The sequence below is a fragment of the Pinus tabuliformis genome, chromosome 3_2 (genome assembly GCF_031772625.1).
Source record: "Pinus tabuliformis cultivar Carrire ecotype Pingquan chromosome 3_2, CPIR1, whole genome shotgun sequence".
NCBI classification, from domain to species: domain Eukaryota; kingdom Viridiplantae; phylum Streptophyta; class Pinopsida; order Pinales; family Pinaceae; genus Pinus; species Pinus tabuliformis.
In genome coordinates this window covers 1,161,578,443-1,161,650,531 of record NC_142302.1, presented here as the reverse complement: position 1 = coordinate 1,161,650,531, position 72,089 = coordinate 1,161,578,443, and positions in this window count along the sequence as shown.

The window sequence follows — 72,089 nt, the reverse complement described above, 5'->3', positions numbered from 1 at the left end:
TACTTTCCAAAAGATGGATTAAAAGATTAGGTGGGACAATGCAAAACAACTTGTCCTATGCCACCGTCCCAGTCTTTGGAGGTGAAAGTAGGAGATTATACAGAGAGGCTCGGTTGGCTTATATCATCAGCGATGAAAGGAATCCTACTAATCATCCAATCTATGCTGTTGATACTAATTTTGGGTCTTGTATTATTCAGTAGAAAAACCACAGCTGGCCCCCATGCAGCTTAGAAAGCCGGTTTGCCATAGCAAGGAGAAGGAAGGCCCATAGATCTGGGAAATGTTCTTTGATGGAGCTTTCTCTAAAGAAGCTATAGGAGCAGGTGTAGTTCTTTTATCTCCCACACAAGAATACATACATTTGTCATTCAAGCTAACTTTTCAGGTCACCAACAACATAATAGAATACGAAGCCCTGATGTTAGGCCTAAACACTGCTAAAGAAATGGGCATCAAAGATCTGAAGGTATTTGGAGATGCAGATCTCATTATTCAACATGTGAAAAAGACATTCCAAGAAAAGCACCACAGGCTGAAGGCGTATAAAGATGAGGTATGGAAGATCAAGGATTTTTTCAATAGCTTTAGTATTTCATACATCCCTAGAGCTAAGAATCAAGTTGTTGATTCCCTTGGCATGTCTTCTAGCACTTTTATCCCTCCTTTGCCTCCTAAGTTGACTTATGAAGTCCAAGTGAAATATAGATCGTCTTTGCCTAACAATGTCAAGTACTGGAAAGTCTTTGAAGATGATCATGAAGTCAATAGGTTTCTACAAGTCATTGATGAATTCTATGAAATGCAAATTGACCAAGAAAATGAAGCCATTGAGGAATGCAACCAACCCAAGCTAAGAGACAAAATTGGCCAGAATAGCATTGTGCAGCTGCCTAGTAATCATATACCCAAAGGGTTGGTGCCCTTAGAGAGGTTGTTTGACCACAACGATGTACCTTATAAACCTACCAAAAAGGAAAGTGAGTCTGCAGTTCATGAGCATAATATAGGGAGTCTAGCCCATCCAAAATACATCAATTTGTCCACTCACTTGTCCTCTGCCCAAAGCTTTGAGTATTTCACCTTGATGAAACAATTTGCCGATGTCTTTGCCTGGGAATACAATGACCTTAAGACCTATGACACTAGCATTATTCAACATAAGATTCCACTGGAGAAGAACACCATTCCCTTCAAGCAGAAATTGAGGCCGATCAACCCTCTCCTGTTACCTTTGATTGAAAAAGAGATCAAAAAGTTGCTAAATGCCAAAATCATAGTTCCCCTAAGGTACTCGAAGTGGATAGCTAACCTTGTGATAGTGAAGAAGAAGAATGGAGAAATCAGGATTTGTGTTGATTTCAAGAATCTGAACAAGTGCTCCAAGAAAGAAAACTACCCCCTACCTAAGATGGAACATTTGCTGCAAAAAGTCTCAGGGGCTAGAGTTATGCCTTTCTTGGATGGATTTTCAGGCTACAATCAAATTGCTGTACGCCCAAAAGACCAAGAAAAGACTGCTTTCACTACTCCTTGGGACACTTTCATGTACTCTAAAATGCCTTTTGGACTAATGAACGTTGGGGCCACTTTTCAGAGGGCCATGGACATAGCCTTTATGGGTGAGAAGGACAAATTTGTCTTTATTTACCTTGATGACATAATAGCTTTCTCTAGTAGTCACAAGGATCATTTACAACATTTGAGGAAGGTGTTACTTAAGTGTAGAAGGTTTGGAATCTCAGTAAATCCAAATAAGTCACAGTTCGCTCTGGAAGAAGGCATGCTTTTAGGGCATATTGTTTTGGTTGCAGGTGTCAAAATTGATCCAAAAAGAGTCCAAGCAATACAGACATTGTCCATCCCAAGGTCAAAAAGGGACATGCAATCCTTCCTAGGAAGAATTAATTTTGTGAGGAGATTTATTCCAAATTTTGCAGAGTTAGTGAAGCACATCACTTCCATGCTAAAAAGGGGGTCAGAGATAAAATGGACAGAGGCTGCTAGAAGGTCTTTCGAAGCCATCAAAAGAGCTATCATGGAAGCTACCACTTTAATCAGCCCAAATTATACCAAGGAGTTTTATATCTACTCTTTTGCCTCTTCTGATACACTTGCAGCAGTCTTGTTGCAGAAAAATGGCGAAGAAGTAGAGAACCCAGTGGCCTTCTTCAACAAAACATTGAGAGATGCTGAATTAAGGTATGACCTTATTGAAAAACAGGCATGTGCTCTTATAAAATCCTTAAAGGCATTCCGAATTTACATTCTGCACTCCAAGGTAATTGCCTATGTGCCTTCAGTTTCAATAAAGGATGTCCTAACTCAGCCAAATGTCGATGGAAGAAGAGCCAAATGGATTGCAAAACTCATAGAATTTGATATAGATGTGAAGCCCACCAAGCTTGTCAAAGGCCAAGGCCTGGCTAAGCTTATGGCCGAGGAAAATTGTATTCTGCTAGATATAAATTGCATAAGCTTAAATTCAGATGGAGAAGAAGGAGAGGAAGCAACAAGAAAGCACAAATAGAATTAGTCTTTGGTTGAAAATTTGGCCACCTGTGAGTGGTATTCCAGTATAGTTCATTTCTTATTAAAGCTAGAAGTCCCTCCTAGGCTTAGCTCGGGTCAGGCCAGGACCATTAAGCTCAGATCAACTAAGTTTTGTGTTAATGAGAATCTTCTTTATTGGAAGGACCCCTCTAGGATCCTCTTGAGATGTCTAGACAAAGAACAATCTGTGGAAGTTATGCACCAGTTTCATTCTAGCATTTGTGGAGGGCATCATTATTGGAAAACCACAGCCCATAAGATCCTGAGGGCTGGGTATTTTTGGCCTACTCTATTCTCTGATGTGTCTGCATTTGTGAAATCTTGTGACAAATGTCAGAGGTTTACAAGAAGACAACAACTGAAATCGCTACCCTTGAAGCCCATACACACTAATGGTCCCTTCCAACAGTGGGGTTTATATTTCATAGGGGAGATTAATCCACATTCCAATGGCTAGCACAGGTGGATCTTAGTTTCCACTAACTATTTTACCAAATGGATCGAAGCTATACCAACTAAGAAGGTTGATAACCAGGTTGTCATAAAGTTCCTAACTGAGAATATTTTCACTAGGTTTGGTTGCCCAACCAAGCTAGTCACTGATAATGCAACAACTTTCATAGCAAAGGAATAGGTGGACATGTGTGAATCGATGGGAATTCAATTAGTGCATTCTACCTCATACTATCCTGAAGGTAATGGCTTGGAAGAATCATCCAATAAGAGCCTGGTAAGAATAATAAAAAAACTACTGGAAGACAAAAAAGGAGCTAGGATTGCAAGCTGAAGTTTTCATTGTGGGCTGATAGAGTTACCACCAAGAAATCCATAGGGAACTCTCCATTCAAGTTGGTGTATGGCACTGAGGTTGTTTTTCCCATCCAGTTGACCCTTCATGTGGCCAAGTTCTTGCAAGAGGAGATGGATGAAGGAGATGACATGGCAAGGAGGATGAGTGACTTGGTTGAAGTCTAGCAGATCAGGGAACAACTAATTGAAAAGTCAGCAATGCATCAAAAGAAGATCAAGAAAGTATTTGATAAAAAGGCAAAGTTGGACAGTTTTCAGGTTGGTGACTGGGTCCTCAAGTGGGATGTGTTCAAAGAAAAGAGGGGTAATCATGGCAAATTCGACGCCTTGTGGACAAGAACTTTTGTCTTCACTCAAGCCCACACAAATAACACCTTTGTAATTCATAATTTGGAGGGGGAGAGTGTTTTCGATGGCCTAATCAATGGGCGTTTTCTCAAGCGTTATTTCATTTAAGGTTGTACTGGCCTTAGCACTGTAAATATGTTTTTGTTTTAGTTTTTACTTTCATGCAAAATAGACTCTATGCCCAATGGAACGCTAGGAGGAGGACCTGATTTTAGTTTTACTTTCCTGATTTTAGTTTTACTGGAAAGGCAGTGGTCTACAGTTCTTGAAACCTCATAGGGAGGCTTTCATCCCTAGAAGGAGCCAGTGTTAGCTCTGAGATCTAGTGCTGCTAGTTTAAAGACTATAGGAGGAAGACGGTTTGCTTTGCTGTCCTGGAAAGGGCCCCACACAGGCCATCACCCCACTCTCCACACTCTTCCATTTACATTTTGTCCCACTCATACCTTAACCCGACCCTCACTTCATAGCAAAATGCTCTCCCGCCTTAAACGTAACTAAATTAACCCAAAAACCCCTGAAAAACCTTACCTTTCCATCCATACATGCCCTCCGCACATTTCTCGAGGACATCCTATACCTCCGTGTCCCTCCACCGTCGATCACTTTCACCGATCTAACGACCCACGTCTCACCCAATCGACAGAACATGCTCGATCGTTCTCCGCCATTAGATCACTACCGCTAGATCTAACGGCTGTTGCTCATATCACGCATGCAACTAGCAAGAGAAGTACCCACCCGATAAAGGCAGTTTTTCTCTCTCCTCCTCCGCTACGTGGTGTGCAACGAGTGGCATCGGGTCGACTCCACCCTTTACCACTTACCGCCCGATGAGTGCCCGATAAAAACCATAACCACCCAAACCAAACCACCCCCTGGGCGCTATCACCCGGGCACCTCCTCTGCCCAATAGCCATCCGATCCGCCCAATCGAGATTTAACGGCTTGGACTTAACCCGCTCCCATTATGCTTGCAAACCTCATGTAATCGATCTCCTCCATCCATTCCTTCTGATCTAGCGGCCCTCATTCGTGACTGCTCCCATTTGTCCTTCGCCACCCTGCCATTACTCTGTCCGTCCGATGTAATAAATCCAATAGCTACCCGCCTATCTTCCGCCATCCTACCATTACCCGGTTCTTCCTAATTAACATGTCCAGCCACCCATGCACCTCATACTCCACTCCCTGTCAGTTACCTGAGGAGGAAGGTGGTTGACTTTGTCAGTATCGTGACAGTCAGGCGCTGAACTGAATTAACTGAAAGTATGGCTGAAAGAGGAAGGATGCGGCGCGATGCAGCCAAACAGAATTAAACAATCATGGGGCTTCACTGGTGCAATCAAGCCAACCGCCTAACAGAGCAGCGTTGTACCAGGATTAATTACCATTTTCGTGATGGAAGGGGAATTGTGTCCTTGCACGCAATCAGGTAGTTAAAGACAGTAGGAATAGATTAAGGCACCTCAAGCCCTAAAAAGCTTGAGAGCATTGTAAAGAGCTATAAATAGCTGTAAGTGAGATGTAGTCAGGGTTCAACTTCTAGAGACTGTTAGGACTCTATTACTCAAGCTTCTCATCTTCATTCATCAGTAATACAAGCTTCTTTTGCTATTATATGTTCAATATCCCAATTTCCCTTATGCTCTAAGCTTGCACTTGAACAGGTTGTTTAGGTTTCTTTTGTGTCTAATGCCAGATAACTGTCATCTTATCTCTGCGTTGATGTATTAGATTTGCAAGCTTCATTTACTTTCTGTAGTTGGCCATCATATGTTTATGTATGTATCTGCTGGTATGGTTAGTATTCTCCATTCATTCACTTAATCTACAAACTATTGAGCATTAGTGGTCTAAAGCCTTGTAGACTGAGGGTGTTCATGCATGTCTTGAGTTAAACATAGTCGAAATGGTTATCTGGCTTGATCCAAACCATCATCCATTCCGATAGTTCCGAGAACAATATTGAAGATTATATGTTACCAGGCATCTCTGAGCCACAACCATAGGAGAGTTTCCTGGAGCGATAACAGGTTCATTGATGTATCTTATGAACACAAGATCATATATGTGTTATGCAATCAACCAGCTGATCCAAGCTATGGTTAGGCCAACCAAATTGTATTAAAAGGAAGCTAAGCAGGTTTTACAGTACCTCAAAGGCACAACACAATTTGGACAATGGTATAGATGGACAAAGGGAGTGAAGTTGTGTGGATTCACAGATGCAAATTGGGTAGGGATTCCATCTGACATAAAGAGTACATCGAGTGGAATTTTCAGTATTGGGTCCGTAGTTGTTTCCTAGTATAAAAAGAAGCAAATATATGTGGTGCTCAACTTGGTAGAAGTAGAATACATTGCTGCAAGTCAAGAAACATGTGAAGTGATCTGGATGAGAAAGACACTTGTGGGATTGTTTGGTCAACTAATGGATCCAACTATGATCTATTGTGATAATCAAAGTTTCATTAAGATCTCTAAGAATATTGTATTTCATGATCGATCCAAGCATATAGATATTTGGTATCACCATTTACGGGGTTGTGTGCAGAGGCAGATAATGTTGCTACAATACATTCCGACAAAGGAACAAGATGCAAACATTTTGAAAAAGGATTTGTCAAGAGGGAAGTTCGAGTTCCACAGGTATAGGATAAGGGTGGTTGATAATCCATTTCTTATTGAGAGGGAGTGTTGAAAAATGAAACAACAAATTCTTAGTTTGATTTTTCCTTGGTCAAATTGATAAAATTCAAATTTCCACATTAGCAGACAACTTGGATGCAGTTAACTTGTGTGACATGGCTCTTGTCACTTAGTTAGCTCAGTAAATTTGAGTTAGAGGAGTTGGAGTTTAGTTAAGCATGTGGGATTGCTAATTTGTAGCAATCAAAGTCAGTTATTTCAAGTTGTTTTCAGTTAAACTAGTTCTAACTGTTGGAGGAGTTAGTGGAAGATCAGTTGTGCAGTGGGACTTCAGTCTAATTCACTGATCATCCAGTTAAGTGATCAGTCAACCCAAAATACCTAGTGCATGTAGATAATTCTAATTCACCAGCTGTGGTGGAGATTCCAAGGTAGTGTAACATCAATTGTAGGTTAGTCTTGAGTGTACAGTTGTTGCATGCAATTAGATGATCAACCTTAGGAATTGCATAAGAATTTTGGAGGAAATTCCTAAATAATAGGTGCCTAATTTCCTCATGAATTGCGCAAGGAAATAGGGGCTCAAGCAGAGGTAGAAATTGACTAAGTCTGGGCCAGAGCTTCTCAGTGAGTATAGAGATAGGTTATTCACTTATAGGTTGAGCTCAGATTGAGCCAACAATTGTAATACATCTCTAGTGTTTAGATTAATGCAAGCAGGGAAAGGGGTTTTTAGCAAATTTCTTTCCCCTAGAAAATTATTGTGTGCATGTGTGTTATTTATCATTTCATGTTTGTGATTAATGTTATAAATTGTGAATTGAATTCCGTAGAGCAGTAGAGTAGGATTGTGTCTTGTGATTTAGATTAAAACATCATAAGAAGTTGCAATTCTACACCATAATTTCTACAAGGTTCTTACTTGGGAGGTTTTTTGTGAAGGCCTTTGTCCCTTGAGCAAAAATTATAGACATACTACCTACCATCTATTTAGAGGTTTCCATTTCAAGAAGGATATTTGGCCCTCACAAGGGTGATTTTAAATGGAAATGGTATTTAGGAAGGGAAGTCAATGGAGGAGGTATTTAAGAAATGGATGGAAAATTAAATAATGGTCAAGCATCAAGCTATCCTATTAACAATTTATTGGATAGCATGGATAGCAAGAAACGATGCATTTTTTGTGAAACAATCCTATCCATCTTGCAGGTTTCTTATAAATCAAACATGCTTACAAAAGGATTACTTATAAATCAAACATGCTTACAAAATGATTACTTATAAATCAAACATGCTTGCAAAATGATTAAGACAATAATGAAATCTAAGGTGCCTAGGGAGACCAACCTACTGGAAGTTGATTAAAGAAAACATTGGGCTTCTTCAATGGAGAATCAAGGTTGAACCTAAGGTTGAGTGGGATAGGGGGCCTACTTTTCCTATTTGAAAATCATAGGTCATCTTTCACCTATGCGCTAGGAAGGGGTAGCAACAACATGACAAAAAGTAAGGTAGTTTTAATATTATTAGGTTTAATAATGGATAGGGGCATCATATAATTACAAATCTATGGAGACTTCATGTTGGTTATTGGTTGGTTGAATGGTGATATGTTGAGCTATAATGTCAATCTATCCAAACTAAATACTTGGATCATAAAATAGGTAAGTGAGTTATTTTTTAAATGCAATCACATCTTTTGAGTGATAAATGAACTAACAAATGAGTTGTCCAAGAATGCATCCTCCCGATCTGATTGAAATTAAAAAGATCAATTTGTCTCTTCTTTTCTCTTTGGACTATGGTCTTCTTGATTCATTAAGGAAGATTATATGGTTATTTTGATTCATATGTTGTTTGACATTTTTTGCATTCATGGTGTTTTTTAACTATATTGTGTATATCATTTTGATGATGATTTTAAAAATATCTAGATTTGAACCTATGACTTGATGATGGTTTCTTTATTTAAGCTTGATGTTGGGCCACATCCCAATGTCAAGTTACCTATATCACATGGTCTTATGATGTTATGTCACATGTCATGTATAAGTATATCACATCTATGCATTTTAACATATAAAAATAAGAATAAAGGATACATAGATTCAAGGATGGATATATATATATATATATATATATATATATATATATATAGAATCTATGGGATTTAGATTCAAGGATGGATTATATATATATATATATAAATTTATAAGGTATAAGATAAGTTACAGGTTGGTTAGTTTGTATGATGTTTAATTTCTATTTTAAGTATTTTATGGGAAGAATTTGAAGGTAGAAGTCATTTGTGAGATAAAAAGAACACTAAGGTTGGTAGTTGTGATTCAACTTAACTATATAGAAAAATGGTCTTTTATGGATACTTTTTCTGGTTAATTTTGCACAAAAAGTGAAAATATTTTTAATAATTTTAAGTATGAGTTGTTTAATATGAAAAATTTGAGTGGATCAAGGGTTTTTTAAGGTGTTGAATCTATTTATGCATTCAAAAGTGAATTTTAAATAACAAAAAATCACAATCTTGCTCCAAAATTGTATTGCAAAAGAAACCATATCGTCTATTAGTTAGTCTACCTATAAGAGTAAGTTATTTATGAAGTATGGATTATTTGTGTGGGATTTAATTTTCTTTAATCCAAATTGTATGGAGAAGGATTGGGAGTGAGAATTAGTTGTGAAATTAAACTACTTAAGTGAACATGTCGGTGATTTAGGAAGTTTCTTCTTCCATACAACATACCAATAATGTGATTTGGAGAGTTTATTTTTCCATCCAACATGCAATCAATTTAGATAATTGATTTTTCTATCAATATAGAAAATTCATTCTACATGAAATATCCCAAATATAATAAAAACTATAGCAACCATATAAATATAGGCACCCATTCATGATAATCATCAAAACACTTATTATGATATACATCTCACATTGCTAAAATTATGGGTGTTGTCTAACTATTATACTTTTGGAGTTTTTGGTTGGAATCCGGCTAAACAATTTTTGGTCAAATGTTGAACTTTTGTTATTTAAAATGTGTTTGACTACATATACGGATTCAACATATTGAAAACTAGAAGTTCACAACTCAAACTTGTGATTCCAACAAATTTCGACCAAATTTTAGGCAAATTTGACTGGAAAATATATCCCAAATACCTTCAAAAATTATAATGAATGGACTAATATATTTAAATTTGCTACTATCAAATTAAATTACTATTCAATGGAGGTCTTGTCCATTCACTGATCAAAATGTTTCGCCCATCTCTCAATTGTATCTATAGTTCTTATCAATTTAATGAAGATTTCAATTTTTTTGAGTTTATCAGTCAATTTACAAACCCTCCCATAACCTTTAGAGAATACTTGCCAAATTCATGTGCAAATACAAAGTGTCAAAGAAAAAAAATACTATGTCACATGGTTACTACTACACTCATCCCCATTTTTTTTCAAAAAAAAAAAACAAGCTTTCATTTAGAATAAAAGTTGTTTACATATAATTGTTTGACTATGTTTTTCTCATATTCCTATGATCCAAATTTTTGGGAAAATCTGGGCATCAAAATGTCATCTCTTATACTGACTATACATCTAGAAAATGATTTGACCTCTTACAAAAAATTAAAGACTATCTAATTTTCGAACTATCACTTTATACAATCTATCATATTATATGTTCAATTTTTCTAGAAAAAAAAGAAAGTTTCCATAAAAAATTAATAAGCAAAGAAAATACATAGTTGTGATGCTTGTAACACCAAATCAATGACTGTCTATGAGATATTTACACTCCCAAATATTTGGAGCGATTGATTTAAAAAATCTAAGAATTTTATCTCTGTCTATAGCCTTTTGCATCCCTCCTTGGACAAATAATTTGCTACATAATTCTTCTCCTCATAGATATGTGAAAAAGTTAGACTTTGGAATTTATTTATCAACAATCTAATGTGTTGCATCCAGCCTATGAGAATGGGTGGCTGAAATTTATATCTCTTCAAAACCCAATCGATAATCACTTTGGAATCTCCATAAACAACCAGGGATCCAATAGCTAGCCATCTTGCATAGAATAAGACCCGCCAAAGAGCTATAAGTTTTGCTTGATTATTAGATCCTACCTCACTATTCCAACTAATTGAGATAATAATCTCTCAGATTCAATACAATATAAACCCCGCTACCACAAACATTGTTGGATGTCGCCCCATCAAAGAACTTGAATGGATATCTTGTCCACACATCCACAAGATGGAAATTCCTCTTTTAAATTTTCTTTGTTTTAAGCCCAATCTCCATTTAAAAAGTTGTTATATTCAAGCATGTGCTTCTAACATTTTCCGCTATTTCTTCAAAAATGTATGCATTCTGACATCTCCAAATACCTATAAAATATATAAAGGAAGTGCACAATATTCCTTAAAGTTGGAGAACCATTGTTGAAGACATTTCTTAGTAAGATCTCTTCTCCAAATCAGCAGATATATTAAGCATATTCGATACCCCATACCAAACAGAGTTTGCAAAAGGACACGATAGGAAAAGGTGTACTACATATTCTCCATCCAGACTACATAAAACACACCTCTTAGGACCCATTAATCTAGTGGATCAAAATAGTGCTCAAAATTCAAAATGTGCAAAACAACTCAAAAATTGAATGATTGGATAGATCTTGGTGATATGAACCCAACTCAAATCGTTTCACTCAAAATTGATATCGTATGCTCTTGGAATCACATTCTGTTCATTTTGGTAAACAATTAAAAACAAAAAAAAATTGGGTTGCACGGATGCCTAGTCAGCAGTCTATACGTTGATTGGGCCATGACATGGCAAGATGACTGGGTCCTTCATCGACCAATGGTTGGTCGACATTTTGCATCATCTTATTGGTTATGACATGGTCGTTTTCTATTGGTTGATGGTTTGGTGTGGTGGCCCAATGAGGGAGTGCCATGTGGGCCAACCAGTGGCTGCCACATGGCCTCCTCATGGCCAACCAAATTGTTTTATGGAGTTCGAGCATCCCATAGGGTTTTAACATGAGACCTCATACAAGCCAACAAGCGACCTCACCAACACACCACACACATGACTTGATAACTAAAGGCGTTAATTTCAATTTAAGGTTTGGTAAGCACATAAGTTGGGGGAGGGGGTCGGGCTAAGTGCTAGCCCCTTTCCACCCCAGCGTCACGGGACTGTGGGAAGGGGGGCAAGGGCTATGCCTTAGCCCGGCCCACAGTTATAACCATGACCACAATGCAGTCAAAACCCAGTGTTATGACCGAGCGACGGAGTTGAGAGGGGCCAACCCATGGGGTCCAACCCTGGGTTGTATGACCACTCATGGAACCACGAGCACATATATGTTAGATGGGGACTAGCCCAAGGCCATATGGTAGCCATATAACCAGGAGAATGCACAGGAAGAGGGGCCAGCCCACAGTCACCAACACGACATAAAATGAAGGGTGTGCATAAGAGCTGGGGGTTAGACAAAGCTTAGAATCTTTGGCCCCCTATGTAGTCATATGGCTACCACGTGACCATCATTTTCGGAACTATGGGCTTAATGGGATGACTAACCATTTTTCTCACTGAGTGGGAATGTAGGCCAGGTTTGCGTGGTGGTTCCACGTTTGGGGCGCTCAAGGTAGGTTTAGGCCGAATTGGAGGATGGTTAGCTGCATAATTTGGGAAAATTAAGAAATAGTCATAAATTTCTCAATTGTTTGTCAAATGAGGTGCAAAAAGAACCAAAATGGGGGTTTTTGACAATGTTGGATCCATTGGAGACATCAGTTCTACTATTTGAGTTGTGTAAAGCATGTAAACACACTTTTGATCATTTTTAATGAAATAAACCCTGCATTGGAAGCTGGACTAGGAGATGTAGCCAAAGAGAGGGGTGAACTCATTTATCATGATTTGTATTATGTGTTTTATATATGCTTATTTGTCTCCATTTGGATGTAAAATTTGGTTAAAATTTATTTGTTTATGTGTTTAGGAATATGATCCTCTACCTAAAACACATCTAAATTTAACTTGCAAATTGTTAAAAATCTTCAAGTTTACACATTTACAAATAATTTTGGTATCATAGAAATATGTTATTGTGAAGATTTGATTTGTTTTCAAGTGTTTTTTTGATGCTTACAAGGCTGAAGCTTAAAAGAGTAGAAGGAGAACTTGTGGAGCCAAGATATCAAATTGTTTCAAGGAGAACAAACACTCCTCATGCTTCAATAGTCATGGCACATGAAGAAGGTCCTAAAGAGTTGTTTGAAGATGAGAAGACTTTCAAAAAATAATTCTTTGAGATGTCAGAGATGGTTAAGGTTTTGTATGAGGAGAGGAATTACAGATTGTATGGAGAGAGCTCAAAGCCTCCATAAGGAGATGGAGGAAAGGAGGCTAGCCTCCAAAAGGGAATGGAGGGAATGGTGATAAACCACCACCTTCACCTCCATCATCATCCTCATAATCATCTTCATCATCGTCTTCAAATTCTTCTACCCTTTCACAAACACATCTAAATTCCCCAAGGGGTCATGGTAAAACTCCTTTGTTAGATTGAACTGTATTGTAGGATACAAAGAATCAAGGATGATGAAACCAAGATTCAACTTGCTTCTCTTAGATTGGAAGGTGCAACACTAATTTGGTGGGAAGCCAAAACTCAAGAGGACATGAAGAAACATGGTAAGGTTTTATCCTCTTGGAATGATTTTGTTGTTGCAATAAGAAGGCAATTTTATCCATTAGCATACATGCAAAAAGATATTATGGATTGGCAAAACTTTAGGCAAGTTAAAGGGAAAAATGTGCAATCTTATACTCAAGAATTTAGGAAAAGAGCTTTGATTTTGGGTATATATTTTTCCTCACAAGATACTTTGCTCAAATACATTGGAGGATTGCATAGTTATTTGAGACATACCATTCTCATGTTTAACCCTACAAAACTAGATGAAGTTTGTGTTCAGACAACTCATTTAGAGGCAAGAGGGAAAAATGTTTATGAAGAAACTAGTGAGAGTTCCTTTGAGTATGGAGAAAAAGGAAAGGGTAAGTTTAAAGGAAAAGGAAAGAAGAATGTTGCCATTAAGATGGAGAAAGAAAATATCACATGTAAACATTGTTTCAAATAGGGCCATGATGAAGATCATTGCTGGAAACTTCATCCAGAAATGAGACACAAAAAGTTTAAGAACGAGGAGAAAGAGAAGACAATTGCAACAACAAAACATGATTTAGGTTCAGACTGTGGAGATGAAACAAAGATCACAACCATGGGTTTGAAAGGTAAGGACATTACAAGTACTATTTCTTCAAAATATCCCAATGAAACTCAAGATGAAAAAAAGAAAAGAAGATCTTTTCCACATTAGAGTTATTTCAAAACATACGAAGATAGATGTCTGTTTGATAGTGGTTCACAAGCAAATACTATCTCAGAAGACATTGTCAAGAAGTTGAATTTAGAAACCATTCCTCATCCTAAACCTTATCCTTTAGATTGGATATGTGACAATGAAAAATTTCATGTGACAAAAATATGTAAATTGAAATTTGCAATCACTACAAACTTTTTAGATGAGGTAGAGCTTGATGTACTTCCAATTGATATATGTGGTATTGTTTTGGGAAGCCCATATCTATATGATAGGAGAGCTATTTTTCATCGCCATGAGAAAAAATATCATTTGTTCAAGAATGGGATTGAGTACATTGTTAGAGAACACAACAAGAAGTTGAATGCATCTCTTGTAAATGTAGGAGAAATGAAGAGAATTGTTAATGTTAGTCAGAACTTTGCATTGTTAATGATCAAACATGAAGATATTAAAGAATCTAAAGCCTTTCAAGGATATGAATAAAGTTTGAAATATGATTTCATTGATGTTTCTAATTCATGTGATAAGATGTTTCAGGAGTCTAACATGTTGCCTCCTAAAAGAGGTAAACAAAATGAAGTAAATTTGCAGCAGCATGCATCATTGTTGAACATTGGTGTGAACAAGATGCCAATGTTAGAGAGTGCAGAGGTCAAAGAGAAAATGCAAAAGCAAATTGACAAAGAGGAAATTGGTTCCAAACTTCTTCTTGTGGGTTTCATAATGTGTTGTCTTTGAAAATGGAAGGTGTATGGCAATGGCAATCACATTTGGTCAAGATTCGAGCCAAGTACAAGGCTAGACATGGTAAGCATTGTCATGACGACAATGTTCAAGGTGAGAAGAATTTGAGATTGTTTAAGTTTCCTTTGATTGGAGACTGAGGAGGGAATGTGCTTATTCCTTCAAAGGCAGTTTTATGTTCTTCATATTCTAGAAAATTGTAGCAAAAGGTCATATATGATAGCAAGCTAAGGACTCCAAAATCAAGGAAAATGATGTATTTTCATGAAAAGATCAAAATGACAAATTCAAGCAAAGTTTAGAGGATTGAGACTAGAAGGGTGAGGGAACTGCACCCTCATCTATTTTTTGAATAATAAAGATATTTTGGAGGTCCAAAAGCTTCCAATGGGGAGGAGTGATCCAGTGGATCAAAATAGTGCTCAAAATTCAGAGTCTCCAATAGAGCTCGAAACCTAAACGAATGGATAGATCTCAATGATCTAAACCCAATGAAATTAGGTTCACTCAAAACTGATATCGGATGCTCCCAGAATCATGTTCTGTTATTTTTGGGAAACAACTAAAAAAATTGAAATTTGGGTTGCAGGGATGCCCAGTCAGTAGTCTGTACGTTGATTGGGTCATGACTTGGAAGGATGACTAGATCCTTCATTGGCTAATGGTTGGTTGACATTTTGCATCAGCTCATTGGTTGTGACATGGTGGCTTTATATTCGTTGATGGTTTGGTGTGGTGGCTTAATGAGGGAGTGCCACATAGGCCAACCAGTGGCTTCCATGTGGCCTCCTCATGGCCAAACAAACTTTTGTTATGGAAGTCAAGAATCCCATGGGGTTCGAATGTGAGACTTCATAAAAGAAAACAAGAAACCTCACCAATGCACCACACACATGACTTGATAACTAAGGGCGTTAATTTCTATTTAAGGTTTTGTAAGTGCATAAGTTGGGGGAGGGGGTCGGGCTAATCCTTAGACCTTGGCCACCCTAGCACCACGGGACCATAGGTAGGGTGCCAAGGGCTAAGCCTTAGCTTGACTCATGGTTATAGCCATGACCACGATTCAGTTGGAACCCAACACTATGACCAAGCGACAAAGTTAAGAGGGGCCAACCCCAGGTCGTATGACCCTTCACAGAACCACATGCATGAATATGTTGGATGGGGGCCAGCCACTAGGGGCCAACCCAAGGCCATATGGCCGTCATATAACTAAGAGTGCACATAGGAAAGAGGGGCCAACCCACAATCACCATCGTGGCATACAACCAAGAGTGTGTGCTAGACGTGGGGGCTAGACAAAGCCCAGAATCTTCGGCCCCCTATGCAACCTTATGGCCGCCACGTGATGATGATTTTCAGAACTGGGGGCTTAATACGTGGACTAACCATCCTACAATTTCACCCACTAAGTAGGAATTTAGGCTAGGTTTTTGTGTCGGTTCCGTGTTTTGGGTGCTCAAGCCAAGTTTAGGTTGAATTGGAGGATTGTTAGTTGGAAAATTTGGGAAAATGAAGAAACAATCATAACTTTCTCAATTTTTGGCCAAATGAGGTGCAGAAAGAACCAAAATGGGGGTTTTTAATAGTGTTGGATCCATTGGAGACATAATTTCTTCTATTTGAGTTGTGTAAATCATGTAAATATACTTTTGATAATTTTTAATGAAAGAGACGAGTGAACTCCTTTATCATGCTTTGTAGAAATTTTGAATAATATAACACTTACTCACAGAGATTATCCTAATTATACACTATTTGTGGAATGCATGCATAATACATAACCTCCTCTACGTTGATCATCAATTTTGCGGAATTAAAAACAATGAAACATCAATCGCATTCGCACATTAACACAGTATGTAACCGGGGAAAGCATACAGCTGAAAACCCCCAACTATCTGTATATTATAATGATAGAGAACATGTAACAATACATAGTACAATACTCCTCACAAGTACTCAGTACTATCTCCACCTGTTACACACAAACTAGCTCAGATCTGAATCAAGTCACAGGTTCAAATATCCTTCGCTATCTGCCTACCTCTACTGCGCAATCCAAAGCAAGAATAGGAATGATCCAAGCTCGTTTTCCTTGGCTTGTACTGCGCAATCCTCATTGGAAATCCCCATCAATGCATGTGCAAATCTCATGCACAACTATAGTCACAACTGATAGCAGTCTCCACCTCTAACACCTGTCTCCACTGAACTGTCCATGCACTGAGTTAACTCATGTATTATTTAGTTTCTTTATGAGTTTAACTAGTGAATTAATTAATAATTAATTCACATCACTCATCACTAGTTTATTCTGCAGTTAGACTAAATACAACTAGTTCAACCAAGTCAAACTAAACACAACTCCATCAACTCCTCAATCAACTCCACCAAACTCAATCACTTGAGTTCTAACTGAAGTCCATCATGCAATAGCTTAATTGACCCATAAGAAAAGCGTATTTCCTTCTGGCAGCTGCATGTGCCACATCCATAACTCGAACTGAAGTGCTCCAAGAGGATAAGATAATGTTTATAGTCCAGATATTATTAAGAGCTAATAATATTCGACTGTTCTATTTTTAGCCTAGCAGTCTAAAAACAGACTCCGCCCATATGTCTAAAAATAGAAGTCCATATATTTTTACTAACACGACCAATCATCCATAAATAGCATCTTGCAACTCATAGACCATGATCCATATGTCTAAAAATAGACATAGTCTAAAAATAGACTTTGCGCCAAAAATAGCCTGCGGGCCCACTTAGTGAAGGCGACTCCTTTCCACTAAGCTCCATCATCTTGTTGCATTTTCAACATGCTTTGTATTATGTGTTTCAAATATGATTATTTTTCTATGTTTGGATGTAAAATTTGGTTAAAATTTACTTGTTTATGTGTTTAGTAAATTTATCCTCTACCCAAAACACATATAAATTTAACTTTCAAATGGTTAAAAATCTTCAAGTTTACACATTTACAGATCACTCATGCATCCTCTTTTAAGAAGATTATCCCAAGTTAGGATTCAGTCCCACAAAACTATCCAAGTAAAACATTTTATCTTTAGATCGATCTCCCACTTCCAATTTTTCTGAAACCATAAACAATCCACCATCGATCTACAAACATGACATAAATAGTTGTATATATCTTTTACCGAGATCTATCCCTTGTATGAAATGCCATCCCATGTCAGATTCTCCACATTATCTGACATATCTAAACCTACCATGTTTCAATGGAAAATATACTTCTCCCATTCTTTAGCTAGCATCTCGGATAGGCTAATCTCCCTAGCTTTAAACCATGAACGTGATAGTGAAAATGAAGCACAAGCCACAAAGACCTGGTTTTGGTAAAAAATACCTTTATTATGTGTTAGCACTTGAAATTTCACCTCAGGCTGAAAAGGCAAATCTCAAAGCTACATCAAACCATTCAGCCTCGTAGCTAGACCTACGGGGCAGGAGAAGGCTCTCTCCGGTCAATCTCAGTAGATTTTCAATAGGATGAGATGACCAACAATGTAACACTAATATTAGGCTAGTAAACTGGTTATAAAGGTTGATTTTGGGGGTTTTTGGGGTTTTTGGTGGCAGATTGAGGAATTGCAATTTTGGGTGCGGGGATTGGACACAGTTTCTGCAGGGGGTTCTTTGGGGCGAGGTAGGAAATCGTATTGATGCCTTAAATTGAGATGGATGATCAGGAAAGAAAGAGGAGGAGCTAAAGAGAGCAAACAATGACTTTGAATTCTCTTTAGACAACAGAAAATATAGAAATTAAACAAATTTAAAAGTAGAGCATGGCAGGCATGAATTCTAACTTTATCACTTCATTTGTTTAATATGCAGCAGTATAGAAAGGAAATGAATCACATAACAAAGCTTACAATAACATGAAGAAACACACCATCAACACAATGAGTCCACAAGAATCCCAAAGATGACTGCAAAACCCTGGTCTTCCTTAGCCAAAAATTGCAGAGATACAAGTGAATAATACAATGATAGCTTCTCCCTCCAGAGTCCAACCATGAAAATGAGCAAGAAAGTACATAATATAGATGATCTAACCTCTTTCCCTGCCTCCATGGGTCGAGCTCACTATCCTAGGAGCTGTTTCAACCACCTCTAAACTAAGCACTACAAAATAGGCAGTCAAAACAACTTGCCTCTATAAACTTGGAAACCAGTTCATACATTCAATTTTTATCCTTTACATGAAAGAATCTTCTAGAAGAGTTAAACAAGAGTAAAAGTATCCAAAAAGTGTCACAATTACATCCAAGAGGACCACCATCAACCTCAAAAAGTCAAACTGGAGCCAAACTGCGTTTTCTGGGCTGAACTGGTCAAATCTGGCAAAATTTCCTCAACGGGTCGCGCACATTTTCTCAACGGGTCGCGCACATTGGCAGCTCTGTTTGGAGGCATTCCTGGTATCAGAATTAGGTGCAGGATAGCTCGTTGGAAAGGTCTCTAAGTCTACTTTCCAACCCAACTAGAATTTTTGGATTTGGAGGTCATTTGCGTAGTCAAAACTCAATTCTCCCAAGACTGCTTTCTGCAACTCAAAAAAGGGGCAGAAAGTCAAATTTTGCATGTATTTTGACCTTCTGGATGCCCAAAACCCCATAAAAACTCAAGTCCATCCATGGGCATATGTAACTTTGCATGAAAAATCTAGAAATTTTGAGTTTTTGCAAAACGGAGCTACGATGACAAAGGGTCTCACCGGGGGTGAGACCCGTTGAGAAGCCAAAACCTGTAAATTTCCAAAAAATACCAAAATTACCCAAAATTCTCAAATTTTTTTGGGATTTGTGCTGTAGCTGATGCTAGTGAGTGCCATGATCTTTGAGGGATGCCTCAGCCAAGATACGGAGTGGATTGGTCTTCTTTCTCGTTTTTTGTGCCTTGACCAACTGTACTGGAAACATGAGATTGCCATAGGATAAGCTTGTAAATCTGTCAAAGAGGTGGGCTCCTCTCTCTTATGATGTCCACCCTTACCACCCTTACGAGGCCTCCTCTGTACCTCAATCTCTGTAGATGATGAATGGTCATCACTTTGCTCATAAGTTTCGGTTTCTGACATGGTTTTGGAGCAAAGTGGACAAACTGAACTGCTGTCTCTGCCTGCAAAAAGTGCTGAAATCTATGTTGTTTCAAGGGGAACCAAACATGAGGGAAATGTTAGGGGAGGGATCTTTTAACAAGGAGTGGGAATATGTAAACATAACAAGGAGTTTTTAAGGGAAATTTTGCAAATCATATTCATATAGGAACACATTTTTTGTAATAGGGAAATCATTTGCAAAGAGTATTACATATGGGAAGAAACATGCATATAAGTGAACATGGGCACATATGCATATATGTATCAATAGGGAAATAGGGAAACCATATACAAAATTTGCTGATATATTCACCAACATTGGCTACTGTTTTCACATGAATCTTTTCTTTGTTTTTTACATGTATATGGTAGAGGGGAATTAGGGTTTCACTTTGTTTTGTTTTTGATACTTTGGGAGAGGGGTAGGGTTTTTAGTTTTAGTGATTTAGGGATGGGAAGGGGATTTGTATGTCATTTATAAAATAGTCACGGGAAAATGAAATGTATATATGAGTGTGGGCAAAAGGAAAGGGAAAGGAAATCAACCAAAGGGAAAAAACAACTTGAAACATCATAAACCCTAACACCATTTGGGCATGAACATTGCAGCCATATCAATCCATTCATTTGCAATTTTTGAGGATAAAATCATAGCATGAAGACTTGCATCCATCACCAATCTCAAAAACCATGCATAAAGAGCCTACCTTGACCGATTGAGAAGAGTTGAAGGGAGGTGGAGAAATTTGTTTGAAGTTTGGATGCAAACAGCTCAACGGGTCGCGCAGGCTTCCCAACGGGTCGCGCACCGCCCAACGGGTCATGCCCGTTGATTTTTTGAACTGCTGGAGCACTCTGGACGGGTCGCGCACCGCCCAACAGGTCGCGCACCTCCTTGAACGGGTCGCGCACCACCCTGCTGCCCGAAAACACTGTAATTTCGCTCCTTTCTCCAATCACGCTCTCAAAACCTCTGTTGCAAGCTTTAGAATGCACAATGAGAGTGAAAGGAGGGAATATGACCTTTTATAAACTTCATTTGAAAAAATTTCATCCATAAACCCACTTTATAAAGTTTATTTTGACACTTTTTAAAACACTGATTTTTTGGTTTCCTTTATCCTGAATTTGACTCTTTGCGTGCTTTGACTTGATTCTTTTTGCAGGTAGATCATCTGAGGGGATGTGGCAAGGGGACCAGGGTTATTGCTGCCGTTTTGAAGACTTTTTGAAATTTCATTCTTTTTACAAAAATTCAACATGACCTTGGCTTTAAAAACAGAGTTTTTAAATCCAAGTTTAAAAAATGAACTGTACATAATGAGAATATCAAAGAAACATGTTTACCATCCTCCCTCCGGCTTGCTGGTCACTCAAGGACTTTCAAAGACATGACCTTGCTAAGACAAATGACCAAAACCCTAGACCTTGGACCTTTGACCTTAAGACCAAACAAGAGAAGCTTGAAAAACTCAATGATTGATATGACCTGATCCAGCAAAGCCAAGAGGGGTATGAATAGACCAGCTCCCCCATCAGGGTTATGGCATGCCTAACGGGATGCAAACTTTGACACTGATGAGACACCTACTAATGCAAAATGCAAAGAGCTTTGATCACTGATGGAGGGCTTTCAAGACCGACACTAACATTGGCTCCAATGGGGATGGTATCTCCTTGGAGGTACCAAGAACCTCAGACCTCTAGGAGAGCAGATCAGTGCCTTGACATTGGGCAATGGAGTCAACTTGTTCACCTATGACCAACGTGAAAACAACTTTATTTGACTTGGACAATTGACTGAATTTCTAGACTAAAAACTGACTGAAACTTAACCGGAACTTGACTCAAACTGACTCGATGGCAAACTGAAATAACTTGAAAAACTCACTCAACAGACCAAACACAAATGACTCATGACTGACTTAACTAAAACAAGAACTTACAAAGCTTTTTGAAGGGCAGCAGTCCATCAAGATTTGAAATCATGATGACAACCACCTGTGTTGCTTACAAGACAATATACATCAGACTATATCAAAATGCCAATGCAACCAATCAAGCAGATGCCTTCTTGATTGATTCTTCTTATCAGATCTTCTGGTTAACAGTACAAACCTATAACTGAGCATCCAAAAACATAGCTGACCATGATCTCCTTCATCACTGAACACTGCAATAAACACTATCATTGCTGGCTGCAACAAACTTACTAGAGGATCGTGAAAAACATGAAGATTTGCCACTGCCACCTCCTGCTGAAAGAACAAGGTGTCTTTTGTTTCAAATTTTGATCTACCTTCATCATGTGCTTCAGTAAAAGTATGCTCATGGGCTTCAAAAAATTCTGAACAAGTAGGTGAGCAAATCTCCTCTTGAAATAACATTTCAACACATGAGACATATGAAGAATCTGAAAGGTAATCCTGTATACTATGATCTTCTGTAGTCTGACAATATGGTAGGTCATCTTCACATGATATGACAACCGGATTATCATTTATTACTGAGTTATTGAAAGGAGATTCATCACTTACTTGCACAAAGATCTCACCTTGCTGTTCATGAGCTGACTGAATGACCTCCTCATGAAGATCTAGTTCCGGTGAGGTGGGAGCACTTAGATTTGTAACTTCGTTTTCTTCATGCCAGCTAATCTCAACAGTCGAGTTCTTCTTTATAGGATTCAACACAAGGTATTCTTGGTCACCATGATCTGAATTTAGAACTGAAATAGCTATCCTAACATTATCACATTCTGCAACCTGGTTTGCTTCTGTGGACAGATCTGAAACAAGCTCTTCTCTTTCATTATTTTCAGCCATATGGCCATCTTCAAGCTGCTGATCTTGACAAGTATCCTCTAAGATTTCTGTGTGCTGCTGAAATGGATTCTCATACAGAGCCTCCATAATCTCAACGTCCATAAAATTATCATCTTCATAATATTTCTCAAGGCTTTCAATAAAACTATAAGCATGCTTGCAACAGTCTTGAACTAAATTTAATGATGGATAAGATGCTTGATATCTTTCAATAAACAAGGCATGAAAATCCTTTAAACAATAAATACAAGCAGGCGGCAAACTTTCATACCATGATTGGGCTTTACCTCCCAGAGTGGCCAGGAATATCTTCATCAAGCAATCTTCAGGAAAATACACCTTCAACTTGCGAATATGCATATGAAATCTAACTAGATGAAGAGCAGCGTCCTTCCTACCATCATCGTCAAATATAGGCAAATTCCTTGACCAATCTACCTTCAGAATTTTATTCGGAAAACCTGGAATGTGATCTCGGCTCAAGGGAGCATATCTTCTTGTGATCCGATCCATCTTGAAAATCTCAAAGCTACTGATCTTCCTGCAGTGAAGTCACCATGAAGCATAGGTTGCTGGATTCTTCAGTGAAAGGAGTCACCAAGTGAATGATTTCAGCCTTGTCAGTGTCTGATCGTTGTCCACTATCAACAATCAGATCTAAACTTGATACATGTACTGGGGTAAAATGCAAATGAAGTGGTCGTTTTCACAAGCTCACGGAGATTGACTGAAGCAGCGTTTATCTACTTGCGCTGATGTAAAACAAGAGCGTTTTCGAAGGCTACCTGGCATAACTTCAGGCTCCGTCTAAGACTTATGAAACAAACACATCAATCCACAGACAAGTTTGTTCTCCCCAGTATGGTCGCCAGTATGTTAGCACTTGAAATTTCACCTCAGGCTGAAAAGGCAAATCTCAAAGCTACATCAAACCATTCAGCCTCGTAGCTAGCCCTACGGGGCAGGAGAAGGCTCTCTCCAGTCAATCTCAGTAGATTTTCAATAGGATGAGATGACCAACAATGTAACACTGATATTAGGCTAGTAAACTGGTTATAAAGGTTGATTTTGGGGGTTTTTGGGGTTTTTGGTGGCAGATTGAGGAATTGCAATTTTGGGTGCGGGGATTGGACATAGTTTCTGCAGGGGGTTCTTTGGGGCGAGGTAGGAAACCGTATTGATGCCTTAAACTGAGATGGATGATCAGGAAAGAAAGAGGAGGAGCTAAAGACAACAAACAATGACTTTGAATTCTCTTTAGACAGCAGAAAATATAGAAATTAAACAAATTTAAAAGTAGAGCATGGCAGGCATGAATTCTAACTTTATCACTTCATTTGTTTAATATGCAGCAGTATAGAAAGGAAATGAATCACATAAAAAATCTTACAATAACATGAAGAAACACACCATCAACACAATGAGTCCACAAGAATCCCAAAGATGACTGCAAAACCCTGGTCTTCCTTAGCCAAAAATTGCAGAGATACAAGTGAATAATACAATGATAGCTTCTCCCTCCAGAGTCCAACCATGAAAATGAGCAAGAAAGTACATAATATAGATGATCTAACCTCTTTCCCTGCCTCCATGGGTCTAGCTCACTATCCTAGGAGCTGTTTCAACCACCTCTAAACTAAGCACTACAAAATAGGCAGTCAAAACAACTTGCCTCTATAAACTTGGAAACCAGTTCATACATTCAATTTTTATCCTTTACATGAAAGAATCTTCTAGAAGAGTTAAACAAGAGTAAAAGTATCCAAAAAGTGTCACAATTACATCCAAGAGGACCACCATCAACCTCAAAAAGTCAAACTGGAGCCAAACTGCGTTTTCTGGGCTGAACTGGTCAAATCTGGCAAAATTTCCTCAACGGGTCGCGCACATTTTCTCAACGGGTCACGCACATTGTCAGCTCTGTTTGGAGGCCTTCCGGGTATCAGAATTAGGTGCAGGATAGCTCGTTGGAAAGGTATCTGAGTCTACTTTCCAACCCAACTGGAATTTTTGGATTTGGAGGTCATTTGCCCAGTCAAAACTCAATTCTCCCAAGACTTCTTTCTGCAACTCAAAAAAGGGGCAGAAAGTCAAATTTTGCATGTATTTTGACCTTCTGGAGGCCCAAAACCCCATAAAAACTCAAGTCCATCCATGGGCATATGTAACTTTGCATGAAAAATCTAGAAATGTTGAGTTTTTGCAAAACGGAGCTACGATGACAAAGGGTCTCACCGGGGGTGAGACCCGTTGAGAAGCCAAAACCTGTAAATTTCCAAAAAATACCAAAATTACCCAAAATTCTCAAAAATTTTTGGGATTTGTGCTGTAGATGATGCTAGTGAGTGCCATGATCTTTGAGGGATGCCTCAGCCAAGATACGGAGTGGATTGGTCTTCTTTCTCGTTTTTTGTGCCTTGACCAACTGTACTGGAAACATGAGATTGCCATAGGATGAGCTTGTAAATCTGTCAAAGAGGTGGGCTCCTCTCTCTTATGATGTCCACCCTTACCACCCTTACGAGGCCTCCTCTGTACCTCAATCTCTGTAGATGATGAATGGTCATCACTTTGCTCATAAGTTTCGGTTTCTGACATGGTTTTGGAGCAAAGTGGACAAACTGAACTGCTGTCTCTGCCTGCAAAAAGTGCTGAAATCTATGCTGTTTCAAGGGGAACCAAACATGAGGGAAATGTTAGGGGAGGGATATTTTAACAAGGAGTGGGAATATGTAAACATAACAAGGAGTTTTTAAGGGAAATTTTGCAAATCATATTCATATAGGAACATATTTTTTGTAATAGGGAAATCATTTGCAAAGAGTATTACATATGGGAAGAAACATGCATATAAGTGAACATGGGAACATATGCATATATGTATCAATAGGGAAATAGGGAAACCATATACAAAATTTGCTGATATATTCACCAACATTGGCTACTGTTTTCACATGAATCTTTTCTTTGTTTTTTACATGTATATGGTAGAGGGGAATTAGGGTTTCACTTTGTTTTGTTTTTGATACTTTGGGAGAGGGGCAGGGTTTTTAGTTTTAGTGATTTAGGGATGGGAAGGGGATTTGTATGTCATTTATAAAATAGTCACGGGAAAAGGAAATGTATATATGAGTGTGGGCAAAAGGAAAGGGAAAGGAAATCAACCAAAGGGAAAAAACAACTTGAAACATCATAAACCCTAACACCATTTGGGCATGAACATTGCAGCCATATCAATCCATTCATTTGCAATTTTTGAGGATAAAATCATAGCATGAAGACTTGCATCCATCACCAATCTCAAAAACCATGCATAAAGAGCCTACCTTGACCGATTGAGAAGAGTTGAAGGGAGGTGGAGAAATTTGTTTGAAGTTTGGATGCAAACAGCTCAACGGGTCGCGCAGGCTTCCCAACGGGTCGCGCACCGCCCAACGGGTCGTGCCCGTTGATTTTTTGAATTGCTGGAGCACTCTGGACGGGTCGCGCACCTCCTTGAACGGGTCGCGCACCACCCTGCTGCCCGAAAACACTGTAATTTCGCTCCTTTCTCCAATCACGCTCTCAAAACCTCTGTTGCAAGCTTTAGAATGCACAATGAGAGTGAAAGGAGGGAATATGACCTTTTATAAACTTCATTTGAAAAAATTTCATCCATAAACCCACTTTATAAAGTTTATTTTGACACTTTTTAAAACACTGATTTTTTGGTTTCCTTTATCCTGAATTTGACTCTTTGCGTGCTTTGACTTGATTCTTTTTGCAGGTAGATCATCTGAGGGGATGTGGCAAGGGGACCAGGGTTATTGCTGCCTTTTTGAAGACTTTTTGAAATTTCATTCTTTTTACAAAAATTCAACATGACCTTGGCTTTAAAAACAGAGTTTTTAAATCCAAGTTTAAAAAATGAACTGTACATAATGAGAATATCAAAGAAACATGTTTACCATCCTCCCTCCGGCTTGCTGGTCACTCAAGGACTTTCAAAGACATGACCTTGCTAAGACAAATGACCAAAACCCTAGACCTTGGACCTTTGACCTTAAGACCAAACAAGAGAAGCTTGAAAAACTCAATGATTGATATGACCTGATCCAGCAAAGCCAAGAGGGGTATGAATAGACCAGCTCCTCCATCAGGGTTATGGCATGCCTAACGGGATGCAAACTTTGACACTGATGAGACACCTACTAATGCAAAATGCAAAGAGCTTTGATCACTGATGGAGGGCTTTCAAGACCGACACTAACATTGGCTCCAATGGGGATGGTATCTCCTTGGAGGTACCAAGAACCTCAGACCTCTGGGAGAGCAGATCAGTGCCTTGACATTGGGCAATGGAGTCAACTTGTTCACCTGTGACCAACGTGAAAACAACTTTATTTGACTTGGACAATTGACTGAATTTCTAGACTAAAAACTGACTGAAACTTAACCGGAACTTGACTCAAACTGACTCGATGGCAAACTGAAATAACTTGAAAAAATCACTCAACAGACCAAACACAAATGACTCATGACTGACTTAACTAAAACAAGAACTTACAAAGCTTTTTGAAGGGCAGCAGTCCATCAAGATTTGAAATCAGGATGACAACCACCTGTGTTGCTTACAAGACAATATACATCAGACTATATCAAAATGCCAATGCAACCAATCAAGCAGATGCCTTCTTGATTGATTCTTCTTATCAGATCTTCTGGTCAACAGTACAAACCTATAACTGAGCATCCAAAAACATAGCTGACCATGATCTCCTTCATCACTGAACACTGCAATAAACACTATCACTGCTGGCTGCAACAAACTTACTAGAGGATCGTGAAAAACATGAAGATTTGCCACTGCCACCTCCTGCTGAAAGAACAAGGTGTCTTTTGTTTCAAATTTTGATCTGCCTTCATCATGTGCTTCAGTAAAAGTATGCTCATGGGCTTCAAAAAATTCTGAACAAGTAGGTGAGCAAATCTCCTCTTGAAATAACATTTCAACACATGAGACATATGAAGAATCTGAAAGGTAATCCTGTATACTATGATCTTCTGTAGTCTGACAATATGGTAGGTCATCTTTATATGATATGACAGCCGGATTATCATTTATTACTGAGTTATTGAAAGGAGATTCATCACTTACTTGCACAAAGATCTCACCTTGCTGTTCATGAGCTGACTGAATGACCTCCTCATGAAGATCTAGTTCCGGTGAGGTGGGAGCACTTAGATTTGTAACTTCGTTTTCTTCATGCCAGCTGATCTCAACAGTCGGGTTCTTCTTTATAGGATTCAACACAAGGTATTCTTGGTCACCATGATCTGAATTTAGAACTGAAATAGCTGTCCTAACATTATCACATTCTGCAACCTGGTTTGCTTCTGTGGACAGATCTGAAACAAGCTCTTCTCTTTCATTATTTTCAGCCATATGGCCATCTTCAAGCTGCTGATCTTGACAAGTATCCTCTAAGATTTCTGTGTGCTGCTGAAATGGATTCTCATACAGAGCCTCCATAATCTCAACGTCCATAAAATTATCATCTTCATAATATTTCTCAAGGCTTTCAATAAAACTATAAGCATGCTTGCAACAGTCTTGAACTAAATTTAATGATGGATAAGATGCTTGATATCTTTCAATAAACAAGGCATGAAAATCCTTTAAACAATAAATACAAGCAGGCGGCAAACTTTCATACCATGATTGGGCTTTACCTCCCAGAGTGGCCAGGAATATCTTCATCAAGCAATCTTCAGGAAAATACACCTTCAACTTGCGAATATGCATATGAAATCTAACTAGATGAAGAGCAGCGTCCTTCCTACCATCATCGTCAAATATAGGCAAATTCCTTGACCAATCTACCTTCGGAATTTTATTCGGAAAACCTGGAATGTGATCTCGGCTCAAGGGAGCATATCTTCTTGTGATCCGATCCATCTTGAAAATCTCAAAGCTACTGATCTTCCTGCAGTGAAGTCACCATGAAGCATAGGTTGCTGGATTCTTCAGTGAAAGGAGTCGCCAAGTGAATGATTTCAGCCTTGTCAGTGTCTGATCGTTGTCCACTATCAACAATCAGATCTAAACTTGATACATGTACTGGGGTAAAATGCAAATGATGTTGAATTCCAATGGAAGCAATTCACTTCCCACGCCACCAACCTCTTCATCTTCCAAAATTGAACTGAATGACCTCCTCTCAACATGTGAACAAACCAAATTTGTAACTTATGTCTTATCCTGGCAGTGTGTCTAGCGGGGTTTGTCTTGTAGCAACGTAGCTAAACAACTATCGATTTTGGATGCGTCAACAACTTACGTAGCAAGAGTATCAACACATGATCTCGGGAGTGTAAGTAACTTGAGAGTATTCATTACTTTGATAGAATGTAGCTAGAGAAGTAGCAACAAATACCAACCAGGTATATCAACAATTAACATAATAAGTGTATCAACAACTTTAAAATATATGAGAGTAATAACACTTATAACAAACTCAACAAAAACTTATTTTTGGTTGATGAGGATTGCCCAAGGCCAAGGATTCTCTTGCATCAGACACCCTCGGTAGGAAAATATGAGCTACCATCTCATGTGATATTTCCTTTAGAAATTAAAGTCCCTTGTAGGCATACTAACTATTTCTCAGTCACTTGTTAGAAAATTATATATTACGGAGCAATGGAACACATAATATATTGCAGAAATATAAACACAGAAAACGCATAAAACAAGAGAGACACAAATATACGTGGTTCACCCAGTTTGGGCTACGTCCACGGAGAAACAACCAGTCTTTCCTTTTATATTATCTAGAAAACTGAAGAGATACAACCTACAACAGATTCGCTGTAACACCCTCTTCGCTCTCAATCTCCTTTCTATTTCTCACTCAGAATACAGATCTACATAGACATAATACAATTCCCTCATATATAGTGAGGGGTTGCCTTCTAGGGGAAAAAACCATAAATTAAACATAACTTCTATCATCAGATCTCCGCCTAATGAACGGCCCAGATTGACTAGAAATCACTATACTTTTACAAAGCAATTTTACATCTATTCTTAGCTTCGGGGGCGCTGCCCCTGAAACCCCTCGCCAGGTGGGGGCTCCCCAAAGGTCGTATCCACCCCCCTTGGACCCCCCTACAACGAATATGTTTCAAGCGGCGTTGCCACCCCATTTTGAACTGGGGTCCAATGTGGCGATACCTTTGAATACAGAAGATAATCAGGCTCCACACCCAACAATCTCCCACTTGGAGATTGATTATAGCAACTCCACCACTGCTTCATTTGCTGGACAATGAATCCTCTTTAGACCTGGTTGTTTCTCATCTTCTTCATCATACTTGAAGACCAATTGAAACTAAGCATATTCTCAGTTTCTCCCTGGTTACAACTTTTTTTAGCATATCTGCAGGATTCTGGCTAGTGTGTATCTTTTCCAGCTTCAACTCTCCATCTTCCAACACTGATCATATGAAATGGTACTTGAGCTATATGTGTTTAGTCATAGAATGAAATGTTGAGTTCTTTTCAAGATGAATGGCACTTTGGCTATCACTGTATAATGTGCCCATATCATGCTCCTTACCAAATTCACCCATAAACCGTTGTAACCAAATCATTTCTTTACTAGCCTCTGTAGCAGCAACATACTCTGCTTCTGTTGTTGAAAGTGAAACAACACTTTGGATTTTTGAAACCCAACTGACAGTTGTTCGACCTACAGTAAATACATATCTTGTAGTGCTCCTCCTGTTATCTCTGTCATCTGCCATATCTGCATCAACATATCCCTGTAGAGAAATGTTTGAACCACCAAAGCATAATGCTTGATTTGTGGTACCTTTCAAATATCTGAGAATCCATTTCATTGCCATCCAATGTTCCTTTCCTGGATTGTTCATGTACTTGCTTACAACTCCCACTGCATGTGCAATATCAGGCCTTATGCAGACCATTGCATACATTAAGCTTCCAATTGTTGATGCATATGGAACTTTAGACATATAATCCATGTCTTCTTGGGTATTTGGGCACATTTCCTTACTAAGTTTAAAGTGGCTAGCAAAAGGTGTATTAACTGGTTTTGCATTGTGCATATTAAATCTTTTCAACACCTTTTGTATGTACTCATTCTGAGACAATGTTAGTTTGTGATTTTCCTGTCTCTAGTTATTCTCATACCAAGGATTTGTTTTTCAGGTCCCAAATCCTTCATTGTAAATGAATTTGCCAATTTTCTTTTGAGCACATTTATTTCCTACATGTTAGACCCTGCAACAAGCATGTCATCTACATATAATAACAATATAATATAGCTGCCATCATTTTGCTTTTTCAGATAGACAAAATGATCAGAGTGACATATAGTATAACCTTGTTCAGACATAAACCTGTCAAATTTTAGATACCACTGCCTTGGAGCCTGTTTTAAGCCATACAAGCTCTTCTTCAACCTGCACACTAGTTTCTCCTTCCCTTTTACCTCATATCCTTGTGGCTGCTGCATATATATCTCTTCCTCCAAATCCCCATGGAGAATGGCTGTCTTTACATCTAAATGCTCAAGAGGAAAATCTTCAGCTACTACTAGACTTATAATAGTTTTGATTGAAGTCATTATAACAACAGGAGGAAATATTTCATCAAAATCAATACCTTTCTTCTGTGCAAACCCCTTCACCACAAGTCTAGCTTTGTACCTCTGTTTTCCTCCATCTTCTTGCTGTAGCCTGTAAACCCATTTATTCTGCAACGTAATTTTACCTGCAGGAAACCTGACTAAGTCCCAAGTCTGGTTATAGATTAAGGAGTCCATCTCTTCTTCCATGGCTAGCTCCCATTTCTTCCTGCTTTCAACCTGCATTGCTTCTTCATAACATTCGGGTTCACCAGAATCAGTCAACAATAAATAATATAATGAAGGAGAGTATCATTCAGGGGGTCTACTTATCCTATTAGATCTTCTAACACCACTTTCAGGTGTTTGGGGTGCCTATTGCTGTTGTAGTGGTTGTTGTTGTTGTGGTTGTTGATTATTATTATATTCAAGCACCTTTACTTTTCAGTGATCTCATCAAGAACTGTGTATTCCTTGTTTTCTTTTTCCTGTTTCTTTTCCTGCAAGTGATTCTTATACAAGACCCTTTCATTGAATATTACATCTTTGCTCCTAATGATTTTGTGATTTTCATAATCATATAAGCGATAACCAAAATCATTAACACCATATCTAATAAAGGTACATTTCTTTGATTTTTCCTCAAGCTTTGTTCTATTTTCTTTATTAATATGGACAAAGGCCTCACAAGCAAAAGGCTTTAAAAAAGAGTAGTTTACCTTTTTACCTGTCCATGCTTCCTCTAGAACACCACCATCCAAGGAACTTGAAGGCCCTCTGTTTATTAGATAAATAGCAGTATCTATAGCATCTGCCCAAAATTGTAAAGGCCACAATCCTGCATGCAATCTCATGCACCTTGCACTCTCTATGATTGTTTTGTTCATCCTTTCTGACACACCATTTTCTTGTGGTGTTCTTAGAACTGTCTTCTCTCTACGAATTCCATGCTCTGAAAAATACCTATCAAACTCATTGCTGCAATATTCACCTCCATTGTATGATCTGAGACACTTCAATTTCTTTCCTGTCTCAATCTCAACCAAAGCTTTCCATTTCTTGAAAGTATCAAATACATTAGATTTATTATTAATACAATAAATCCAAGTTTTTCTAGTTGCATCATCCATAAAAGTAACATAATAACGAGAGCCACCGAAATATGATACCTGAGTAGGTCCCCATACATTTGTATGCAAAAGCTCTAATTTTTCTCTCTTCTTTTCTTTCCCAACTCTGAGAATTCTAACTCTCTTCTATTTTCCATAAATGCGATTCTCACAGAAGTCCAAATCAACACTCTTCAAACCCGGCAACAAATTCCTTGAGTGAAGGATATTCATCCCCTTCTCGCTCATGTGTCCAAGCCTATGATGCCGTAATGTTGCATCTGCTCCTTTAGAAGTTAAAGCATTAACAGAGTTAGAAATACCATTGCATAAATATAATGTACCAACCTTTTTGCCTGTTGCTATTACCAAAGCTCCTTTGGTGACCTTCCAAGCTTTATCTGTGAAGGTTGTCACACAACCTTCACTGCCTAACTGCCCTGTTGAAATCAGATTTTTCTTCAGATCTAGAACATGCCTTACCTCCTTTAGCAGCCATTGGTTTCCATTCTGCTATTTACAAGAACCTTACCCATTCCAACAATTTTACAGGGTTTATCATCACCCAAATAGACTTGTCCAAAATCTCCATGAACATAGTCATTAAAGTATTTCTTATCAGGTGTGGCATGGAATGAGGCCCCTGAATCTACCACCCAGGAATCAGTAATATTTTCAAAAGAAAGAATTAAAGAATCTTGTAACACCTCACTTGTCACATTTGCTTCATGATTGTTTTCTCGTTGTGCATCTCCTTCTTTTCCCTTTTGAGATCTACAATCTTTCTTTAGGTGTCCTTTCTTTCTGCATTTCCAGCAGACTATCCCTGATCTAGACTTGGATTTGCCTTTCCTTGATTTACTGCGATATCCTGAGCTCTTTCCTCTTTCCATTTTTCTTCCCCTAGACTCTGCACTCAAAGCATTACCTAATGTCTCACTATAGATTTTCCGTCGCATTTCCTCACTAAAGATAGCACCGACAACATCATCAAACTTTAAAGTACTAGATCCAGAAACAGAGTTACTAATGACCATTACTAAACCATTCCAACTTTTTGGCAATGAGCACAAGAATAACAGAGCTCTAAATTCATCATCAAAGTTTACCCCTATAGAACTTAACTGACTTGTAACAGTATTAAAATCATTTAAATGGTTTGCAACAAATTCACCTTCCGACATCTTCATATTAAATAAATGCTTCATAAGGAATACCTTATTTGAGGCCGAGGCTTTTTCATATAGTTTCTCCAATGCCTTAATCAAACCCTCCGTCGTTGTTTCATTCGAAATGTTGAAGGCGATCAATGCTGTGAGGCACAATTGTACTGTTCCGAGTGCCTTTCTATCGAGAAGGTTCCATTCTTCATCTGTGATACCCGTTGGCATATTTGTTTTTCCACCCAATGGTAGGTACAGATCTTTCTGATATAGATAATCTTCCATCTGCATTTTCCACAGCAAGAAGTTTTGGTCGTTAAATTTCTCAACCCTAAACTTACCATCTTCCGCCATTGCTCCCACTCAAACCAGGAATCCTTCTCTCCTGTGAGTTTGTCAGCCAAAAAAATACCTTCGGCTCTGATACCAGTTGTTAGAAAATTATATATTACAGAGCAATGGAACACCTAAAATATTGCAAAAATATAAAAACAGAAAATGCATAAAACAAGAGAGACAAAGATATACGTGGTTCACCCAGTTTGGGCTACGTCCACGGATAAACAACCGGTCCTTCCTTTTATATTATCTAGAAAACTGAAGAGATACAACCTACAACAGATCCGTTGTAACACCCTCTTCACTCTCAATCTCCTCTCTCTTTCTCACTCAGAATATAGATCTACATAGACACAATACAATTCCCTCATATATAGTGAGGGGTTGCCTTCTAGGGCAAAAAACCCTAAATTAAACATAAATTCTATCATCGAATCTCCGCCTAATGAATAGCCTAGATTGACTAGTAATTACTATACTTTTACAAGGCAATTTTACAACTATTCTTAGCTTCAGGGGTGCTGCCCCCAAACCCCCCGCCAGGGGGGGGGGCTCCCCAAAGGTCGCAGCCGCCCCCCCCGAACCCCCCTTGTAGTGAATATTTTTCGGGTGGCGTTGCTGCCCCATTTCGAACTGGGGTCCAATGTGGCGATACCTTTGAATATAGAAGATAATCAGGCTCCACACCCAACATCACCCACAATGCATCTTCAGATCCCTTGTTTCTCCATTTGACCAAATACTCTAGATACTCCCTACGACATGTCTTCTTTCCAACCATGGTGGCTACAATTTCTTCCAATTATTTAACAAGTTTGACTGGTAACAATTTCTTCCACTTAGCAGGTGTACTTATCACTTCACTACTTTCCCCTTCACAAAACTCATATAGATCAACTACATTAAATATCAAAGAGATATCCAAATCTCTCAATAGCTCCAACTTGTAAGCGTTTTTAGAATTTTTTCAAAGAATTCAACATAGGCCTATTTTCTTGTATTTCATCTTGTTGTAGGTATCTCGGGGAAATCTCTCTTTCCGCAAATGCACCATTACCGTTTCTCCTTCAATGAAAACATTTTCCCTTCTTTTCAAATATGCCTTCTCCTTATACCTATCATTACTTTACTGCAATCTTTTCTTCACCTATTCATGTATAAGTTGCATGTTATCTGTAAAATTACTTGCATCAATACTTTTCCTTTCCCCTAAGTATGGAAACTGTATGAGGTCCAAAATACCCTTTGGTGACTGCCACAAAAAATTTGAAATTGACTTCTACTAGTGGATCTATTCATCGAGTCATTGTATGCAAACTCTACTTGCGCCAAGACCGTATCCCAATGGTTAAGATTCACACCACTCAAACTCCTCAACAAATTCCCAAGACCCCTATTCACTACTTCAGTTTGTCCATCTATCTACAGATGATAGGATAATTTGTATAACAACTTAGATCCAATATTCTTCCACATCATCCTCTAAAAGTGACCCATAAATCTTGTATCTTTGTTTGAAGTAATGTATTTGGAAACACATGAAGTCTCACTACTTCTTTGAAGAATAAGCAACCACTTTAGTGGCATCACTTATTCTCTTGCATGCTATGAAATATGCCATATTTGAAAACCTATCTATAACAACCATCATTGAATCATACTTCCTCTGCATTCTTGGAATTCCAAAGATAAAGTCCATGCTCACGTCTTCCCAAGGAGTTTTAGGTGCCAACAATGGAGTATAAAACCTTGAATTTTGACTTCTACCCTTGGCTAGTTGGGAACTATACAACTCAACAAACCTTCTAATATACTTGTCGATGCCAGGCCAAAAATACCTCTCCCTTACCAATGTTGCATCCTTATCCATGCCAAAATGTCCACCTAGGCTTCCACCATGTAGCTCCTTGGTAATATTGAACTTCATTGAACCTTGAGGAATGCACAATTGTTCGTTTTTAAATAAAAAACCTTCTCGGATATAGTAGTCTAATAACATGGTCTTATCCACACTCCAACGTGCTTTACAAGTTGTCCAAGCTTCTCCAAAATCGACATCTTTCTGATACAACTCCTTCATTCTTTCCAAACCTACCACTTCTACTAATAAAGTGTTTGAGTAACAAAACTCTCCTACTTGATCTGAAAATGGGGCCCTTAGGCTTCTTGTCTAGCTTACAAGAACCTCTCCCACTTCCAAAGCTTGAATATTCCCAAGTCTTTAATGATTAACCAATGTGGAATTAAGAAATGCTTGAAAATATAGGCATATGCTTGTATTTATTGTTGGTTGTTTATATGCTTTAAAACTTGTTATGTATGCTGATATTTAAATGTGCTTGAACATATATATAAATGCATATAACAGTGAATAAAGCAGCAGAGATAATGCAGCAATAAAGCAAACACATGAGCAGCAATATTAATTTGGAGTTCAGCCTCAACTCTTGGGCTACATTTCCATGAGCTCTATTTAATTCAACTAGGCTCTCTGGGATTATGGTATTAGTAATTTTTACAAGCTCTTGGCCCAACTCCTGCTGTTTTACACAAAAATAGTGGGTTCAGACACCATTTAATCCCCTGGCTCTTGAAGCTCTAGCTCTTGGCCCTGGCTCTTGGCTCTGGCTCTTTGGCTCTTGGTTCTGGCTCTTGGCTCTGACTCTGGCTCTTTGGCTCTGGCTCTTGGCTCTTGGCTCTTCACTCTGGCTTCTTTCTGCCTGCTGCAACCTTCAGCTCTATGGATTTTCACTTGAACTTCAAGTGACCCCAAAGGCTCCCTCAGCTGCTTTTGGCAGTAGCTCTTCGGCTCTTTTTCGCTATCTCGGTTCTCTACTACTACTACTTTCAGCATTCAGCAACAACAACTCAGCCACCATCAAAAACTCAGCAGCCCCTCTGTCTTTGACATCCATGGCTTTTAAGCCAAAATGGCACTGTTGATTCATTTCTCTCTCGGACTCTTCATCTTCCTGTCACAATCTGCTCGAATCCTGTCTCTGAGCGTTAACAATCATTTCTCAATGCCCTCAGGGATGAATTCCACCTATTTGGTAATGCAAGGGCAATTGGTGCTTGCAATCCTTTGAAATGGTCATTTTTTGTGAACATAGGAAAATGCTGCAATACACGGAAAAATCTGTAGAACATTGTTCATCCAGACTTGAAACATTCATAATCATGCCCTAAACTCCCATCGGGTTTGCTTGGGAATTGCTATCGCATATCGCAATTGGCTGTTCCATAGGTTTCGCCTTTGTATTTTTAAAATACATTAAAACATGGAAAATAACGCAAATATGGCTTTGGGCAGATTTGAAATGTTATATATTTTCATTATGGGACCCTTTCGGGTCCGATTTACATCGCATCGGCGCTCTTCTTTGTATTTTTCTTAATAAACGAAATACATAAAAATACAAAGAAAATCATCATTAACGGTTTTCAAAATGTATTGAATCCAGTTTATATTTTCGTCGGGTTCGGCCATCGCATCGCATATGAACCATATATCTCCGCTCCTCTGAAATGTGTCGACGCGATATTGCGATGCAACAAGTCGCAATCATAGATCGCATAAGCCTGAGGCCTTCCCATATAGCAGGGTCTATGTCAATGCCGATTGTGATTTCCGATCCACCTGTCACTATCGATGCGATATGCCGATCGGATCTGGACCGTTGATCGGCCATATCAGACGGCCCCTGTGCTACCACTGTTCAAGCCTTGTTTTCATGGTTTTCTTCATGTTTTTAGCCTTCGATAGTGTTATCCGCCTTCCCCATAACTTCTCCTTTTTTAGTGGCTTTGCCCTTATGGGAGATTTGGAAGACTTAGAGGGTTTTTTGACCCATTATCAAGGGATTTTGCGTCTTTTTCCTTTGAAAAAGGGAAACTTCATTTTATGATAGCTTTCCCATATGAAGTCCATTTTCACCCATTTAAGTTGCATTGGATTCAGAATGGAGGGATCTCTACAATGAGACTATTTTTGAGAGTATCCTGCAACTTTCATTTTCCTCTGATTTAAAAAGGATTTGTGCCATTTGGCACCTTTTACCTCTTATATGAAGTCTTTTAGACTTAGAGGTTTATCCAGGATCCATTTTTGGATCATGCCTTCCCACTAAAAGAACTTTTGGTCCTCAAAAGACTGATATACTGATATGAACAGTAAATGAGAGTGAATCACCCTCTTCTTTCAGCCTCCCTACACTTACCTTTGCATAGTGCCTCTGAACCAAGTTTCTGACCACTTCCCTTCCTAGATGGGTTGGTCTTCTTGGGAAGAAATTTCTTCCTCCTTGCCTTCCTACAAAACTTCTACTGAAATGATCACAGAAGGTAGTTTGAGCTTCTTTGCCTTGATTATTGATCCAAGGTGGCTCAAACAAATGTGAAGTACATCTGATCCACAAAACTTTCATTTGTACCTGTTTGACAAGCTGCCAACAACAACTGTTAACAACAACAAGCATACAGACAACAACTAGATGCACTAACTCCTGCTTCAACAAAAGAAACATATTTCACATCTTGTGAACACCTCCATGTCTTGTATCTACATACAAATGATGGACTAGACAACAAGCCCACAAAAAAAGCCTTTAAACAAATGACCCTTCAAGTCAAGCATGTAGAAAAAGACCATTATGACTCTTTTTCAAAAGATGAAACTTTCATCATTATATCCATTTGGAAATCAAGTTAACTTCTTCCAAGTCAACATGGCATCAAATTCATGTCAATGCAATCAACCCTGCAAGTTAAGTACACATACATGTTCAAAAACAAGGAAATCATCAACATCCCTATGTTCATGCATCTCCTGCTCATGCATGCATTTCATCCTTCAACTTTCACTTAAGCACACTATACTTTCGAAGCTGAAATGAAATATAATGTAGATGCATCAACATACATGAAATCTTAATCAGACAAGAACTCTAACTGTTCCTTACCAATCCCTTTCAAAGGTACTACCTTTGACTGCACATCAGTGTTGGGTAGCGGAAGCCCCACGCAATGGTCATGAGGCATGGAGCCCAAAATTTTGGGATAAAAATAGGGAAAAGGCTCCACGGACATGCGGGGCATGATTTGTAATAAGTTAGAGTCAAAATGGTAGTCCACCCAAAAGTAATGTAAATGAGTTAGCCTGCCCATGGATCATGGTCCATGGAAAGGTATAAATAGAGCGAGGCTCTATGGTTAGAGAAGTCAAGTTTTGGTAGAATAGTTTTGAATCTGCTACATAATGGGTATCTGAGGAAGGAAGTCGAAAGCGTCTGTAAGTCTGAGTCGAAGGGTTTGGTAGTAAGTAGAGGCTCTATAGCTATGTGTGCAAAGGCCTGGAAGAGTCTGCAACTGTGTGCACGGACACTTGCAGCTGAGTGCGCAGGGTGGATCTGGATGTATTGGTGAAGAAAGTAAATAAAGATAAGTGTTTCTGAAATTCTGTGTTAAATCTAACTTATCGCGGATCTGGCCTTTGTATGGTTACTATACTATTTGATCTATGCGCATATGTTTCTATTATGAATATATGAATATTTGTCTATTCTAAATGCACGAACTGGTTAACTCTGATAAATGTTTGCTTAAAGACCATATTAAGTAGATCGAATACATAAACAACGTAGTAATAAGTAGTAAGGATAATCTTGGGTTCGGGTCTGTGCGAAGCAGAGCAGTGCGAAGCCACGGAATAATGCACGAAACCTCCAAGACCACATCTAGACATCCCAAGGGTGTGGAAACCTAGTTCCAACACCCTCCCCTGCTACCTCGGGTGAGACCTCAGTCCGCGCTTTGCAGGCTGTTGCCGAAAGGGTCGGTAGCTGTGGGATTTGCTTGGCTAAATAATTCTTCCGAACCTGAGTCAGGCCCATATAAGCCAACAAATGGTTCCGTTGCCGAGACCGAGATCTTCCTAAGGGGTGTCTAATGTGTGAGCACTGGAACCCTACAAAGAAAGAAATTGAGGAGTGGTGGGATCGGAAAACCCGCAAGTTCGCAGTTCAGGAGAATAGAAACCCGCGAGTATCAGTGGAAGACTGGCTAGACCGATATATATTCACAAATAGTCACGAAATATTTTTTGTGTCATTCCTGGTAGAGTTGTACAAGTGGATTGCAAGGCTAGCTAATAGCGTGGGAAGGTGCAGGTCGGACCAACCCATCATGTGGACTCCGGAACTAGTACGTAGGCTAGAAGCCACAGAGGATAAAATCGCGCACACCGTAGATCATTGGCTAGATCGGGCAATAGGAGGATTTATCATTGAGTTCACAATAGATACTACTTTGAGCTATAGCGAAACAGAGAGACAGTTTCTCCAAGGACCTCAAGGTAGGTATATCAAATCATTAAATACTGGGTTTAACATGCTGTTATGTGAAAAATAGATTATGCACATTTATTGATGTCTAGAGTAACACGAAGCGGGAGAGGATACCATGGAACGGGAGGAGTATAGAATAGTCCGTTAGCTTCCATTCTTTAGGAAAGCAAGGAGGAGCTCACAAGATTCTCACGAGGAAGTGCGGTCCAGCTGATCAAAGAGCGCTTCCCCCTGATACCATCTCCATCCACGCCACCACCCACTTCACCTACATCAACACCACCTACACCAGCCCCGACCCTATCTCTTCCACCACTCCCATCGAAAGTTGAGATGGCGAGTGTGCTTAAACTACTGGTATTTAAGGGCGCGGGGAATGAAGAACCAGGATGATTTTGGATTGTGATATGATCTATATGGGACACTCAAGGCATTACAAATGAAAACATCAAGAAGGCCACCTTAGTTAGTGCACTATAGGACCACGTGTTGACATTGTATATAAAATACTCAACTGACCATCCGAATGAAGGAATAGTGGCAATCCAAAAGGCACTAGATAAAGAGTTTGGCTGAATAAAGGCAGAAACCCAGTCAGTTATTGGGTTCAAGGAGATTGCAATGTTGCCTGGCGAAACTCCGTGGGACCTAGACCAAAGGCTAAAAAGCATTATCCGTGAAGCTAACATGACCCTGAATGATGCGCAGCATTGCATGTGGTTTGTGGCATCATTAACACCACGTCTAAGGACGACTCTATCCCAACAAAAGATCTCAACCCAAATCGAAGAACTGGAGATAGCCATGAGGTTACACGAGACCCCCATACCGGATCCTGGGTTGGGAGTTCAACAAATCCATGCGCAACTTCAAAACTTGAGTTTAGAACTATAGAGCTTGACGCAGGAAAGAGTGCCCCGACCAGAGGCACGAACGGAAGTAGGCTGTATTAAATGCAAGAGCCAAGCACACGATAAGGACCCAGTAGAGGTACAAGTAGGACCCAGTGCCACACCTGCGCTCTGGTGAGCGATTTGTCAGGTGGGTGGGAAACATACAATAGATAATTGCACTTATTGCAAAAGTATACCAAGACCCCGCGACAGTTGTATTGCAACTTTTATCGATCGGTGGGACACGATGAGAGAACGTGTTGAAGTTATGACTTAATGATGGAGAGGACCCCAACTTATCAAATGCAAACTGAAGTGTGAGGGGGATTTCAGGGATGGGTCTGAGGAAGGGGAATGGGGCCCGGGCAGGGCCGCGGACAGAGAATTTATTATAATTGTGGAGGGCCGGGACATTATGCTCACAACTGTACTAACCTGACCAAGACTTCATGCCCCTATTGCGAGTAGTTTGATCATGACATGATAGACTGTCCGACCTTAATTGCCCAAATGTGTGAAAAGGGAGTACTCCAATCTCCAACCACCCAAAATATCCAAATGATGTGAGAAAAACCTCGTGAGGAGGGTCCCAGTATTAATATGGTACTAAGGAGTGACGCAACTATAGGAGGTAATTCACAAGAAGAACATGCAAAAGGTGGAAAGAGGTATGACACCCCTACAAAGGAACATGGCTCTAAGCTCGAACAGGGGAAGAAGGTGTCGAGGGAAGCTCAGTGGAGCTTCATGGAAGTTTCCACTCCGGGTAGAAGGGATCAAGCGGAGCCGGGATTGGACCCCTCCATGGTTACTACCTTTCTTGAAACCTGCATGAAACTGTTCTGCGATAGTAAAGCAATCCAAGGGTTGCACGAACTGATCACTAGGTGCGTTGGATCGAGTGAGCCACATGTAGTCTAGAAAATAGGAAGACATGCTCTGTGTACTAGATGGGAGATGAGGTTGACAGCGTCAATCGGTGAATATGAAATGAGTCAAGTCATCTTGGACTTAGGCTCCAATGCGAACGTATTACCTAAACAAACCTGGGAGCGCATGGGCAAGCCTGCACTACAATGGTCCCCAATTCAGCTGTGAATGGCTAACCAACAAAAGATTTTACCAATGGGTCGACTGGCAGGAGTAACCGTGGACATCGACGGCGTCAGTACACAGACCGATTTTGAAGCCATAGAGATTGTTGATGATGGTAACCCTCACCCTGCATTTTTCGAGATTGATTGGGCTACGAACATGAAAGGGATCATTAAATTGAAAAGGTGGAAGATGACATTCGAAAAGAATTCATTACGAGTAGTAGTTCCACTTGACCCAGCGGAAGGGGAACGTTACATTGAACCTATGCACGACGAGGACAGTGACGATGAACTGGATTGCATCTATCAGATAACCGCGTAGGGCCAAGATCAGGTGCACCCCGTGGACGACAGGAAAAGCCCATGGGAATGCGACAACACCTATACAATGGATCCTGATGAGGAAAGGGAATGATGGTAGAACCGGTTGTAGGAAGTTACAACACTTAACTGTAATAACCACTGAAGCAAGACAACAACCAGTAGAGGACGCCGCAATTGATGATGGGCAGCTCGTCTAGGTTGACACTTCATGTGTAGCACGAGAGCAGCATAGGATGTCAGAAGACGTGGTGCATACACCTATAGGGTGGCCGCAAACATCGAAAGGTAGGAGGCAGTTCTAGGTATGGATTGGAGGATGAGCACAACAGCGAAGGTGGTATAGATGACAAAGGGTACAGGTGCACATCAGGCGACCCTCAACCCAACTGGATTTGCGCAAGATGAAGGTTCGCATGACCAGGCAAGGAAGTCTCCAAAAATGAACCAATAAGCACAGATACAACCCACTCCACCAACAACAACATCCGTGAGAGAATTTAGCAACTCTGGACAACCATTGCATACAGTAAAACACAACTTCAAAAGTTAGAAGCAACAAATGCTAGCCTCTGCGCGCAAAGTCTGTGACTAGATGAAGTAATTAAATAGCTACAGTCAGAAGTTACTTCAACCATAGAACTAGCGACAGAAACGGATATGGCTGGCTCTCCTACCTTGCGACCTCCAGCAAGGCCTTTAGCATGGGTGAACCTACATCTGAGAAGGCCTATATGCACACACAATTATCTGATAGCAGAATTGAGAGAACACAAAAGGTGCTCGCACCCCAGGCTAGATGGCAAATGGGAGACCCGCGCGAGGGGGTCGCCCACCTAACTATCCGTAGGAGGTCTAGTCCCAGCACCTCGTGCAGTTGAAAGAGGCCGCGAGACTCTAAAACACTCTGTTGTGCCACTTCGTACCTTGATCACCACATATGTAGATGAACCGCCCTTGCGTCTCTGGGGATTCACTGCCACAAAGGAAAGATGGAAAGCGACCGTTGTAAGTACTGTTCATGATATGATGATGCAATTAAAGCACATTGGAGTGGGCAATTAAGGTAAGGAAATAACTGCCAAAATCGCAATTATGAGATACAACACAGAAGCATAGCCAAATTTAATTTTGAAATCTTATATAACCATGGTAAGGGTTTCCTTCCTATACTTTACTGCCCTAAACACAAGCCGCCCTGGGTCCGAGGTGAATGCAAAATGAGTGATAAGTAGTTCAACAACAACCCATGGTTTCAGGCGTTACCAAAGCACTACCAAGAAGCGATCCTGAAAGCTCACAACCCTACTGCCGATAATTCATAAAGAGATTCACCGCAAGCAGCCGAGCTCCCTAAATCACCCCAGACGCCGAAGATCAGGAAGGACCCTCAAGTTCCGGAATCAGTCTGACGGTCGCCACATCATCTACACTTTGGCAAGTCTCCAATGGAAGAAAAGGTAAAAGCTATTACCATTGACACCGACGAGGAACGAGAAGAGTCTCCCACATATGTCGAAGAAGTAAGCCCTGAGGAGGACCCTATATAGCCAGTACGATGACCCAAATATGTGCCCCCTAGTGCCTCCAAACCTCGATGAGGTCAATAATATAATTGTTACCTTGTCTCTTCCACAAGTCATTCCAGTGGAAAACTCGGTGGTTGGCCGAGTGGCCACAATGAAATTTGAAGATTGGTACCTCGCGGATACAATCAAATTTCTCCACTTGTTGACTGACGCCCTGATGGACCAGAAGGTAGAAGGGACAGTGACTACGCTTTAGCTGAAGGAGTATGTGCACAAGGTGGACACAGCCGGGTTGTTCTGTCTCCTGTCTGTTCCTCGCTTCCTTCAGCCCCCTATCACAATATTGGTCATCAAGCAATTGCTCTGTTTAGTGCACGAGGAAATATTATGGGTTAGCAAACCTGTCCGCATCACTATTGATGAGCCCCAAATTTGGTAACATTTTGGGCTCATTTGGCCTAACTACCCTTGCTCAACCCTTCATTTTTCATGACTTATGCATCATTTTTTAGTATATTTATGTCATTTGTACGAATGAGGGCAGTCACTATTCCTAGGTGGCTAACACGTGCTTATTTCAGGTTTTTTTGACATTTAATGGAGCAAAACCATGCAGATGAGGGCTAGGAGACAGCCAAGATGGGATTGAGATTTTGTAGGAAGGTTGTCCACAGCATTGAATGGCCTTCCTCATGATCTTCACCCCCAACTCCGAGCTCCAACAGCCACCACCACCGAGTTAGAAGGCAGCCAAACGGATTTTGAGGAAGCAGCAGATCACTCTTAGTTTGGTCAGCCAAGCCCCACTGATTTAGGAGGCCAGCTTGGGGCCTCAAGATGTATAAATGATAGGGCTTTAGCCTTCGAAGAGGACTTTTGAAACCTTGTTGCACATTCTGAACTACGAGCTAATAGCTCTGTTTTGCTCTTTTGTAAGACATTAGTGGCATGTTATTTGACTTATGATTGTTATCTTTTAATGGAAAGCAGGCAGATTTGAGTTCAGTTCTGAGTTCTTAAAGGAGCCATAGCTCTCGGGGTTGGGCCCAACCTGAGAGCCTAAGGCCTCCTTCCTTTGTATTGTTATCTTTCTTTCAGCATTGTATTTCTTTTCCTTTACATGTAATTGAACGCAGTTTGCTGAGCTAGATTTCTTGGTGTGGTTAAGTAGGTTAGTTTTATGAACAGAGTTGCTTCAGTAGTTTAGAATAGAGTAAGGAGATTGGAGTTAATAAGAGTTCCAAAAAGGGTTGACTGCACACTCATTTTCACCTCTATTTAGGGACTAGAATTGCAGACAGTGCCACCCACCAAAAACATTGTTTTACATGTTCATGCAATCTTTGATGCCATATTTTCATTTGTAGAAGTGTCCATGCATTCAGATCTTGTGGAATGATTCTTTGCTTCAGTACCATGCACGATTTTCCTCAGAAATAACGTTGTTGTTCTTTGGTTATATTAAAACAGTTAGAATAGGTTGATGAAATTTCGGTTATGTGCAGGACGTGGATGATTTGTTTCGTTTACACTGTGCAGTACTACTCCCTCACTCCCTTATCCTTCTAAGCCGTGCCTAGGCCAACTACTCATCTCCCAGTTAGACCACTTGTCTCCCAACTCTTCTATTACCCACGTTATTCTACCTTTTCGGCCTTCCATGCCCTCTACCCTCCTTTAGACAAACCAGCTTAGCACACCCCCTCTTCATCTCATCTCTCTGTCATTGAGTCCTTACAAACTCCTCTCCTACCTCCCTATCCATCCATGCAGCCTCTTCCACTCACCCATCACCCAAAAATCCGATTATAGAACATCCTGTAGGAATTACTGAACTTCCTGTAGAAATTCTGAACATCCTGTAGAACCCCTGCAGACTTCCTGTAGAAGCTCATAAACTCGGTTGCTTAGCATCTAAACTTTGTGAATTTCTCTGAAAGGATGTTAGGGACTCCTTAGACCCGCTCTGAGCCTTCCTGACCTCTTCCAAGCATTTCCCCCCTTGATCTATCCCTGCACAGTAAAGACCCAGTTAGAAGCACATGCATAATAATTCCAACAACTTGGACAAAAATACAAAAATATGTTTTCTTCAGATCAAAGTAGTCTAGAAACATGCATCTCACCTTCCTAGAAGTAATGGCATCTCTTTCAGTAGTTTGCATTCCCACCTTTGCATCAGTAGGACTAGCTGGTAGAATTAGGGTTTGCTAGGGTTTGTGTTTCTTGTTGGCTTTCAGTTCCTTTATGCAAGTAGGTTAATTTCCTTTGAGTTAGCTTTCATTCATCAGTTAAAAAGCTTCTTCTAAGAGCTCATAGAAGTTGGCTTGAGCCCCTAGCGGACTTGTGCCAGTTGACCAAGTGACAACTGCGACAAGAGCTAGTACTTGTGCATACAGCATCGTCGCTTCCAAGTTTGTTACGAACTACCGGGTTGATAAAATTAGAGAAGGAAGCTCCAGGAGTTGTAGCATTATTGCTACAATACTGGAGCCCACCATTCTTTTTGGCGCCGTTGCCGGGGAAGCGTCAGAGTATTAGTAATTGTTGCTTTTCTTCTATTTTCCTACTCTCGCCTTCTGCTAAGTAGTTTATTTCATTTCCATTCTACAAAAGTAGCATAGACATTTCCTGCTTTCATAGATTAACATTTCAATTCCGCAATTTCATTTTTGCAAGCGTAGATTAGCATTTCAATTCTGCAAGCGTAGACTAGCATTTCAATTCCTGCAATTTCATTTGAGCAAAGTAGATTAGTTCTTTCCTGCTTTCATTTCAATTCTGCATTTTCATTTCAGCAAGATAGTTAGCTGTAGATCAATCTGTTTCAGTTTTTGCAGGTACCAGAGAAAAAACAAAAGCAATCAAAAGTCTTTCCATTTCATGCCTCGTAGGAATCGAGATAAAACAGGCAAATTCTTACCCAACACCCCCACCACATCACTAAGTCACCCTTCTCTCTTCTTTGGTGATAGTGATCCAGAAGAACCTATAGGCGAACCTCCTGAGATATACGAAGATCCTATAGCAGAAGAAGAGTTAGAGACCACTCCATCTGAAGCTATGGCTGACAATAGGGGAGAAGATGAGAGAATTGAGGGTGCCTTTCCCATCCGAGAGACCAGTGGGGACATGAAAATGAAGAACATTAGCCCCTCCGCTTTACCTCACTTCCATGGACTGACTACTGAAGATCCTGATACCTTCCTGTTTGAGTTTGCCGTCCTTTGTCGAACCTATGACTATACTGAAGATGAGTAGAAACTGAAACTCTTCCCCTCAACCCTTAAGGATGCAACATTATGCTGGTTCATGGGCTTACCTGGGAACAGTATCACCACTTGGGCTCAGATGCAGCAAGCTTTCAATACCAAGTACAGGGACTACTGTAGGTCTAAGGAAACCAAGGGAGAAATCTTTCGGATGACCATGGGGAATGATGAGTCTTTAGAAGATTACAAGGAAAGGTTCCAACTCAGCTATAAACGGGCCAGGTGCACACTTGACCCTGAATCCCTCAAGTTGGTTCCGCTCCGAGGAGTCCCTGAAGACATCTTAGATACCCTTCACATGCTAGCTGGAGGAGATATTTACCAACTGCCTTATGAGGACATAAAGACTGTGTTTAGAAACCACTCTAGGGCAGCCCGGAAACGAGGTAGAGGAAACCTCCTCTCCACTGGCATTCCTTTCTCCAAACATGGGTTTGCAAATCAATTAGAGGACCTCAAGAGTGAGGTGAGATAGACCATTTCCATGCAACTTGATACATTCTGAATCCAGCAGAAGAAAGAAGAAGCTGAGAGGGCCTTGGCTATCTTCTGCCCTAGGTGTACAAGGAAACACCCCAAGAACGAATGCCCATTACATTCGGTTGAAGTATGTTTTGTTTGTGAGGAGGACCACCCCACAAACCAATGTCCAACCTTACCTGGGCTTAAAGCCATGTATCAAGGGACAGAAGCACCCACTGAACCTCTCTATTTCCTCAACCAACAGAGGCCACAAGGACCTAGACCTTACCAGCAGGGGATGCAAGGGACACCCCAAGCTTATTACAACCCCAACCAATCCGCTCCTATGCCTTCCCAGGGACCCCCTGTTCATTCTTCCTGGTCTATACCTCCTCCATGGTCTTACCCACCTCAGTACCATACTCAGCCCACTACTCATTCGTTTCACTCACATGCCCAGCCACAGCCTCAGTGGAATGCACCTCAATCGGGGTGGAGGCCCCAGTACAATACTCCTCCCGCCATTTTGCCTCCACCACCAGCTCAACCACAACCATTACCTCCTGCTCCTCCAAGGCAACCTCAAATGCGTGCTCAACCGAACCCGAACCCCAACAACAGACAGGCCCAACAGGTATATACTGGGGAAACATCATGCCCTACCTATGCTGTGGAGATCCAGGAGATCAATCTACGATGTGGAAAGACTCTTCCGGATCGCCAACCTCCTCCCCCAGAGGATGAGGAAGATAAACAGGAAAGTGAACCAAAGGCCATTCCACCCTTTCCTGAGAGACTAACAGCCACCACACAACCCAACCCAGAGGAGGATGAGCTTCTGGGAGAGCTCAAACAGTTGTGTGTGAAAATACCACTTCTCCAAGCCATCAAAGATGTACCGATATACAACAAACTGGTTAAGGAAAAGTGTTTCAGACACCCAGGCAGGCGAAAGAGAGATGCCTCAACTATCAATGTCATAGGACAACTGTCTGATCTTATGTTGGGACAAGTCATCTTCCCAAAGTATTTGGATCCTGGGAGTCCTGTAGTTGATGTCCACATCAATGGCACCATCATACCTCACACATTGATTGATCTGGGGGCTGCCATTAATGTGATGACCAGAGATACCATTTTCAAACTCAACCTTCAGGGTTCCTTGAGAAAGACCTCGGCAGTCCTACAACTAGCAGATCGCTCCACCGTGACTCCTGAAGGGATTGTAGAGGATGTCTTGGTCTTTGTTGATTCTTGGGAATACCCTGCAGATTTCTTGGTTCTGCAACCAAAGGCAAAGCTTACTGGATACCCTCTTATTTTGGGAAGGCCTTGGTTAGCCACTGCAGATGCTTACATAAGCTGCCGTGCAGGAAACATGACCATCAAAAATGGTCCTATGTCCAAGCAGCTAGTCCTGTACCCTCCTGCCCAACCCTCATTAGAGCATGACTTACCACTTTGGTTGGAGGAAGGAGAAGAGGATGAGGTGTACTCAGCACCTTTGTGCACCCTAGACACCACTAAGGGAGACCCCCCAACCGAGGATGACTTGATTGAGACCTTGATCCAGAATCCACCTCCCAGTGCACTGTCCTTAGAGGAATTGGTGGAGGATGCCCAAGCCAGCACCTTAGTGGACCTTTGTGCGACCAACCTTGTCACTCCCAGAGTCAAAAATGTGGAGTTCGGCCTTGAGAGAACGTTAAAGATCAGCTCCTCCCTATCTCCTTCCCAAGAAAAGGAGCTGTGTAGTCTGTTGGCCAGTCATCTAGATGCTTTTGCTTGGAGTTATAAGGAGATGAAAGGAGTTCATCCTTCGGTCTGTACCCATCACATCTACATCAAAGAAGACTGTAAACCAGTTAGGCAACCCCAAAGGAGAATAAATCCAGCCCTTAAGGACATCGTCAAGGAGGAATTACAAAAACTGTTGGATGCCAGATCCATTTACCCCATATCGGATAGCGAATGGGTGTCCCCTCTGGTGTTGGTTCCCAAGAAAAATGGGAAGTGGAGAATCTGTGTGGACTACCGAGAACTGAACAAAGCTACCAAGAAAGACCATTTTCCTCTACCTTTCATAGATCAAGTGTTGGATGGACTGGCAGGGAAGAAGTTTTTCTCTTTCCTAGATGGGTTTAGCGGGTACAACCAGATCCAAATCAGCCCGGAAGACCAAGATAAGACCACCTTCACTTGTCCTTGGGGTACCTTTGCTTACCGAGTTCTTCCCTTTGGACTATGCAATGCTCCTGCCACCTTCTAGAGAGCCGTCTTGAGCATCTTTTCTGAGCTGGTCCATGATTCGGTGGAAATCTATATGGATGACTTCACCCCTTATGGGTCCAACTTCCAGGAAGCATTGTCCAATCTGGGAAAAGTCCTAACCAAATGCATTGAGATGAACCTGTCCCTTAGTCCTGAAAAGTGTGAATTCTTGATGACTGAAGGGACCGTGCTAGGCCATACCATTTCTTGCCAAGGGTTACAGGTGGATCCTAACAAAATTGCTCTCATCAAGAAGGTTCCACCTCCTCAGAAGGTAAGAGATGTTCGAAGTTTCTTAGGATTAGCGGGGTATTATAGGAGATTCATTAAAGACTTCAGCAAGCTAGCCTCGCCATTGTTTAGCCTCTTGGCAAAAGATGTTGAGTTTAAATGGACTGACGATTGTCAGAAGGCTCTGAATGAATTAAAGGACAAGTTGGTGTCTGCCCCAATCTTGAGAGGTCCAAACTGGGCCCTACCTTTCCACATCCACACTGATGCCTCGAACAAAGCCATAGGGGAAGCCTTAGGACAAGTTGAACAAAAACTTCCATATGCCATTTACTTTGTCAGCAAAAACTTATCCAAGGCAGAACTGAATTACACTGTGACTGAGAAGGAATTCTTGGCCGTGGTCCATGCATTGAACAAGTTCCGACATTATATCACTGGCTATCAAACATTTGCACATACTGATCATGCTGCAATTAGATATTTAATGAATAAACCAGATGTGAATGCTCGTATTATTAGATGGTTACTTTTGTTGCAACAGTTTGATTTGACTATCGTTGACAAACCAGGTAAAGAAAATATTGTTGCTGACTTTTTGTCTAGATTGGATTTATCTGCAGATGAGGATGGAACAGTGTATGACCAGATGCCCGATGAACATCTGTTTGCTATTTCAGTACTCTCTCCATGGTTTGCTGATATAGCAAACTACCTTGTTTCAGCACAGTTCCCTCCGCACCTATCCTCAAGAGAGAAGAGCAGAATCGTCAGAAAAAGTGCCTCATTCACTTGGATCGGGGGCAACCTATTCAAGCTTGGCCCTGATCAGATCTTAAGGCGTTGTGTAAGGGAGGAGGAAGTCTTTTATATCCTCCTCACCTGTCATGATGGGCCTTGTGGAGGACATTTTGCAGCAAAGAGGACTGCCTTCAAAATCCTACAGGCAGGCTACTATTGGCCCACGCTTCATCAAGATGTCAGAAGGTATATCAGCCAATGTGACCGATGCCAAAGGATGGGGAAACCGACTCCAAGGGATGAAATGCCTCTCCAACCTCAAGTGACTCTTGAGCCATTTGAGAAGTGGGGTATGGATTTTGTGGGTCCAATCAACCCTCCTTCGAGGCAAAGGTCTTACATCATTGTGTGCACAGACTACCTGACAAAGTGGGCAGAAACCAAGGCCATCAAAGCAGCGACAGAAGAAAAGGTGGCCGATTTCTTAAGAGAAAACATTTTCTACAAATTTGGCTACCCAAGAGAGCTAGTCACTGATCAAGGAAGCCAGTTCACCTCCAACTTAATTGAAGACCTACTAGCTCATCACAAGATCAAGCATAGGACTTCCACCCCCTATCATCCTCAAGCAAATGGGCAGGTGGAAGTCACCAATAGAACATTGGAAGGGATCTTGACTAAGGTGGTGAGCAGCAGCAGGAAAGATTGGGCAGATTGCCTGGTTGAGGCCACATGGGCTTACAACACCACTTGGAAGACCACAACCGGCTTCACACCTTATGAGCTGGTCTATGGGAAGAGAGCTTTGCTGTCAATTGAATTCGAGTACAACACTTTGAGGATGGCAGCTCAGCTGGACCTAGATCTCAGCCATGCCCAACAAGACAGGTTATTGCAGCTGAATGGATTGGACGAGCACCGAATGCAGGCCCTTCTCCACTCAGAAGTGGTTCAACTTCAGAGGAAGGTGTGGCATGACCAACACCTCAATGACAAACAATTTCAGCTGGGAGATTGGGCGCTGTTGTATGATTCCAGGCATAAAGATTTCAAGGGGAAGCTGAGAACCAGATGGCTGGGACCATATGCAGTGGAAAAATGTCATGAAAATGGATCTGTTCTTATTCGGACCATTGATGAGGAGGCCATCCCCATCCTTGTCAATGGGCATCGACTGAAGATCTACAGGAAACCTCTCTCAAGACAAGAATTCATCAAAACTGTGGAAAAATCAGTGCTGGTCATAGAGAAGGGTTCTGCCTCTGTTTTGGGCATACCCTGAAGTTCAAAAAAAAAAATAAAAAAAAAAAAAAAAAAATAAAGATCCTTCGGTGAAAACCTTTCTGAGGCTCCCAAGGCAGATGGTAGGGGTGAAAATCTCATTGAGGCGCCCCTGCTGTCTTTCAAAAAAAAAAAAAAGAAGGTTTGAAAAAAACCCTTGAGTGAAAACCTCTCTGAGGCGCTTAAGGCAGATGGCAAGGGTGAAAACCTCATTGAGGCGCCCCTGCTGTCTTTCAAAAAAAAAGAAAAAGAAAAAAGAGAAAGAAAAAAACAGGGACAACAAGTTCACAATGTGGCAATGCATGCAGGTTGCAGGTATTCCATGCAGAAGAAAGGTCCCTCAATTCAAAGACAAGGGTCCCTACGGTGTTACCAGGTGACCTCACCAGCACTCCCTCCAGAAACACTCATCTCTCCCAAGGTCTGGGCACGATTTGATCACAGTTTAGCCTCCTACAGGAAGCTACAGGACTTTCTACAGGAAGTCTTGTATTTCTACAGGAAACTTCCTGTAGAAGCTTGGGACGGCCAAGAACTGACTGTGTGAGGAGATCTAATGCCCGAGGTCTGGCATGGAGGCATTCAAGCTACTATTTTTTCTATCACGCACTGCTGTCACCTCCTTCTACCACCCCAGTCGCCATGCAATGGAAATACCTGCACAGTCAAATCAGAACACTGAATTATCAGAGGAAGTGATTCTCAAATGGGAAAAAGATGCAGAGATATCATGCAATATTTATCAAAGCCATCCGAGGGCCCTGCGATCATAATCGTGATGCCACCGTCTTCACCGTTCAGCATGCACCCGAGGAGGAAAAACTACTACAGGACATCCTACAGGAATCCCGTAGCAGTTCATCCAGCTAGAGTGTACACCATTAAATCGCCTGCAACATGCAATAATAGAACGGGCACATGCAGCCGAGTCACAAGCTTCGTCATCAGCGGCAGTCTGCAAGGAAGGACCCCCGGGCCTGTGCAAATAGCAGCAGCGAGCAAATCTAATCACCATCGTCCTGAAACCTGGAAAATCATGTCGCGGCCGCACAGGTAAGTGCCTCGCCCTTTCTTTCGTCGAATTACATGAATAATACTTTGAAATGTTTGCAAGTATGAAATGAACGGGTTGAGCAGTCGTATGGCCATTCAACTGGCCACGACGACCAGTCAGATGGTCTAGTCGGATGTGTAAAGTGGTGGTCGTGGCAAGAAGAACGGGTAGTGGACACGTGAGAACCGTCCAGTCGGGGAGAAGCGCGTTTTAACAGAAATGACGGCGGCGGATCTGCGGAGAATGATGCAACAGTCAGGGAAACTTGCAGTGGAATGAGTAGGTGACGTCGTCCAACGGTCCGGCAGGGACAGCTCACCCCCGCGCCACGAATTCCGCCGGGATTCAAATCCATCGGCTAGATCGCCACCCCACGCATTTATCATCAGCCGTTTAGAAGTCGAGTGAGCGTCCGAATTTCTCTGAAGCTCGTTACTCCAAGTCTTCGGCTTGTTCGAACGTCTGATAGCGGCACAGAAGGCGCAGAACCACTGCAGTGCTCTCCAGAACCCGTGCGCTGCTTCTACAGGACAGCTACGCTACAGGAAGCTCACTGCCACGAGGAAAATTGGTCTTTTCATGTCAAAGGTGGCGAATTGAAAAGGTAAGCCTGAACCTGTGCCTCCCATGCAATTGGTTTCTAGGGTGGCGGAGTCGACGTTCTACAGTCTGATCATAAAAATTGCAAGCGTTGTCTTCCTTTTGCATGAGTTGTCGTCGAAGTATATGTGGGGTTTCCTACAGGAGGTGATTTTTAAGGCTCATCTGTAGATAGTCTTCGCGAATTGTGTGCGTGGCAGAGGCGTAATTCTACGCTCTGTCTCAAAAGGCTAGTTTTTGATACGCACCCACCACCTCCAGCTAGCATAGCAGGTTTTCACCATGCCGGGTGGATTCATCAGAAAGGAACCGACCGACTCAAAGAAACTAAGGGAGAACCCTGAGGTGGTAGAGCTGTTCACTCGTGCGCAATGGATGTCGTTCTGCGACAAACTTCAAGGATATGATGATGAGGTGGCAGAGGAGTTCTTGCGAGCTCTGAAGCCAAAATCAAAAACGCTAGCCACCGTCAATTTTAGGGGTTTGAGTCTCAGACTCACCCCACAGTTCATCAGCCGAGTCACTGAGCTCCCAATGGGGGTACCGTGGGACAAGGAGGAGAGGAAATTAGGCCAGAAGGCTAAAAAGGAGTTCTTCCCACCAGAGGAGCAATTCTCAGAGGATAAGAACGGGCTTCGCAGAACTAGCTTACTGCCACTTTGGAGCGAGGTCAGCCTCCAAATTATAAAATACATCACATGCGAAGGACGGTTTAGCATTGTGTATGGTTACCATTTCCTGCTACTCACTGAATTGAGACATCAGATGGACCTACCTGCAGAAAGCAAACTAAGTATTCCCTACTTTCTCCTGCAGTCTATGACTGAATGTGCCACCAAGTTGAGAGAAGGCATGCCAGACCAGGTAGCCCATCATGGGCTCATTAAGCTCCTCGTGGAGGATGCACTCCACACATACAAAGTCCCTCTCTCGTGGGAAGCCTTCCGGAATCTGACGAAGGATGGCGATATAAAAATGTTGACCGAAGAGCTTGGTTCCTCCAGCAGCGAGGAGAAGGAGTCAGTACCCACAGAGAGGAAAGGAAAAGGCCAAGGACCCACGGCCAAAGCACCGAAGAAAGAGCAAAAGGAGAAACAAGAGAAAAAGGTTGCCAAAGAGAGGGATGACACACCCATATTGACGCCCAGAGAGAAAAGGTTACAAAGTAGGGTGGACAAGACTGAGCAGGTCCACGTCAGTAAAGGCACCTCGACAGCAGCCCCAACCAAGTCAAAAAGCAAAGCCCCCGCAGTCAAACAAGCTAAAACGATGCCACCTGTTTCTATAGGAAAATGAAAAACGGCTTCTACAGGAAGCCAGAAATCAGCTGATAAAGGGCCTTCTACAGGAAGCCCTGAGAAAGGAAAACCCAAGGAAAAGAGAGCCGACATTCTTGCAAGGGAGGCAGCCGCCGTGCTGGCCGCCCTTAGTACACCTCCTAAGCCGAAAGAAAAACGAAAGAGGGAGATCCCTCTGTATTTTAAAGCCCGGAGAAGTGTGAGAATCAAAACAGGGAGGCCACAGCCTCCATCCAACAACCCAATTACTATAGAGGATGCCCCTACTTTGCCCAGGGAGAGGTCCCCCTCAAAGATATCAGTCACCTATGAGAGGGGGAGCCCGAAGACAACCACGTGGAAAGAAAGAATGGACAGGTTGGCTTCACAAGCCCGGCTACAGGATGCTGAGGCCGCTCTACAGGAAACCTTGGCCCGGCTTAAGGAGACAGAGAGGATGGAAGGAGAGGCACCCTCATCACCACCGAGGGAAGATGAAGTAGAGCCACCAAGGGAAGAAGAAAAAGAGCATATTCCGGAGCCTAGCCCCCAGCCAAGTCTAAGCTCATATTATAACTTCTTAGAAGCTGGAAAAATTATACCGCAGAAATTCATTGTACCACTTTTCTTTGCGTTGGAGAAAGAAAGGGTATGAACCCACACGTGGATGAAAATAGCTAAATCAAAAGGTGTGGCAGACATAGGCCCCTTGGAGGAACAACTCAAGGAGGCAAGAAAGGAATTAGCTATGGCTAAACACGTGGCAAACTGCCAGCGGGTGTTCCTACAGGAAGAGAACGAAAAACTTAGACTGCAGCTACAGGAGCTGAAGAAGGAAAAAGGCACATCCTCAGGGGACATCACAGCAGAACAACAAGGCAGAGAAGGACTGCAAGTCGGTCTTGGGGAGCCAACCTCGCATCTACAGGAAAAAGAACTGCAAGCACAAATTGAGATACAAGCTCTCAAACAACAGTTGCAGCAAAAAGAGGCACAATTGGCCTGCATGGCCAGTTGGGCCATGGACGCTATACAATGCAGACAGCCGACCAAATCCTATGGCCTGTACCTAAGAGACCAGTGGCTGCAATTTCAAATCAATGCATTAGCGCAAAGGGGTATCTCCCAACTCCAAGACCCGCAACAATTCACAGAATTATGCAATACCAGTTCTTCAGAGGATAAGGCCAAACTATCGGAGTTCTATCTCCATAATTTTTCCCTTCCTAATGTGACTTCATGGGATCCAAACACAGTCTTAGGGGATATGCAGTTGATGGCATTTGCCTCATGGTTGAACCATGAAGAAAAGAGGGCAGCAGAAGTCAAGGAGGTCATGGACCGAGAATTACATGAGCCACTGCTGATCAGAGCAGAGCCAGGGGATCCAACTGCATTAATATCGGCACACCAACACTTATCCACCGACCCTCAAGCTTTATTGAAATATATGGATCAACAGGCCCAGGCCATAACGCATTTCGAGGATATGGAGAGACTATTAGGGGACAACTGTGTTCAAGCTTGCACCCGCCGATGGAACACATTGGCCCACAGTCTAAAAATCAGGGAATATCACACTCCAACTCGAATGAGGGAAGCTCTAGTACGGGTGCCCCTCTATAAGAAATCCATGCAGAACCTCCAGGCCAGCTGGATTGGCCTCAATCTAAGCCCACCTCTGCTATTAGGATTGATGGAAGGCAGCACAGAGAAAGATGAGCATGAACAGTGGGAAGAGGTGGAAAGAAAGGCTGGGTTCCATGTCAGTAAGGAGGACACTACTGCAGAAGCCTGGGATGTGAGGGTGGCAGTGAAGGCAATGAAGGACGAGGAGCTGGATTAGTTGCTCAAGGATGAGCAATCATTTTAGTTGGGGGGTGATGATGAGCCCCAAATTTGGTAACATTTTGGGCTCATTTGGCCTAACTACCCTTGCTCAACCCTTCATTTTTCATGACTTATGCATCATTTTTTAGTATATTTATGTCATTTGTACGAATGAGGGCAGTCACTATTCCTAGGTGGCTAACACGTGCTTATTTCAGGTTTTTTTGACATTTAATGGAGCAAAACCACGCAGATGAGGGCTAGGAGACAGCCAAGATGGGATTGAGATTTTGTAGGAAGGTTGTCCACAGCATTGAATGGCCTTCCTCGTGATCTTCACCCCCAACTCCGAGCTCCAACAGCCACCACCATCGAGTTAGAAGGCAGCCAAACGGATTTTGAGGAAGCAACAGATCACTCTTAGTTTGGTCAGCCAAGCCCCACTGATTTAGGAGGCCAGCTTGGGGCCTCAAGATGTATAAATGATAGGGATTTAGCCTTCGAAGAGGACTTTTGAAACCTTGTTGCACATTCTGAACTACGAGCTGATAGCTCTGTTTTTCTCTTTTGTAAGCCATTAGTGGCATGTTATTTGACTTATGATTGTTATCTTTTAATGGAAAGCAGGCAGATTTGAGTTCAGTTCTGAGTTCTTAAAGGAGCCATAGCTCTCGGGGTTGGGCCCAACCTGAGAGCCTAAGGCCTCCTTCCTTTGTATTGTTATCTTTCTTTCAACATTGTATTTCTTTTCCTTTACATGCAATTGAACGCAGTTTGCTGAGCTAGATTTCTTGGTGTGGTTAAGTAGGTTAGTTTTATGAACAGAGTTGCTTCAGTAGTTTAGAATAGAGTAAGGAGATTGGAGTTAATAAGAGTTCCAAAAAGGGTTGACTGCACACTCATTTTCACCTCTGTTTAGGGACTGGAATTGCAGACAGTGCCACCCACCAAAAACATTGTTTTACATGTTCATGCAATCTTTGATGCCATATTTTCGTTTGTAGAAGTGTCCATGCGTTCAGATCTTGTGGAATGATTCTTTGCTTCAGTACCATGCATGATTTTCCTCAGAAATAACGTTGCTGTTCTTTGGTTATATTAAAACAGTTAGAATAGGTTGATGAAATTTCGGTTATGTGCAGGACGTGGATGATTTGTTTCATTTACACTGTGCAGTACTACTCCCTCACTCCCTTATCCTTTTAAGCCATGCCTAGGCCAACTACTCATCTCCCAGATTAGACCACTTGTCTCCCAACTCTTCTATTACCCATGTTCTTCTACCTTTTCGGCCTTCCATGCCCTCTACCCTCCTTTAGACAAACCAGCTTAGCACACCCCCTCTTCATCTCATCTCTCTGTCACTGAGTCCTTACAAACTCCTCTCCTACCTCCCTATCCATCCATGCAGCCTCTTCCACTCACCCATCACCCAAAAATCCGATTATAGAATATCCTGTAGGAATTACTGAACTTCCTGTAGAAATTCTGAACATCCTGTAGAACCCCTGCAGACTTCCTGTAGAAGCTCATAAACTCAGTTGCTTGGCATCTAAACTTTGTGAACTTCTCTGAAAGGATGTTAGGGACTCCTTAGACCCGCTCTGAGCCTTCCTGACCTCTTCCAAGCATTTCCCCCCTTGATCTATCCCTGCACAGTAAAGACCCAGTTAGAAGCACATGCATAATAATTCCAACAACTTGGACAAAAATACAAAAATATGTTTTCTTCAGATCAAAGTAGTCTAGACACATGCACTCACCTTCCTAGAAGTAATGGCATCTCTTTCAGTAGTTTGCATTCCCACCTTTGCATCAGTAGGATTAGCTAGTAGAATTAGGGTTTGCTAGGGTTTGTGTTTCTTGTTGGATTTCAGTTCCTTTCTGCAAGTAGGTTAATTTCCTTTGAGTTAGCTTTCATTCATCAGTTAAAAAGCTTCTTCTAAGAGCTCATAGAAGTTGGCTTGAGCCCCTAGCGGACTTGTGCCAGCTGACCAAGTGACAGCTGCGACAAGAGCTAGTACTTGTGCATACAGCACCGTCGCTTCCAAGTTTGTTACGAACTACCGGGTTGATAAAATTAGAGAAGGAAGCTCCAGGAGTTGTAGCATTATTGCTACAATACTGGAGCCCACCATTCTTTTTGGCGTCGTTGCCGGGGAAGCGTCAGAGTATTAGTAATTGTTGCTTTTCTTCTATTTTCCTACTCTCGCCTTCTGCTAAGTAGTTTATTTCATTTCCATTCTGCAAAAGTAGCATAGACATTTCCTGCTTTCATAGATTAACATTTCAATTCCGCAATTTCATTTTTGCAAACGTATATTAGCATTTCAATTCCGCAATTTCATTTTTGCAAGCGTATATTAGCATTTCAATTCTGCAAGCGTAGACTAGCATTTCAATTCCTGCAATTTCATTTGAGCAAAGTAGATTAGTTCTTTCCTGCTTTCATTTCAATTCTGCATTTTCATTTCAGCAAGATAGTTAGCTGTAGATCAATCTGTTTCAGTTTTTGCAGGTACCAGAGAAAAAACAAAAGCAATCAAAAGTCTTTCCATTTCATGCCTCGTAGGAATCGAGATAAAACAGGCAAATTCTTACCCAACACCCCCACCACATCACTGAGTCACCCTTCTCTCTTCTTTGGTGACAGTGATCCAGAAGAACCTATAGGCGAACCTCCTGAGATATACGAATATCCTATAGCAGAAGAAGAGTTAGAGACCACTCCATCTGAAGCTATGGCTGGCAATAGGGGAGAAGATGAGAGAATTGAGGGTGCCTTCCCCATCTGAGAGACCAGTGGGGACATGAAAATGAAGAACATTAGCCCCTCCGCTTTACCTCACTTCCATGGACTGACTACTGAAGATCCTGATACCTTCCTGTTTGAGTTTGCCGTCCTTTGTCGAACCTATGACTATACTGAAGATGAGTAGAAACTGAAACTCTTCCCCTCAACCCTTAAGGATGCAACATTACGCTGGTTCATGGGCTTACCTGGGAACAGTATCACCACTTGGGCTCAGATGCAGCAAGCTTTCAATACCAAGTACAGGGACTACTGTAGGTCTAAGGAAACCAAGGGAGAAATCTTTCGGATGACCATGGGGAATGATGAGTCTTTAGAAGATTACGAGGAAAGGTTCCAACTCAACTATAAACGGGCCAGGTGCACACTTGACCCTGAATCCCTCAAGTTGGTTCTGCTCCGAGGAGTCCCTGAAGACATCTTAGATACCCTTCACATGCTAGCTGGAGGAGATATTTACCAACTACCTTATGAGGACATAAAGACTGTGTTTAGAAACCACTCTAGGGCAGCCCGGAAATGAGGTAGAGGAAACCTCCTGTCCGCTGGCATTCCTTTCTCCAAACTTGAGTTTGCAAATCAATTAGAGGACCTCAAGAGTGAGGTGAGACAGACCATTGCCATGCAACTTGATACATTCCGAATCCAGCAGAAGAAAGAAGAAGCTGAGAGGGCCTTGGCTATCTTCTGCCCTAGGTGTACAAGGAAACACCCCAAGAACGAATGCCCATTACATTCGGTTGAAGTATGTTTTGTTTGTGAGGAGGACCACCCCACAAACCAATGTCCAACCTTACCTGGGCTTAAAGCCATGTATCAAGGGACAGAAGCACCCACTGAACCTCTCTATTTCCTCAACCAAAGGAGGCCACAAGGACCTAGACCTTACCAGCAGGGGATGCAAGGGACACCCCAAGCTTATTACAACCCCAACCAATCCGCTCCTATGCCTTCCTGGGGACCCCCTGTTCATTCTTCCTGGTCTATACCTCCTCCATGGTCTTACCCACCTCAGTACCATACTCAGCCCACTACTCATTCGTTTCACTCACATGCCCAGCCACAGCCTCAGTGGAATGCACCTCAATCGGGGTGGAGGCCCCAGTACAATACTCCTCCCGCCATTTTGCCTCCACCACCAGCTCAACCACAACCATTACCTCCTGCTCCTCCAAGGCAACCTCAAATGCCTGCTCAACCGAACCCGAACCCCAACAACAGACAGGCCCAGCAGGTATATACTGGGGAAACATCATGCCCTACCTATGCTGTGGAGATCCAGGAGATCCAGCAGGTATATATTTGGGAAAAATCATGCCCTACCAACACTATGCTGAGGGTTTCTGATATGACAACTGCGGAACCCGTGTTCAAGGCCCAGATGGATCATTCCATCCCGATTCCAGTAGGAGCCTTGATCACCACAAAAATGGAAGACCGAGTGGTGTTGGGATGACTTACAGGGCTGGGGCTAAACATGGTTGCTCTACTGCATGATTGTTTGCAACAGCTTCACGACACAACCACCATCGAGCTCCACGCTAGGACCATCTGCACCAAACAAGTCATTCAAGAGCAGAAAATTAATATGGAATAGCTACGCCTCCAATGCGACAAGGCCATCACATATAAGCAACAGGTTGCGAAAGCAATAGCGAACGCCTGTTTGAGTGTCCGACAGCTAGAAATCGCGGAAGACATACCTATTGAGACACAAATCCAGTAGTTAGCTATTGGGTTCTGGAACGTATAGAAGGAGGCTGCACGGATCCAACTAGAGCTCAGCTCACAGATCGCTGAGTTAAAACTACAGGCTACACCATCTATGCCTCCAGAGATCCTAGAGAAGTGTAAGAACACTATTACTATGGGGAGTTCGATGCTCACACGTTCCATAGCGAAATGTAACGAGCTACTAACTCAGTCAATTATCACGCTCACTACCCTTCAGGAGGATCCAACACTTCACCAGCTGGAAATCGAGGCCCGGGAGCTCCAGCAAGCTTACGACCAGCTCAGAGGTACCACACAAACCATTGCTATTATGTAGCGCTTAGCTAAGATATGGGAGGCATAGGTCCTGAAAAGCCAAGCCGATGTCACCAGACAGAAGGAAGTAGTGGTTAAAGCTCGTCTCCAGCCATGGTTGGACGAGGCATTTGTGGTTTCAACCACCATAGAACGCAAGGTAGCCCACATGCAAGCTGAGTATGCCACTTTGGAGACAGTAATGACAGGAATTGAGGTGTCGGCGACACACGTGGAACAAATGTAGCGAATGAAGGAAGAGTTTGCTGCTAGCACAAGAGACACGTAGAGGATGTTCACTAATCTCCGTGCAAAGTTGGCTAAACCAGCTGAGTGACTCGAGATGAGTCACGATGATTGTGTTGGGGGACTGTTGGGTAGCGGAAGCCCCGCGCAATGGTCATGAGGCACGCAGCCTAAAATTTTGGGATAAAAATAGGGAAAAGGCTCTGCGGATGTGTGGGGCGCGATTTGCAATAAGTCAGAGTCAAAATGGTAGTCCGCCTAAAAGTAATGTAAATGAGTCGGTTCGCCCATGGATCGTGGTCCATGGAAAGGTATAAATAGAGTGAGGCTCTATGGTTAGAGAAGTCAAGTTTTGGTAGAACAGTTTTGAATCTACTACGTAATGGGTATCTAAGGAAGGAAGTCGAAAGCGTCTGTAAGTCCGAGTCAAAGGGTTGGGTAGTAGGTAGAGGCTCTCCAGCTATGTGCATAGAGGCTTGGAAGAGTCCGTGACTGTGTGTGCGGATACCTGCAGCTGAGTGCGCAGGGTGGATTTGGATGTATTGGTGAAGAAAGTAAATAAAGATAAGTGTTTCTGAAATTCTGTGCTAAATCTAACTTATCACAGATCTTGCCTTTGTATGGTTACTATACTGTTTGATCTATGTGCATATGTTTCTATTATGATTATATGAATCTATGTCTATTCTAAATGCGTGAACTGGTTAACTCTGATAAATGTTTGCTTAAAGACCATATTAAGTATATCGAATACATAAACAACGCAGTAACAAGTAGTAAGGATAATCCTGGGTTAGGGTCTGTACAAAGTAGAGCAGTGCGAAGCTACGAAATAGTGTACAAAACCTCCAAGACCACATCTAGACATCCCAAGGGTGTGAAAACCTGGTTCCAGCACCCTCCCCTGCTACCTCAGGTGAGACCTTAGTCCACGCTTTGCGGGTTATTGCCGAAAGGGCTGGTAGCTATGGGATTTTCTTGGCTAAATAATTCTTCCAAACTTGGGTATCTGAGGAAGGAAGTCGAAAGCAGACATCCTCATGTGAATCATTTTGAGACACATCATTCATGGAATCTTCACTTCCATTTCTACCATCTTCTCTTTCCACTTTCTTCAGCTTTGGTGGAAGCATTGTTGGATTCAGTGTCCAACATTTTGCAGCAAGATGCCCTTGCTTATGGCAGTAAGTGCACTGCATGTGCATTCTCTTGACAGCATGATTTGTCTTATCCAGTGGACCTTTGGCTGCTTGCTTCTTTTCCTTCAAAAGTTTCCTGTATGTGGCCATTCTCTTCCAACATCTAGAAACATCATGGTTATCCAAACCACAAAAGGAACATGCAACTCTTTCCCCATACTTATGTGGAAATTTATCATGCTTTGCAAAACCAAAAGGAATATGATTAGAACCAGATTTATACCTGCCTCTTTCACCTTTATTGCCTTCATGAGGAGGTGAAGCAAATGAAGAAGTGGCTCCCTTTGGAACACCATCAATCTCTTCAAGGCTATTGGAGTCTCCCCAACTCTCTAGTTCAAGTGTGTGCTTCTGAATGCCTACATCTTGCAATTAATGTTTCAAGCTATTGTATTCCTCTTGAATACAACCTTCACACTTCTAAGGTAGAGGACATGAACTGAAACTCCTTGGAGTTGTTTCAATGGCCATCATGGCAGCTTTGGAACACTTTCCATAAGACTTTTCATAGCCAAGACCCAAATACTTTGGCCTTTCCTCAACCATTTTTGGTTCAAAAATACCTTGTGCATGCTTTCCCAAGCCTTTTCCTTCATAGCCCATCTTGGACATTAGCTTGGAACATATGCCTTTAGTATATTTTCCAAAAGAACCAATATAAGCATTCTCAGAGGAATTTGAAGACAAACTAGATTGGCTTACCTCTTCTTCAAGCTGGTACTTGACTAACGCTTCTTGGGCAACAAAGAGTTGTGTTTCCGACACGTGCATCATCTTCAGGTTCATATTTTCAATATGAAGTTGCCTCTCCATTTCCTGCAATTTTTCAGCAAGCAACTGCTTCTCTTCCTTCATGGAATTCAGTTGTTCTCTAAGTATGCTACTCTTCCTTCCATCCTCATACATTTCTCTCACCATATCCATCATGGTGGACAACTCTTGCTTCATGTCTTCATCAAAGAATCTTGTGAAGAGAGCAGAATTTGAGGACCCACTTGTAGAAGTTGTCATTATGCCAATGAACAAAAAAACTTCAACAAGATAAATAAAGAGCTTATTTAAGCAACCTCTTGCAACAAATCTCTTGTGCTTTGGGTTGCCTTGAGGTCCTTTGGGATAATAAGGGTGCCTTCAGCCCTTCTCCTTCTTGTCCTTCTTGGACTAAGCTATCAATAGCTTTCCCTTCACCTCTGCAAACTCAGAAATTGGTCAGTTTGCAAAACAAGCATACAATCAGCCTCTTGTTGTTCAAACACCTTTCAGACAAGCAATCTTTGCTCTGTCAATCAAGCATTCTGATATAACCTTCCTTGAAGGTGTGGTTAATCAAACTTAAGCTCTGATATCACCTGATCTATGTTAGAAAATCATATATTACAGAGCAATGGAATAAATAAAATATTGCAGAAATATAAACACAGAAAATGCATAAAGCAAGAGAGACACAGATATACATGGTTCACCTAGTTTGGGCTACGTCCACAGAGAAACAACCAGTCCTTCCTTTTATTATATTATCTAGCAAACTGAAGAGATACAACCTATAGCAGATCCACTGTAACACCCTCTTCGCTCTCAATCTCCTCTCTCTTCCTCACTCAAAATACAGATCTACATAGACGCAATACAATTCCCTCATATATAGTAAGGGGTTGCCTTCTTGGGCAAAAAACCCTAAATCAAAACATAACTTCTACCATCAGATCATCTGCCTAATGAACGACCCGAATTGACTAGAAATTACTAGACTTTTACAAGGCAATTTTACATCTATTTTTAGCTTTGGGGGCGCTGCCCCCGAACCCCCGTAAGGGGGAAAAATCCCCCCCACATGGAGGGGTGTATAGTCTTCCTGGGGTATACATCTGGCTGAAACCTTTATACATCAGGCTCCACACCCAACAATCTCCCACTTGGAGACTGATTATAGCAACTCCACTGCTGCATCATTTTCTAGAGAATGACTCCACTTTGGACCTGGCTGTTTCTCATCTTCTTCATCATACTTGAAAACCAATTGAAACTAAGAAAATTCTCAGTTTCTCCCTGGTTACAACTTTTGTTAGCATATCTGCAAGATTTTGGCTAGTGTGTAACTTTTCCAGCTTCAATTGTCCATCTTCCAATGCTGACCGTATGAAATGGTACTTGAGCTGTATATGTTTAGTCTTGGAATGAAATGTAGAGTTCTTTGCAAGATGTATGGTACTCTGGCTGTCACTATATAACCTGCCCAACTCCTGCTTCTTGCCTAATTCATCTAGAAACCTTTGTAACCAAATCATTTCTTTACTAGCCTCTGTAGCAGCAACATACTCTGCTTCTGTTGTTGAAAGTGCAACAACACTTTGGATTTTCGAAACCCAACTGACAGATGTTCCACCTATAGTAAATACCTATCCTGTAGTGCTCCTCCTATTATCTCGGTCACCTGCCATATATGCACCAACATATCCCTGTAGAGCAATGTTTGAACCACCAAATCATAATGCTTGATTTGTGGTACCTCTCAAATACCTGAGAATCCACTTCACTGCCATCCAATGTTCTTTTCCTGGTGTTCATGTACCTTCTTACAACTCCACTGCATGTGCAATATCAGGCCTTGTGCAGACCATCGCATACATTAAGCTTCGAACTGCTGATTCATATGGAACTTTAGACATATGAGCCATTTCTTCCTAAGTCTTGGGACACACCTCCTTAATTTGAAATGGCTAGCCAAAGGTATACTAATTGGTTTTGCATTCTGCATATTAAACCTTTTCAACACCTTTTTTATGTACTCACTTTGAGACAATGTTAATTTGTGATTCTTCCTGTCTCTAGTTATTCTCATACCAAGGATTTGCTTTTCAGCACCCAAATCCTTCATTGCAAATGAGTTTGCCAATTTTATTTTGAGCACATTTATTTCCTGCATGTTAGAACCTCCAACAAGCATGTCATCTACATACAATAACAATATAATATAGCTGCCATCATTTTGCCTTTTGAGATAAACACAATGATCAGAGTGACATCTAGTATAACCTTGTTCAGACATACACTTATCAAATTTTAGATACCACTGCCTTGGAGCCTATTTTAAGCCATACAAGCTCTTCTTCAACTTGCAAACTAGTTTCTCCTTCCCTTTTACCTCATATCCTTGTGGCTGCTACATATATATCTCTTCCTGCAAATCCCCATGGAGAAAGGTTGTCTCGACATCTAACTGCTCAAGATGCCAATCTTCAACTACTACTAGACTTAAAATAGTTTTGATTGAAGTCATTTTAACAACAGGAGAAAATATTTCATCAAAATCAATACCTTTCTTCTGTGCAAACCCCTTCACCACAAGTCTAGCTTTGTACCTCTGTTTTCCTCCATCTTCTTCCTTCAGCCTGTAAACCCATTTATTCTGCAATGTTGTTTTACCTGCAAGCAACCTGACTAAGTCCCAAGTCTGGTTATGTGCTAAGGAGTCCATCTCTTCTTTCATGGCTTGCTCCCACTTCTTCTTGGTTTCTACCTGCACTGCTTCTTCATAACATTCTGGTTCACCAGAATCAGTCAACAATACATAATATAATGAAGGAGAGTATCATTCAGGGGGTCTACTTATCCTGGTAGATCTTCTAACACCACTTTCAGGTGTTTGAAGTGCTTGTTGCTGTTGTGGTTGTTGTTCTGGCTATTGATCATTATGATTTTCAGGCACCATCACTTTTCCTATGATATCGTCAAGCACTGTGTATTCTCTATTTTCTTTTTCTTGTTTCTTTTCCTGCAACTGATTCTTATACAAGACATTTTCATTGAATATTACATCTCTGCTCCTAATGATTTTGTCATTTTCATAATCATATAAGCGATAACCAAAATCATTAACACCATATCCAATAAAGGTACATTTCTTTGATTTTGCCTCAAGCTTTGTTCTATTTTCTTTATTAATGTGGACAAAGGCTTCACAACCAAAAGTCTTTAAAAATGAGTAGTTTACCTTTTTACCTGTCCATGCCTCCTCTGGAATACCACCATCCAAGGAACTTGAAGGCCCTCTGTTTATTAGATAAACAACAATATCTATAGCATTTGCCCAAAATTGTAAAGGCAATCCTGCATGCAATCTCATGCACCTTGCACGCTCCATGATTGTCTTGTTCATCCTTTCTGACACACCATTTTCTTGTGGTGTTCCTGGAACTGCCTTCTCTTTGTGAATTCCATTCTCTGAACAGTACCTATCAAACTCTTTGTTGCAATATTCACCTCCATTATCTGATCTCAGACACTTCAACCTTTTCCCTGTCTCATTTTCAACCAAAGCTTTCCATTTCTTGAAAGTATCAAATACATCAGATTTATTTTGAATACAATAAATCTAGGTTTTTTTGGTTGCATCATCAATAAAAGTAACATAATAATGAGAGCCACCAAGAGATGATACCTGAGCAGGACCCCATACATCTATATGCACAAGCTCTAATTTTTTGCTCTTCTTTTCTGTCCCAACTCTAAGGAATCTGGCTCTCTTCTGTTTTCCATAAACACATTTCTCACATAATTTTTAATCAACATGCTTCAAACCTGGCAACAAATTTCTTGAGTGAAGAATCTGCATCCCTTTATCACTCATGTGCCCGAGCCTATGATGCCACAATGTCGTTTCTTCTCCTGTAGAGGTTAAAGCATTAACAGAAGAAATACCATTGCATAAATACAATGTACCAACCTTTTCTCCTTTCGCTATTACCATGGATCCTTTAGTGACCTTCCAAGTTTTATCTGTGAAAGTAGTTACGCAACCTTCACCTCCCAATTTCCCTATTGAAATTAGATTTTTCTTTAGATCTGGAACATGCCTTACCTTCTTCAATAGCCACTAATTTCCATTTTGCTGTTTTATGAAAACTGCACCCATTCCAATGATTTTACAGGGTTTATCATCACCCAATCGAACTTGTCCAAAATCTCCTTGAACATAATCATGAAAATGTTTCTTATCAGGTGTGGCATGGAATGAGGCCCCTGAATCTATCACCCAGGCATCAATAATATTTTCTAATGAAAGAATCAAAGCATCTTACAACACATCACCTGTTACATTCGCTTCATGATTAGTTTCTTGTTGCGCATCTCCTTCTTTTCCCTTCCAAGACTTGCAGTCTTTCTTCAGGTGTCCTTTCTTCTAGCATTTCCAGCACACTATCCCTGATCTGGACTTGGATCTGCCTTTTCTTGACTTACTGTGATATCCTAAGCTCTTTCCTCTTTCCATTTTTCTTCCCCTAGTCTCTACAGTCAAAGCATTACCTGATGTCTCACCAGAGCTTTTCTGTCACATTTTCTTGCTAAGGATTGCACCAACAACATCATCAAAATTTAAAGTACTATATACAGAGACAGAGTTACTAATGGCCATAATTAAACCATTCCAACTTTCTAGCAATGAGCACAGAAATAACAGAGCCCTAACTTCATCATCAAAATTTACCCCTACAGAACTTAACTGACTTGTAACTGTATTAAAATCATTTAAATGATCTGCAACAGATCCACCTTCTAACATCTTCATATTAAATAAACACTTCATAAGAAATACCTTATTTGAGGCTGAGTATTTTTCATATAGTTTGGCCAATGCCGACATTAAATCATGTGTTGTCATTTCCTTTGAAATATTAAATGCTACCGATGCCACTAGGCACATCCGTATTGTTCCAAGTGCCTTTCTGTCAAGAATGTCCCATTTTGTGTCTGTCATACTCGTCGGCTTCTTAGTCTTTTCAGTCAAAGGTAGGTACAAATCTCTCTGATACAGATAATATTCCATCTGCATCTTCCACAGCTGGTAGTTTTGGCCATTGAATTTTTCTACCCTAAACCTACCATCTTCCGCCATTGCTCCCACTTGAACCAAGAACCCTTATCTCCTACGAGTTTATCAGCCAAATAGACCTTCGGCTCTGATACCAGTTGTCAGAAAATTATATATTACAGAGCAATGGAACACATAAAATATTGCAGAAATATAAACATAGAAAACATATAAAATAAGAGAGACACAGATATACATGGTTCACCTAGTTTGGGCTACGTCCACTTAGAAACAAACAGTCCTTCCTTTTATTATATTATCTAGCAAATTGAAGAGGTACAACCTACAACAGATTTGTTGTAACACCCTCTTCGCTCTCAATCTCCTCTCTCTTCCTCACTCAGAATACAGATCTACATAGATGCAATACAATTCCCTCATATATAGTAAGGGGTTGCCTTCTAGGGCAAAAAACCCTAAATTAAACATAACTTCTACTGTCAGATCATCCGCCTAATGAACGGCCCAAATTGACTAGAAATTACTAGACTTTTACAAGGCAATTTCACATCTATTTTTAGCTTCGGGGGTGCTGCCCCCAAACCCCTGTCGAGGGACCACTAGCCCCTGGACCCCCCGCGTGGAGGGGTGTACAGTCTTCTTAGGGTATATGACTGGCTGAAATCTTTGAATACAGAAGATAATCAGGCTCCACACCCAACAATCTGAAAATGGGGCTCTTAGGCTTCTTGTCTAGCTTACAAGAACCTCTCCCACTTCCAAAGCTTGAATATTCCCAAGTCTTTAATGATTATCCAATGCGGAATTAAGAAATGCTTGAAAATATAGGCATATGCTTGTATTTATTGTTGGCTGTTTATGTGCTTTAAAACCTGTTGTGTATGCTGATATTTAAATGTGCTTGAACATATATATAAATGCATATAGCAGTGAATAAAGCAGCAGAGATAATGTAGCAATAAAGCAGACACATGAGCAGCAATATTAATTTGGAGTTCACCCACAACTCTTGGGCTACATCTCTTTGAGCTCTAGTTAATTCAACTAGGCTCTCTGGGATTATGGTATTAGTCTTTTTTACAAGCTCTTGGCCCAACTCCTACTATTTTACACAAAACAGTGGGTTTAGACACCATTTAATCCCCTGGTTCTTGAAGCTATGGCTCTTAGCCTTGGCTCTTTGGCTCTTGGTTCTGGCTCGTGGCTCTGACTCTGGCTCTTTGGCTCTAACTCTTGGCTCTGGCTTCTTTTTGCCTGTTGCAGCCTTTAGCTTTGTGTCTTTTCACTTGAACTTCAAGTGACCCCAAAGGCTCCCTCAGTTGCTCTGCGCAGTAGCTCTTTGGCTCTCTTTGGCTCTCTCGGCTCTCTACTACTACTACTTTCAGCATTCAGCAACAACAACTTGGCCACTGTCAACAACTCAGTAGCCCCTTTGTCTTTGACATCCATGGCTTTTAAGCCAAAATGACATTGTTGATTCATTTCCCTCTCAGGCTCTTCGTCTTCCTGTCACAGTCTGCTCGAATCCTATCTCTGAGCATTAGCAATCATTGCTAAACACCCTCAGGGATGAATGCCACCTATTTGGTAACAAAAGGGAAACTGGCGCTTACAATCCTTTGAAACAGTCGTTTTCTGTTAACACAGGAAAACGTTGCAATACACGGAAAAATCTACAGAACATTGTTCATCCGGACTTGAAACATTCATAATCGTTCCCTAAACTCCCATCGAGTCTGTTTAGGAATCGCTATCACATATCGCAATTGGCATGTTCCATAGGTTTCTCCTTTGTATTTTTAAAATACATTAAAACATGGAAAATAACGCTAATATGGCTTTGGGTGGATTTGAAATGTTATATAATTTCATTCCAGGACCCTTTCGGGTCCGATTTACATCGCATCGACACTCCCCTTTGTATTTCGCTTAATAAAAGAAATACACGAAAATACAAAGAAAATCATCATTGATGATTTTCAAAATGTATTGAATTTGGTTTATATTGTCGTTGGGTCCAACCATCGCATCGCATATATACCATATATCTCTGCTCCTCTAAAATGTGCCGACACAATATTGCAATGTGACAAGTCGCAATCATAGATCGTACAAGCCCGAGGCCTTCCCATATAGCAGGGTATATTTAACGCTGATTGTGATTGCTGACCTGCCTGTCACCGCCGATGCGATATGCCGATCGGTTCTGGACTGTTGATTGGCCAGATTTGACGGCCCTCGTGCTACCACTGTTCAAGCCTTGTTTTCATGGTTTTCTTCATGCTTTTAGCCTCGGATAGTGTTATCCGCCTTCTCCATAACTTCTCCTTTTTCAGTGGCTTTGCCCTTTTGGGAGATTTGGAAGACGTAGAGGGTTTTTTGACCCATTATCAAGGGATTTTTCCTTTTTTTCCTTTGAAAAAGGGTAGCTTCATTTTATGATAGCTTTCCCATCTGAAGTTTGTTTTCGCCCATTTAAGTTGCGTTGGATTAAAAATGGAGGGATCTTTGCAATGAGACTATTTCTGAGAGTAGCATGTGACTTTCATTTTCCTTTGATTTACAAAGGATTTGTGCCATTTGGCACCTTTTACCTCTTATATGAAGTCTTTTAGACTTAGAGGTTTATACAGGATCCATTTTTGGATCACTACTCAAGGCATCTGCAACTTTGTTTGACTCCAGACCTATGCTTTAAAACAAATGTATAACTTTCCAAGAATTCAACCCATTTAGGATTCCCTTGATTCAACTTACCTTAATTGTTGATATATTGTAATGCCTTGTGATCATTAAACAAGACAAATTCCTTGGGTAGTGAATAGTGTCTCCACTTCTTCAAGGCTTACACAATAACATAAAATTCATGATCATATACGGAATACTTCTTATTGGCATCATTAAACTTCTCACTAAAGAATGCTATAGGTTTTCCTTCTTGACTCAAATATGCTCTAATTGTTATCCCACTTGCATCACAATCAACCTAGAATATTTTATCAAAGTATGGAAGCACCAAAATACGGTTCT